We start from the raw sequence: 56142 nt of genomic DNA, 5'->3' as shown, positions 1-56142 counted from the left end.
GCTGGAGAGGTATTCAGAGGACAGGAGCTGAGATACCCAGAGACTGCACCTGATACCAGCAGCTTGAAAGTGTGGGGTGTGTGTGTATCTCTCTCTCTGTGGTTCTTAAAAAATGATGAAGAATCGAGAGTGTTGTTGGTGATGGAGAGAGGAGAGAAGAGATGGGAAACTGGAAGTGGCAGGCCAGTGTCGAGAGCTATAAGGCTCAGAAAGATGCATGTGTGTGAGCACTCGCGCATGTGTCAGGAGGAATATGGCCAATGGAAGAACAAAAATGAGGTGGGGGAGGGGCAGGGGGAGGGGGCGTGGCTCAGCCAGGGTACAGAAAGAGGGGCTCAGTGCTCTTGGAACCTCCCCCTCTCCCCGCTGGAGATACCACCCCCCTCCCCCCATATGGCAACGCCCACCTCCCCCAGTGACACCACGTCCCCCGCCTCCCCCCTCCCCAGCACTGAGGAGCTCAGTTCATCTCTTCGAAGAATTTGTAGGTGGGGTTCTCGTAGCCGTGGTTTTGCATCTTGTTCAGCTGCCGCTCCTCAGGGCTAACCATGGGATCCACCTGCCATGTGCAAAAGGGGGCGAGGGAGAGAGAGAGAGAGACAGAGAGGAAGTCATTAAACAAAGTTAGGGGATCACCAAGAGTCCACCAGCAAAGGACCCGAGAGCAGTTTCTACAGTACAGGTTGAAAAACAGGTTCCCCAAAAGGAAATCCCTTTCCCCAGAGTTCAAGGAGGGAGGGAGGAGTCTGTTGGGATTCTCAGTACTCTTAAGGTAAAGGTAAAGGGACCCCTGACCATTAGGTCCAGTCGTGGCCGACTCTGGGGTTGCAGCGCTCATCTCGCTTTATTGGCCGTGGGAGCCGGTGTACAGCTTCCGGGTCATGTGGCCAGCATGACTAAGCCGCTTCTGGCGAACCAGAGCAGCGTATGGAAACACCGTTTACCTTCCCGCCGGAGCGTTACCTATTTATCTACTTGCACTGGCGTGCTTTCGAGCTGCTAGGTTGGCAGGAGCAGGGACCGAGCAATGGGAGCTAACCCCGTCGCGGGGATTCGAACCGCCGACCTTCTGATCGGCAAGTTCTAGGCTCTGTGGTTTAACCCACAGCGCCACCCACGTCCCATTCTCAGTGCTCTTACCAAACTACAAATCCCAGGATTCTTTGGTAGGGGAAAGCTATGACCCCCCAAAAAAGCTTATACAATGGTACCTCGGGTTAAATACGATTCAGGTTACATACGTTTCAGGTTACAGACTCCGCTAACCCATAAATATTACCTCGAGTTAAGAACTTTACTTCAGGATGAGAACAGAAATCGTGCTCTGGCGGCGCAGCAGCAGCAGGCCCCATTAGCTAAAGTGGTGCTTCAGGTTAAGAACAGTTTCAGGTTAAGAACGGACCTCCGGAACGAATTAAGTACGTAACCAGAGGTACCACTGTACAAAACTGTAGTTGGTGGCTTTACCTGTCACAAGATTTCTACATGGAAAAATACTATATTTATTTCCCTACAGGAATGCAATTATGTTCATACTTGGCGTCTGCTTCATTGCCATATTTGGGTTCAAGAGTTTCCCCTCCTCAGGTCGTTTTGGCAAGAAACTCTGCTTTTGTTCCCCCTGCTTTTCTATGAAATGTGTGGCTTGATTCCCTAGTAAGAGGCATCCAGTACCATTTGCTCTGGAATGGCTTTCCTAGTGGTGGACAGACTCTTTCCTCTGGGCTGAGGAGAACTCTTGGTTTATTCAGGCTGAGGGCTGGATTAGATTAGAGATGGGCAGACTTGGCCCACTCATCTCAAATTGGCTGGAAAATAAAACTGAATTAAACACACACACACAGAGTTAATGTTTGCTTTCCAAGCCATTCTAAGGCTTAGAAAATATCCCTTCCTGGGCAGGTTTGCCTGGTGCCCAAAACATCCTCCCCCAAGACTCCTAAACTCACTTCCTCTCCTTTCCCTTTACTTAACCACCTGGAGAAGAGAGGTCCTTCCCTCCCCACCCTCTTCTCCGCCGTCCTGGTTCAGTGTGTCAGGGAGTTGTGGAAGCCCTTGGGGTCTACTAGTAGCCAAGGGCTACTGCAATGACAATTGGCCTTAGGAAGGCTACACACCTCAAGGGTCACTGAACCTCTCTGTGTCAGGAGTGATGGGGGAATCACAAAGGGAAGTGACAGGCCTTCCTTCGCCCCACATGCCATTGGCCCCGTCACTTCTCCCAGACTGGCATGATAAACAAACTGAGGGTCAAGGGAGTGTGCAGTATGAGGGCATAAGTGCTTCAGAGGTGAGGAAGAGCCTTTTACATATTTATGCTCAGCAGTGACCCTCAGCTGTAATACCATTGAGTGAGTGCAGTTTGTGTGTGAATGGTTGATAACGGTTACAGTGGTTGTGCAAATGGAGTGTGTGTGAGTGTGAGACTAGGCGAGTGGCTGTATGAATAGGGTGTTTTATGTTGGCTGGGATTCTACATTATGCTGCTTTGTAACGCTCTCTGACTTTTTAATATTGCTTTTAGGGATATGGATACTGCGTTTTAGATGTACATCATTTGACACTGTTTTTATTGGACTTGTGTGTGTGTGTCTATCTGTCTGTCTATCTATCCATCCATCCATCTATCTATCTGTCTATCTATCTATCATATAAACCACTTTGAGATCTCCAGGTACTAAGTGCTCTACAAATAGAAAGAAAAGAATAGCAATAACAATTATATAGTAGTAGTAGTAGTAATAATAATAGAGTTCAGGGTCTTTTATGAGCCTGAACGCCAAGAACCTAGCTAGCATCCTTCTCCAGTCATGCATCCAGCCTCCCTAGGGGGAAAGTCGGTCCTTTCCAACAGTACCTCAACAATGCCATGGCTGATGGTCCCGTAGGGCTTCCGGCGAACCATCAGGAGGCTGATGATGATCACCATGGCAACAGCAACTGCCACCACAAGGAGGCCAATCAGGGCACCCCTGTTGATGGTTACCAAGGTGTCCGGCTCCTGTGGAAGAAGAGATCCAATGAGATCATAAGCAAGGTGAGTTTCACTTCATTTCTTCCAAAGCTGATTGCTCACAATACAAAAGGAGGGAAGTCTTGTTCCACAACACTGAGGAGGGGTGAGATGAAAATAGTTCCTAAACATGGGACCTTTTCTTTCAAAACCAGCATTCTAGTGGCTCGGGAGTGTATAAATGCATTATAAAAATGCATTTATTTATTTTTACAAAAAGATTAAGGGGAGTTGAGAAAATGTCGCACACCTCATCAGTATCGTAGGAAGGCTTCTGGTGATGCAATCACCATCCCACGTGACCCTCAAACAACCAACAATATATCTTTGTTGGTTGGGAAAATCTTTGACATCCTCTCCCCCAGTGACAAAATTCTGGAGGGGAAACAAATGTTGAGTGGTGGGGGATACAACCTCTCTATAACAGAAGATGTCTAGATCCCATGAAAGAAATAAAGAAAACAGCTGTGTGTTTATTGCTATAGTATGAAATTGTCCAGACATGGCCCACATTGCCTTCTGGCTGATCTAGTAAAAAAAAAGAAAATAAAAAGGTAATCTGTAGCTGGAAGTGGCAATAAAGTGATGCACATGGGAGATGTTATATATAAAAACATTTCTATTTGGGATGAAGACCAAGTCGGTTTGAATTGCTCTGCTGTTAATCTGATAGCTATACTCTGGCAGCCTCGTGGGACATCTTTGGGAGAAAGGGCCAAAAAGTAAACCCTACACAAATCTCAAGTGGAGTCCCTAAGATGGTTGGGTGGCACCTTGTACGCCTCCTTCCAGCAACTCCAGCAACCAAGCTGGTGCCAAATGTATTGCTCTGCTTTTCTTTGGACTACATTGGCGAAGCTGAGAGGGGGCTCTTGTTGTCTGGGCAGCCCAGGACCTCCATACACACTGCCCAGGTTTGCACCCCCGGGAGGTCACTTTGGTGCTGCTATCACAGTAAAAACAATGCAGGAGGCACCCGTTGTAAGCTACCGGTCTCTGCAGCCACAGCAGGCGCTGTGATTCTCCAGCGGTGAATACTCAGAGACACACTCCATTGTCTTGTGAGACAGAAAGATGCCAACAACAACTCTGGTTGCATCCGGACATCGCAATAGAACATAGTTTGTCATAATCGGAATGAGCTATCGCCACCTGACCCCAGCCCCACTCATCTTCCCCCCCTCCACCTCTTTCCCCCTTTTCTTCCTAATGTCTCAACAAATGAAACCGATTTGTAAAAATGTTACATGGGGAAAAAAATAAGGGAGAGAGACATTGCACATACTTTTGTAAATCAAGAAAATCTTTCATAAAAAGACATTAAAAAAATAATCGGAATGAGCTGTGGTGAGCCTTTGGTGAAACTATGATGAGAAGCTGGGAAGCTCTTACTTAAAATAAATAAATAACCGCAGTTTGCCATTTCACTTGAACCCAACGAACTGAAGTTCAATTAATTTTTAACAGCAATTAATCTTAACTACGCTTTGTTTTAAACAAGCCAACTTCCAAACACAGGCTACAGAGCTAGCTTGTTTCAACAAGCTGTTAAGGTTAACCACAGTTTAGATTTCGGACATAATGCTAAACCGTGGTTAATCCAAAATGGATGTGGAAGCTTCCAGCTATGAAACTCCTTGCAACTATGTTGAAGGAGGAGAGGGAAGGAGGGAGCATGCAAGACAAAGGCACGCCGTAACTTGTTCCTGTCATAATAAATAATAGTTTGCAATGTCCGAATGCAGCCTTTAAATGCTTAGCACCAGGAAAGTTAAACATCTTCCTCCCATATGAGCTCATTAAGATCTTCTGGAGAGCACCTCCCTTGAATCTTGCCAACGTGCAAACTGTTTGCTAGGACATAAGAGAGAGCCTTTTTGGTAACTGCGCCCAGCCTTCCTCTTCTGAGGAAGACTGCCTTGACTCTTCCCTGATGACACTCCAATGGCCCACCAAGACCCTGCTCTCTCTCTTTGGCAAGCTGTCCTGCTGATGTTATAAACTCTATTTTTTATTTTTTATTTTTCATGTGCTATCTGTTGGTTTTATGTTGTGTATTACAGTACTTATTTAACAGCTCTCGTAAGCTGCCTTAAGCACTTCAATGGAAAAAGCTGGATAGAACTGCTACAGGTTCAGCAAGCTTATTCTCCTCCACCACCCAGTTAGCTTTTCTTCTTCTCAACTCGCATAACATCCCACTGGTTGCAGAATTTGGCCCTCTGTGTGGCCCTCTCTGTAGGCCACATTCTTTCTCCAAGACATTAGCCTCACCAGCCACGCTCTGTACTCTTGAGTGCCTTTGCCCGGCTGGAACATGCCCTTTTAATTTAGAAGAAGAAGAAGAAGAAGAAGAAGAAGAAGAAGAAGAAGAAGAAGAAGAGGAGTTTGGATTTGATATCCCGCCTTTCACTCCCTTTAAGGAGTCTCAAAGCGGCTAACAATCTCCTTTCCCTTCCTCCCCCACAACAAACACTCTGTGAGGTGAGTGGGGCTGAGAGACTTCAAAGAAGTGTGACTGGCCCAAGGTCACCCAGCAGCTGCATGTGGAGGAGCGGAGACGCGAACCCGGTTCCCCAGATTAGGAGTATACCGCTCTTAACCACTACACCACACTGGTGTATATAATTTACACATGTATATACTTCTGCAGCCCAGTTCAAATATGAAGAAATGACTGCTTTATTTTTGGTGGTCCCTACTACCACACCAATAGAGGACCTGAATTCCTGCACTAAAAAGTATCCCTTCCTGATGCTACTCTAATATTTCTTCTCTATTTCAGCAAAACTGAAAGCAAAACATTACCTAAGTCCTGGAAGTTCACAGGTTCTTGACAACTGTGTACTAGACAACCTCTAGTATGTAGAAATCAACACCTTATATTTTGGGTAGTTCTGTTTCACTTCTAAGATGACATTAAGCTCAGCTGGTTGAGGGTTTATTATAGGGAGCAATAATATAGGCACAATCATCAGAGAACTAGTGTTGGTTGCTCCTCACTTCTAAGATTATTATTGTTGTACAAATATAAGATTATTGTATAATCTAGCACACATTGCAACCATCAGTGCAGATTTCCTTGTGTTTCCTTTCAGCTAGATCTGCCATTTTTGTGCACGTACGTCAGCAAATGATTTGGAGGGCTCCAATATCTCCTTTTGGAGCGACCTGTTGTGTTTCCATTGGATGTAACAGAACATGCACACCATTGTCTTGAAATTGAAGCACCTTGTGTTTCTGGCGGTTCCTAGATGCTCAGCTTTGAAGCATACTACAAACCCTGAAAAGCTATGGTTTTCCCAGTAGTGATGTATGGAAGTGAGAGCTGGACCATGAAGAAGGCTGATCGCCGAAGAATTGATGCTTTTGAATTATGGTGCTGGAGGAGACTCTTGAGAGTCCCATGGACTGCAAGAAGATCAAACCTCTCCATTCTTAAGGAAATCAGCCCGGAGTGCTCACTGGAAGGACAGATCCTGAAGCTGAGGCTCCAATACTTTGGCCACCTCCTGAGAAGAGAAGACTCCCTGGAAAAGACCTTGATGTTGGGAAAGATGGAGGGCGCAAGGAGAAGGGGACGACAGAGGACGAGATGGTTGGACAGTGTTCTTGAAGATGGCAGCATGGGTTTGACCAAACTGTGGGAGGCAGTGGAAGACAGGAGTGCCTGGCGTGCTCTGGTCCATGGGGTCACGAAGAGTTGGACACGACTAAACAACAACAAACCCTGATGGGGTGTCTCTAGGACCCTGGAGCGAGGGACCCTGCTACAGAAATACTAATGGGCCTTTGACCTCCCCCAACCCCAGAGCACTACGCCACTCGTGGCAAATGTCAGTTTTCTGCCATGAAATGCGTAGAAAGGCACCGATCACGATGAAGCCAATGGCAAGCCACTTACTGCCTTGGTTCTGACCTGTTAAAAAGTGAGAGTAGGGGCTTTGTTCACAGGGCTGTTGTGCGGATAAAGACTGGGATGGAATTTGCACTCACAAAAGGCATTACTTACTAAGAAGAAAAGGATTAGGTAAAGATTACATCAACTGTTGCAAAGTTCCACAGCGCTCAGAGTAAGCTTTTGATCCCAGCAGCATTCGTCAGGCATTCAGAGCAGAAATAAAACGGGATTTGTTCTCCTGCCCAAGGCCATTTTCACAAATGATTCTTAAGTCAATGTTTCCAGTTCCTGCATCTGTAATTCAGATGTAAAAGCTACATGGGGCTGGAATGAAGACTTTTTCAGTTTGCAAAATGGTGCTTCTACTTTCTATGCCATTTTGCTATGTGGAGAAGGTGGGTTATTTCTATTTCTATTATTATTATTATTAAAAAAGAACAGACAAAAACTCAACTTTAGCATCCCGTGTCAAGGCACCTTAACTGAACAAAGGACATCTGTGGCCAAGCCAACTGGATGACAGTTCCCAGTTTTGCCCTTACCGGAAAGCCAACACTTCCATCTCCAATTGCCCCCCTAAGAAAACTCCTTTAAGGCCCACAAACAAAAGAAATGTAGCAGAAGTGACCTTTCCTTCAAGCGCAATTTGAAAAAAATCTATAAACCAGGAAGCAAAAAGTGACACAAAGCAGAGGGTGACCTCAGTCACAGAACACAAAACAAAACACCCAACTCCCTTAGGATAAAGTTCTCTTTGGCTTGGGATTCTGCAGAGAAGCAAACCGGATCACCCTGCTTCCCACAGAGTAATCTGATGCCAGTGATCCTTTTGGAAAAGAGCTGAACTAACAACCAGCCACAACAGAGAAAGCAGAGGCCAAGGTGTAGCTGGAGGTTTATATTACAACAGATGTACATGGGGCACAGAGTCAACTGACTTGAACGGGGATTTGGAATTCGGCATATAACCAAGAGCATCGTAAAGACGTTAAAAGACAAAATGTGCATAAGGTTTTGATGAGCCAATAGCATTTACAACCACAGAGTTAGAAAGGACCTCAAAAGATCCTCTAGTCTAACCCTCCACCAATGTAGGAAAGCCACTTGTACAGCATCCCTGATAGGTGGCCATCCTTGTTCATCAATCCCTCCTTTTCATCCCTGATGAGAATACTTGCTTAAGGAACTCTGTGCATGCTCTGAAGCCTTCCCTTCCTTATTTCATCATGTGTCGCAGGTCTAAAGCCCTGACTCAAAGTCAGACCCCGAGCCCGCTCATAAACGGCGATCAATTACCGTATTTTTCCCTCTATTACACGCAGATTTTTTCTCCTAAAAAGTAAGGGGAAATGTCTGTGCGTGTTATTGAGCGAATGTGTGGTCCCTGGAGCTGACAAGCGCGAGTGAAGGCAAAAATCAGGCAAATATCAAATCGTCCGGAGAAGGGAGGAAAGGAGAAAGCTGCTGCTTTCCTGCATTCTGCCTCAGGGTCTTACTGCCCACCCGCTTCTGTTTCCTTACTGTGTTTGCTCAAACGGAACAAAGAGCAGAGAAAACCCCTCCCCTCCAGGCAAGCAGAGTGGAAAGCAGAACGTCCTTCTAATTCCTCTCCGTGTGTCTGGGACTCAAAGGCAACATGCAGGTTGGGGGGGGGGAGAGAGAGAGAGCTGGCTGGCTTGTGGGGGGGGGACTTTTGCCTTCCTTTCCTCCCTCCGGTAAAACCCCTCTCCTGCATTCTTAGCCAGCTGCTTCTCTGCACACCCCTCTCCTTGTCGCTTCTATGTTTTTCCTTCCCTCCCTACTTAAAACGTGGTTCCAATCACGGATCCACATGGATCCTCAGGATCTTTGCATTGAGTCACCCCAAATTCACCATCAGATCACATAGCAATGATCTGATGCAAAAACAGGGCTGCAATGGTGCAAAAACATGGTTACAAAGCACGGATCCACATGGATCCTCAGGATCTTTGCATTGGGTCACCCCAAATTCACCATCAGATCACATAGCATGTCCATGGCTACAGCCTGCACCAAAAAAATCACGCACCCACTGTTGCCTGGGGCTGCAATGGTGCAAAAACGTGGTTACAAAGCACGGATCCACATGGATCCTCAGGATCTTTGCACTGGGTCACCCCAAATTCACCATCAGATCACATAGCATGTCCATGGCTACAGCCTGCACCAAAAAAATCACGCACCCACTGTTGCCTGGGGCTGCAATGGTACAAAAACGTGGTTACAAAGCACGGATCCACATGGATCCTCAGGATCTTTGCATTGGGTCACCCCAAATTCACCATCAGATCACATAGCATGTCCATGGCTACAGCCTGCACCAAAAAAATCACGCACCCACTGTTGCCTGGGGCTGCAATGGTGCAAAAACGTGGTTACAAAGCACGGATCCACATGGATCCTCAGGATCTTTGCACTGGGTCACCCCAAATTCACCATCAGATCACATAGCATGTCCATGGCTACAGCCTGCACCCAAAAAATCACGCACCCACTGTTGCCTGGGGCTGCAATGGTACAAAAACGTGGTTACAAAGCATGGATCCACATGGATCCTCAGGATCTTTGCATTGGGTCACCCCAAATTCACCATCAGATCACATAGCATGTCCATGGCTACAGCCTGCACCAAAAAAATCACGCACCCACTGTTGCCTGGGGCTGCAATGGTGCAAAAACGTGGTTACAAAGCACGGATCCACATGGATCCTCAGGATCTTTGCATTGGGTCAACCCAAATTCACCATCAGATCACACAGCATGTCCATGGCTACAGCCTGCACCAAAAAAATCACGCACCCACTGTTGCCTGGGGCTGCAATGGTGCAAAAACGTGGTTACAAAGCATGGATCCACATGGATCCTCAGGATCTTTGCATTGGGCTACCCCAAACTCACCGTCAAATCACATGTCTGTGGCCGCAGCATGAAGCACAAAAATGATACATCCACTGTTTCATTCAGAATTTTTTTTTCTTGTTTTCCTCCTCTAAAAACTATGTGCGTGTTATGGTCAGGTGCGTGTTATCGAGCGAAAAATACGGTATTAAAAATTCTTCGGGCGTAGCAGTGTGGCAGGGGTGTTTAAGCTTTAGTCTGTTTAAAACGGATGGTTCCATTGACTTCTACGGCACAAAATCAAGTGTCTGCATATAGGCAAGACCATGGATATGGGGCATGTTTCTGCCTCTTCTCAACTTCAGAATCATCAGTGCCTGGAGTGATCTTATTGAACACAGTCTTCCAGACTGCAGCCCATTCCACTAGCCTGCATCAATGGGTGAGATACGAAGCAAGGCTCGTTCCATCAGCTGGCCATTATAAGAACTACTATTTGAAATGTGGTGCCTGAGTTATTCCTCTTCCCTCCTTGTCCCTTTCTCCTCGTGCGTCATGTTTGTCAGTAATAATAATAATAATAATACTCCGCCTATCTGACTGGGTTTCCCCAGCCACTCTGGGTGGCTTACAGCATATATAAAAACATAATGAAACATCAAACATTAAAAACCTCCCAATAAAGGGCTGCCTTCAGATGTCTTCTAAAAGTTGTGCAGTTCTTTATCTCCTTGACATCTGAAGGGAGGCCGTTCCAGAGGGAAGGTGCCACTACGAAGAAGGCCCTCTGTAAGATAGTATGCCTGCAGGTAGGGACTGTCTTGTTTCAACTGATTGCATGAAAGACACTCCGGGCTGAAGAGCAGGACACAAATAAAATTCTCCCCTTTGGGGGACACTGTCATTTGGCTTGTTTTCACTAATCATATTTAAGATTAACCACAGTCTGGTCTGGGTTCAGACAACATGCTAATACTGCAGTTAATCTAGAACAGAAGCAAAAGCTTCTGAATTTCTCCTCATGGCCACACCAAGGGGAAGGGACTCTTCTCAGCTCACCCTCAAATTGCTAGTCTATGGTTTAGTGCTTTGCCCGAAATCAGTTCATTAAGAAGAAGACGACGAAGAAGAGTTTGGATTTGATATGCCGCTTTATCACTACCCGAAGGAGTCTCAAAGCGGCTAACATTCTCCTTTCCCTTCCTCCCCCACAACAAACACTCTGTGAGGTGAGTGAGGCTGAGAGACTTCAGAGAAGTGTGACTAGCCCAAGGTCACCCAGCAGCTGCATGTGGAGGAGCGGAGACGCGAACCCGGTTCCCCAGATTACAAGACTACTGCTCTTAACCACTACACCACACTGGCTCTCCCAATCTGCTCCCATTCTGTACCTCCCTGCTTTGGATTCTATGGCTTGAACAGAATGCAGCAAAGACAGAAGCCAGAGAATGGCTTTTGTACGCAGGACAACAACAACAACAACATCAAAGGAGATACTCGGAGAAGTGCTTCAAGCTGCAACAGGCTAGGAAATGAATATTGGCTAGAAGGAGCAGACACAATTTCTGTATCCCAAAAAGTTGGACCAAACAAATAAGGTCATTCCGTGTACATACACATTTGTACAGAAAGAAAGAAAAATATATGAATGGCCGCCACACAAAAGAGGGGTAGGAGGTGTGGGGAAGAAATCTGATTGTTTGCTTTTAAAGTCAAACCCACCACATTTTCTGAAACAATATTCAGACTGAAACACACCTGTCTCTTGAAATTCACACTTCCCCAAATTTTGCAACGTAGCAGTCTAGCCAAGTAATTCTAATATATGCATGAAATGAAATCTATGCCACCCTTAAATTAAGTTCTTTATGTTTCTGCAGTAGTTTGCAATTTCTTTCTTTTCTTGTAAAAAAACAAAAAAACTTTTTAAAATCTGTCAGCATTTTAGTGCAAATTTCTAACAAATTTTGGGATGCAGATTTGCCTGCTATATAGATCTTTGCAAAACAGTTTCCCAATATGTAATGCAATTGTATGTTATATTCATGAACTATGAATTTTAGGCAGAGTTTCTCCATATATATGCAAAGTTTGTGCCTGTTTGGAGAAATGCATTGCGAAATTCAGGGATGTGTGAATTTCAAAGATCAGCTGTGTTTTGTTTCAAGAAGTGTGAAATAGGTAGCTGCTCATTAAAATGCAAACAAAATTGAGTTTCTCCCCTTCCCTACTATTAACAAGGATGAAATAATCATTACAGGAGGGTGAGGTTTCTTTCTTTCTTTCTTTTCCAAAAGAGCAATTCCTAAGATATCCCACTAGGAAATTTTGCCGATGCACATTTTAAAGCCTTTCTGAATAAAGATCCAAGAGCACTGACTTGAATAACGTTGAGAAAATGTCCTTTTCTAAAAGTGGAGATTCAGCCCAAATGAAGGGAAATGAAGGAGCTGAAATTCTATCAGCTGAAACGTAATAAAATGCCTAATAAGGTAGCAGAAGGGGGGAGGGGGGAAGGAACAGAGGAAGAAAAAGGAAGAACGAGAAGCATCTAGATAGAGACATAAAAGCCCAAGGAGAAGAATTTTAAAAGGGTTACATTAGAAGCAGGAAGCCTGCCAGGGAGAATTGCTTGGGTCATTAGACCATCAAGATGTAAAAAAAGCACTTAAGGACGACAGAAATATTGCAGAGAAGTTAAATGAGTGCTTTGCATCTGTCTTAGACAAAGACAAGGTTGGTGAGATACACCCAAGCTGTTCCCCAGGAAGGCAATAAATCTGAAGAAATGACAGAAAGTGAATCGTCTTTGGAGGACATTTTAGAGCAAACGGATAGATTAAACTCATAAATCACCAGGAGCAGATGGAATTCTCCCAAGAGTTCTGAAAGGAACTAAAGTTAAAAGAAAAAAAAGAAAAAAAGGGGGGGAGTAACTTTAGAACCCGGATCCAAGAAGGGCAATCCGTGCTTCGAAGCCCAGATTGTGAGAGATGTTTGCCTTGCTGAATAATGACCACATGTGCAGAAATGGGCATGGCCAAAGCCCATGGATCCAGCGCTATTCCCATTTGCGGAACATGGGATGCCACGCACACCTGCTTAACAGATGCTTGGCGCTGCCAGTTTCGACAGCATCCAGTACCATTTTGGGGAGGTGGTGGTGATAGAGGAACTGCATCTAAGCACCCCTTTCCTATCCACCCAGAGGTGATTGATAGTGCCAAAGTTGATGGTGCCAAACATCTGCTAGGCTGGGAAATTTGTCCATGCACTCGGCTGCTTTGCCTTGGAGTTTCAGGGCTTTAGAAGAGCTACAGAAATGCTAACATTCTACTAGTTTCTTTTTTTAATTAAAAAGAAATCAACAACTGGGTATGATGTTGGAAGCCTTAGGGTCAAGGGTAGATAGTGTGGTGTTCCTCCAGATGTTGCTGACCTCCTTATCCCTCCACCATCCCTGACCATTGGCCATTGGCTTGCTGGGGCACACAGAAACTGGAGTCCAGCAACATTCCTGCATTGCAAGGGGTTAGACGAGAGGACCGTTGGTCAAGTCCTATGCTCCAGAGCAAGAGAAAACAAGCTTGCTCCATCTTCCATAGGACAGCGCTTGGGGTATTTGAAGATGGGTATCCTATCTCCTCTCAGTCTTTTCTTTTCCAGGCTAAACATACCCAGCTCCTTCAACCGCTCCTCATAAGGCTTGGTTTCCAGAGCCTTAATCATCTTTAATGCCCTCCTTTCAACATGTTCCAGCTTGTCAACATCCTTCTTAAATTGTGGTGTCCATAAGTAGACACAGGACACCAGGTGTGGTCTGACCAAGACTCCTCTATAAAGCCCTAGAGAACTGATGCCCATCCATTTGTGGCTGTATACCCAAGTGGGGCTGAGTTGCACCAATGTCTGGACTCATTACAAGGCCTCTCTCTATGTCCCAAGCCTCAGGCAGAGGCTTCACCACCTGAAGGTGTCAGGGATGGAACTGGGGCCTCCTGCCTGCAGAGGACTTGCTCTGTCCGCCACTGAACTATCTCAGGGAGCGGCCTCCACCCTCTACATCTCAACCTGCCACCACACCACTACTTCCATCTGTGGTCTGGGCCTAGTGTGCTGGAAACTCGGGAGTGGTTCCAGGAAGCTCATTCATGAATTTAAGGGAGGGAGAATTGCCTTCAGAAGCATATTTTTATTTGCTGCATACGTTCTCCCACACCTACGCATGGTCACATGACAGAATAGCTTTGAACCACTGAAAAGACTTGAGAGAGAAAGAGGGAGAGAGAGAGAGAGGCAGGCAGGCCTCAACGCCCAGTTTTAAAAAATAAATAGGGAGATAAATGACGGCCACTTCACCCAGCTCTCAGGGTCAAACTAAATGTCTCTCCCCAACTACTTTATTTTTGTCGAAAAAGCTTGCATTCTAGGTGACAGGTGTTTCTTCTAGTTCGGGCCTTAGTCTGTGATGTGGGGTGGGGAAACAGACGAGTCTGGATGGATGAATACAGGGTACAGAATGCACATAAGTGAGGGTGTGGGTTGGATGCACACCTGACCAGGTGGGATGGCGAGGTGCAGTTGTTTCTGGCTGGCTCCAAAGCCACTTACCAGCTCGTCACGTTGGATCTCTTGGGACTTGTACACCATGCCTTTGACATCTGAGGCGGACACATTGACCTGTGGTGAGGGGAGAGGAGAAGATACTTAGATTTTGGAAGGGCTAAGGGAGAAAAAGGAGACTTCAAAGCAGTGTTTCCCCTCTCCTTGGCACCAAATCCCTCCAGCAACATAAGACAGCTGTCATCTAGCATAAATAGTTGGACTCCAACTCCTATCAGCCCTAAACAGTTGGGCTTCCTCCAGACATTGCTGGACTCCTACTCCCATCCGTCCCAGTCAACATCGCCAATGGCCAGGGATGTTTTCAATATTGGTTTCCAAATGGTTGTAACTTACACTAGGACCTACTGGTAAAAAATTGAATACTAATTTTAATAACAGGAGTCCAACAACATCTGTAGGGCCAGGTCAGTTTTGGTTTCTCTCTGTTTCTTATTTGCCCCCTTCAAAATCTTAAGTTTTGTTCTCCACATCAGTTTTAAAATGATTTTTAAAGAAGTCCTCATGAGAAATTATCAGGATTTTTGTGTGAGCTTCTCCAAATATACACATTTTTGCAAGCAATTTTCCCCAATATAATCATAGAATAATAGAGTTGGAAGGGGCCACAAAAGTCATCTAGTCTCTGCAAGGCAGGAATATTCTGCATGGTAGCATGCTGTTTTTGCTTACATATGCATCCTTATGGCCACTTTACCTAGCAATTCCAATTTTTGTACAAGTTACTTGGTTGGAAAACGGCATGGCTATTTTCAGATAATGGCGAGTTATGAAGGATGGCTGCATTTAGATTTGCATATAGTTTCAGGAAGTGAGAATTAGGTAGGTTCCCTTTGAAATGCCAACTTAACCAGACACACACACACACAGTTCCTGGCCCCAGTCATCTTTGACTTAAAAGAGCCCAGCAGTTCCCCAATTCATGCTTGACAGAGGCAGCTCAAAACATGTGGGGAGGAAATGTGGTACAGCCCATCCACCAAACCACAGTACGTCAACATCCCCATGGGGAACTATTTGTTTTCAGAACCTCATGGCCTAAAATTCTCCCTCCATTAGGAAAGCCAACACATCAGAGAGTTTGGTAGGCATCTGAGACCTGCTATCCCTAGAAGTTGCAAGATGCTTAAGCCCATTTTTGATTTTGAAAGCAACCAGCCACACTTACTCACACAGCTAATAAAACTAAGAAGATAAAATGTTAGCGAGAGAGTTGTGGTGCCTAGACAGGGTGTCAGGCTAGGACTGAGGAGACTCAAGCTCAAAACCCCATTCAACTCACTGGTTGACCTTGAGCCAGAAAGTATGTCTCTCAGGCTGTGTACACACTATATCTTTAAAGCAAATTCAAGCACGCTTTCCCTCAAAGAATTCTGGGCACTGTAGTTTACTCCTCATGGAGTTATAATAATCAGCAACCCTTAAGAAACCACAGTACCCAGAATTCTTGGGTGGGAGGGATGTGCTTTAAAGATAGAGTGGGTCTCAGAATATCTCACAGGGTTATTGTGAGGCTCAAATGAGAGTTGTGGTAGGGGAACCATCACCTTGAGCTGCTTGGAGTACAGGAAGGCTGTAAATATTAATAAAAACAATGAATGCAACAGAAACATCCAGCTTACCTTACGTTCATATTCATACAGCAAGGCCTTGTCACTGGTTGGATAGTCATATTCTGCCAGCCCTGAAGCTGTAGGACAGAGGAACAGAGGTCTCAAGTCATTAAGCGTCTCAGGTATCACCATTTACTCTGGCATGGAGTTATTTTGGACAACAAACTACCCAAAACTCTTCTCCCCCCACACCACCCAAACTCACAAGGAGGTGGTGTTGTATATGGGAGTGGGGCACTCACCTTTCTTGTCCGCTTGTTCAGAATCTGCCCGTTCCCCACAGAGCAGCAGGAGGAGAGATTAAGCATAGCATAAAGAAAGAAAAGAACAGAAAAAGGAAAAAAAAGAAGACAAGTTTGAGGCCAAGGGTGTTGAGATAGCAGAAGGCAAAGCTAGCAAGTAGGGCAACTGGATTTCAAGCTGTGTTTGAAGGAGCACTGCAGATTCACTGGACATGGTATCATTAGTGGTTGGGGTAGGGACAGGTGCTAGCCTATCTGTTTTGGTTTCCCTCAGTTCCCCATTTTTCAAATCTTAAATTCAGCTCTCCACCTTTCCATATCAATTTGCAAATCTCTTTTTAAAAGGTCCTCAGGAAAATTCGCCAGCATTTTATTGCAAATTTCTCCACACAGATTTTTGTATGCAATGTTTGTAACATACACATTAAAGCAAAGTGGTTTCTTTTTTTAAACAATGCATTTTTGTATGTTATTTTCATTAAAATGTGCACTTTTTTTGCATACTTTACCCTAGTATGTGAATTTTTGTACACATTACTCAACTGGAGAACTGCACTACAAAGCTCAGAAACTATCACATGTGAAAGGATGTCTGCGTTTCAGTTTGCATATTGTTTCAGGAAGTGTGAATTAGATAAATTTGCCTACCTCACCCCTAATCTGGGGGTCCCCTCAAAGAGAAGACCAGAAATGCCAGAAAAGTTTCCCTGGAAGATGCTTTGGTTATCACTTCCTCTCTTGTAGGAGAGCATTGGGTGAGTTCTGAGTGTGTGTGGTCTATTGCACCCATGGGAATAGCAAGAAGATGTTCCAGAACCTTCTATACTGAACCAGAGTTCCACAACTGATATTTAAGGGGCTCTTCCCGAGGCAAACACATCGGTGGAAGAAAGAATTCCTTCTACAGGCAAAAAATGTTTGAAAGCCATTGAAACAAGGCATGCCAGAAAAAGAAAGTTAAGAAAATAAAAGGAGCGCTGCTGGATTAGACCAAAGGCCCATCTAGTCCAGCATACAGGAAGCCCAGATGCAGGACACAGGTTCAAGAGACCTCTCCCACTCGTGATCTCCAGTGACCGGTGTTCAGAGGCATATTGGAGGTAGTACACAGGCATTATAGCTAGTTGACATTGATAGCTTCATTCCCCATGAATTTGTCTAACCTCCATGGGAAGCTGTCCAAGTTTGGTGGCCATCGCTATACCTTGTGGTGATGAATGACGCAGTTGAACTATGCGCTGTGTGAAGTAGTTTGTCAGTCCTGCCAACATTTTATTATTACTGCTACTACTATTACTATTAATAATAATAATAAAATGTATATCCCATCCTTCTTCCTGAAGGAGCCCTGGGCAGCAAATCCACAAAATATAAAACAACTAGAACATACAAAAACCGTTCTAATAAAAACAAAAAAATTTTTTCTTTCTTTCCAGTAGCACCTAAAAGACCAACTAAGTTAGTTCTTGGTATGAGCTTTCGTGTGCATGCACACTTCTTCAGATACACTAGTGTGCATACCAAGAACTAACTTAGTTGGTCTTTTAGGTGCTACTGGAAAGAAAGAAAATTTTGTTTTGTTTTGACTATGGCAGACCAACACAGCTACCTTTCTGTAACTCGTTCTAATAAAGATGCAGACCAGGAAAGATGACTACTTAAAAGGCTAGTTGAACCGGGAAGGACTTTGTTTAGATTTGTTGAGACTCCAAGTTCCAGTGAGCAAGAAAAACCCAGATCTCTGTCCACTTTCTGCACACCAGAGAACAAGGGCATGCGCCCTCCCCATCATGAGATATCATCATTTAGACACCATCTGAAGAAAATAAAAACCGCAGCTGGTGGCAAGCAGGGAGACAAAAACCAATATGGGGAAGGTTCACTCTCCCAACAGCTGATACGTCTCCTCACATTCGTGGACCCATGACTGGGGACAAGAAAGTAAAAGGGACACGGCTCGTGGTTCCTTGCAGGATACATGCAGCAAAACTGGAGACGTGATTCTGATGCAACGCTCCCTGTTGGACACAGAACTATTGTCGCAATGACTTCACTGCCTTTCCCCCCAAGCGGTTAGGGCCAGAAATGTGGACGTCAGGGAGAATGCCAATGAACGAGAGCATGAGGGTGCCTGGGACAGGGTAAGGCAGCCTCAGCCTAGCAATTTGCTCTTCTGCACCTTCCGATTGGCCCCTTCTACGCGCAGGTAGCCTCAAGGCACCGTCAGTACGTAACACAATGATTAATAGGTAGCAGCAGGAGTTCCTGGCAATGCTGGCCGTCCATGTTGCTCTGTTCGCGTTCATTCCTACAGCTGCTGTTGTACCCTGTCAACTTTGCCTCTTTGGAGCACCATTCACAACACGGAGGTGATCGTTCTGGTGTAGCAGCAATCCAGCATAATAAGATCACTGCATCAGTCACCCTCTTTTCTCTTAGTTCATTCATAGGCTGCTGTTTTCCTCTAGGGAACTGTGCCGTTTCCTCCGCCCAACTCTGCATACCAGAGGAGACGGCATCGCTGCTATTGTGCTACAGAATCTCTTATTAATCCAGGATGAAGCAAGAGGTGAGTTGCACACCCCAGAGAGCATTATTATTTTTACCATTCATGCTTTGAACTCATACAAGCAAATTGAACGGTTGACATGAACCAAAGGGTTATTATAAGATTATAGCCAACAGAGTGCTCCTGGGGTCTGACCTCCTCTAAAGATATCCCCTTCCCTAGAACGTTCTGCTTTCATTAGACAGAAGTCAGACCTTTTGCTTGTGGAGACAGAACAAAAAAGAAGAAGCACGTAGGTATTTTACCCAATTGCTCATAAGCATCAGTGCAAGCAAACAACTCTAACCCCATTAGGCAAGCTCTGTTTTAAAAGCTGGTGGGCTGTATTGCTGCTTTGTGAGACACTGAGTAAAATATCTCCTGTACACGGCTGGGTTTTGGCTCCCCCCAACAAAATCCCCTTAGACCACAAAATGTCTGGCTGCAATATAACTTAGGTTATCACCACAGGATAACTGATGTTAAACATGTCCAGATCACACTGCTGCTAGCATTGGCGAGGGGCGGGAGGTGAGAAATTCAGTTCAGTTTGCATTGGAAGAGAGATTATCTGTATCAGGCTTTTGCAAAACAACAGCTGTCTTTCAAAATCTGCACATCCCAAAAATGTGCAAATTGGGAGAAAGTGTACATAAAATGCATCTCTGACTGCAAAATAACACACAAAACATGCAAAAATGATCTAATAGTTGGTAGAGCGTGGGACTCTGAATCTCTGGGTCATGGCACTGAGCCCCATCTTAGGCAAAAGGTTCCTGCATTGCAGGGGGTTGGACAAGATGACCCTCAAGGTCCCTTCCAACTCTACAATTCTATGATGGGGGAAATCACTTGCAAAAATGGGTATATTAGCAGAAATGCACACTGAAATGTTGATGCATTTTCACGAGGAGTTTTAAAAAAAGATTCACAAACTGCTGCAAAAATCTAGTAAACTGAATTTAAGATGAGAAAAATTAGTAGCAGAGAGAAACTGAAATATACAGATTTTCTTATCCTTTGTTGTTAGCCAAGCAGAAAGGGCTTCAGTGAAATAAGTCTCTTTCTGAAACCTAGGGCCTTCCAATGAGGCTTGCAGATTGCAGAAGAGAGGCACAGGGAATTGCCTTTTGCCAGGCCTGCTGTTTCCTCATCTAGTCCAGCACAAAGGAAGCTCCCTGACACCATGCCAGACCACTGGTCCATCTAGCTCAGTATAGTCCACACTGACTGGCAGGGCTCTCCGGGATTTCACAGAAGAGTCTGTCCCAGCCCTGCCTGGAGATGCGGGGATTGAACCTGGGAGCTTCTGCAAGGCAGATTCTCTACCACTGAGCCAACAGGGCCCTTCCTCAAATGGAAGAGTACTGCCTACTCAGATTGACAATGGCCCTCCAAAGCCTCAAGCAGAGGGTCTTCCCCATCGCTGGCCACTTGGACCAGAGATGCCTTGGGCATCTGCAAAAGCCGCCAGCAGAATTTTCTGCTAAGAACTGGAATGCTTTCGATGACTGCTGGTGTTTGGACCCAGGCTGGGTCCATACACAACAGAAGCAGTGGTAAAGTGATACATGGCAAAGTGGTAAAGTGCAAGGGCCCCTATAGACACACCCCAAGTCAAGTCCAAAAATGCAGGCATTATTATGGGAACGCACAGCAGCACATTAACACAACCACAATTTATTAAGATCAACACCACTGCAATCCTATGCTTGGTTTCCTGGGAGTAGCTCCATTGACCTTCTCATTGCATAGGTTCAACTCAGGGGTCAGCAAACTTTTTCAGCAGGGGGCTGATCCACTGTCCCTCAGACCTTGTGAGGGGCCGGACTGTATTTTGAAGGGGGGAAAGAACGAATTCCTATGCCCCACAAATAACCCAGAGATGCATTTTAAATAAAAGCACACATTCTACTCATATAAAAACACACTGATTCCTGAACCGTCCGCAGGCTGGATTTAGAAGGCGATTGGGCTGGATCCGGCCCCCGGGCCTTAGTTTGCCTACCCATGGTTCAACTTCTAAAAACACACCGATAAACACACTTCAGCCAACTGAAGTGCAAACTTTAGTTTTTAAATCAGAAATGCTAGCAACCAAGTAAAGAAATGTTGCTATTCAAAAACTGAAGACATGAAAAAGGAACCCTATCAAAAGAAAAGGAATGACGTCTCCAGCCTCTGATTATTTTTCCTCATTCCCTGACTTCCTCTATGCTAATCTGTCACAAGCAAACATGAAAGTCTAGCTACTACCCAATTCACTTGCCAGAGCAAGAACAAAGTCCATCAGTTACCCCCCACCTGGCACTCCAGAAGATGATGTCACTGCTTAGGATCTGGGGGAAAAAAAGTCTTGGAACTGCAACCTCTTCAGACTACAGGTGGGGGATACTGCTTTGGAATGCTTCCTCATGTTACACACTCAGCAAGTAGCAAAGCAGAACAGCAGAGCTCTAGCCTGTCTGTCTGCTGAGCTCATTCTCTGTTTGCGGGGAGCTTTTAACATAGGGGAGCACTCAAAAGGGCGTGATGCCTCGCTGCAGTCGATTCCAACACTTCATTCTGCTGCGTGTCTAAGACTGGGCATTGAGATGCAAGTTCAAATCCCAGCTCAGCTTTGGTTATGCTGCACTCTCACAGGGTCCAATTAGACCATGCTATTAACAAGGAAACACATTCAGTGTGCTGAGTCTTACCACTGTATTGTTTTGTGGACCACGTTTCCCATAATCCCTGACCATCGGTCCTGCTAGCTGGGGATGATGGGAGCTGTAGTCCAAAAACAACTGGAGACCTAAGTTTGGGAAACACTGGTTTAAATTGTTGTTGTAGGAGGGCCTGATCAGGATTGGGTTTGTGAACATAAGAGAACAAGATCCTTCTAGTCATAAAATCGTATAATTGTAGAGTTGGAAGGGATCCCGAGGATCATCTAGTCCAACCCCATACAATGCAGGAATATGCAGCTGTCCCATGCAGGTATTGAACCTGCAACCTTGACGTTATTAGCACCATGCTCTAACCAACTGAGTTATCCTTAAACAGTCCAGCATCCTGTTCTCACAGTGGCCAATCAGATGCCTCCGGGAAGCCTGAAAGCCGAACCCGAGTCCAATAGCAACCTATCCACTTGTGCCCCCCAGTAACTGGTATTCAGAGGCATATCCCCTCCAATATTGGGAGGTAGTACACAGCCACCATTATTTTCACTTCTTTATTATTCTTATATCCCACCCTGCTTCCAGAAGGAGCCCAGGCGGTCTAACAATAATCATACAGATAAAACCAGCATCCAAACAATAAACACAGAAAGGTTAAATCATTAGATGCAATACAGCGGAAAGAAAACAACTGGACACTCAACCTCCCATCTGACTATACACCAAAGGCCCAAACAAATAGATAGGTCTTAAACTGCTGCCCATCGGAAATCAGGGTGGGGCTCAATTGGATCTCCATCAGGAGGCAATTTTGCAATAGGGGCAGCCACAGAGAAGGCCCTGCCACACATTGCTACGCCAAAGGCCATGTCCATTGGTGGAATCACAAGCAGAGCCCCTCCCACAAAGATGAAGAGGCAGGACTTGTAAGTATTGGGGGAGGCACTCTTTCAAGAGTGTGGGTTCCGACTGTTCAGGGCTTTGTACACTAATAACAACTCCATAAAATTGATTAGTAGCCATTGACAGCTCTGTCTTCCAAGAATTTGCCTAACCCTCTTTTAAATCCACGCAGGCTTGTGGCCATTAACTATGTGCTGTGTGAATAAGCACTTTCTTGTATCTGTCTTGAATCTTCAAACATTCAGCTTCATTGAAAGATCCCGGCTTCTAGAATTATGAAAGAGGGTGGAAAACATCTCTCTATCCTTTTTCGTTACATAATATTCTCCCTTGCTCACTTTCTCCCACCCCGCCCAAAAGTAAAAGCTCCTAACACTGTAACCTTTTCTCAAAGGAGTGTTGCTCCAGCCCCTTGATCATTTTAATTGCCTTTTCTTCAATGTTTTACAGCTCTACAATATTGTATTGTATTCAGGCACGGTAACGAGAACGGCACACAGTATTCCAAATGTGGTCGCACCATAGATTTTTTACGATGACATTATTATATTGGCAGTTTTGCTTTTCGATTCCTTTCCTAATTTTATTCTTAATGGTCACCAAAATGGAATTCACATTTTTCACAGCTGCTGCAGACTGGACAGACATTTTCATTGAGCTATCCGCCATAATAATCCCAAGACCTCCTTCTCGGCCAGTCACCGCTAGCTAGTTCAGACCCCATAAACATAGACGTGAAGATGCAGCTTTTTGCCCCCAAAGTGCAGAGCTTTGCACTTCCTTGCGTTGAATTGCATGAGCTGTTTTAATGCCCATTCGCCCTGTTTGGAGAGGTCTTTTCGGATCTCCTTAAAATGGGAGATAAATAGAATTTCAACAAATATGGTCATTATCAACATCAAAGCAAAACTGACCATACTGATAATGCGTCAGATGATGGAAAGAGAGCACGGAACCAAAGAGTCAAATTGCAGAAAGAGTCAAATAATGAGCAACAACCCATCCACAAATCTCTCACTCGGCTGTATCACTCAACCCATTCATATGGGGCATGATTCCGGGTCTAAAACTTGAGTTTTATAAAGGTTAAGAATAGCCCATAGGAAACTGCTTTCATCCATGTCAGAATATTTATTCATCTATCTCAGCCTTGTCTGAGTGGCTCTCCAATGTCTCCAGCAAAGGTTTGTCCCACCATCGGCTCTTAGATCCTTTTTAACCAGACACACCAGGGAACTACTGAGATATGGCCTTTCCCCATCAAATTTAAGATATTTTCTTTCTTCGTTTCTTTCACAGTCTGCATCTCTGTGGACTTTGATCATCTCACCATCCATCCTTCTGCCCAAGCATGCAATCTCGGCACTCCTCATTATCCTTTGATCCTCAGATACAATCAGTCACCAAGCCAGCCATTTTTACATCTGGAATGTGTCTGCTATCTGTTCTTTTCTGTCTCCAGACTGCTGCTGTTTGCTTTGGTGGCTTCCCTCATTATTTCTCTTCTCTGTGGCTGCATTCTTTTCGCTGGGTTCATCTCTATCGCTCTTATTTTCAAACCTGTATGCCTCTCCAGACAGCCTGGTTTTCGTGTACTCGTAATGATTGGTTTATTGCACTTTATAGTTGTGGTTTGTTTTTTTTTAAGAAAGGAAAGAAAATCAAAGCAACTTAAAATATAATACAAAAATAAGTGAGAATTTGGCTAAATTGAAAACAGAGCCAAGAAATCTAGTCCTGGTGTCAACAGAGCCAGGTCTAGAAAAGGCTTTGTTGAGCAACCATTGTGATTTCTTTCTAGAAAGATTAGATGCTGTCTACTGAATATTTGTTCTGATTGGATCACAGGGAGGTTAGATGACATTGCATAAAGGAATTAGCAACCCACAATTCCAGGTGCATTTCACTGTCACTTTCCTTACTGCAAGAAATCTGGCTTTTTGGGGGGAGAAGCAAGATTAAGGCTTCCTAATCAACTATTATCATACAACCTGAATTTGTTCGGAAGTGACTGAATCACACCTGCAAATAGCGACAGCCTAGAAGCACCTTAGTTTCCCCAGCGGATATGTCTTCCCCAAATATCTATGTACCAAAAAGCAAGTCCTACCGATTTCACTCACAAGAGGAAACAAACAAGCCGAATTGAAGTGACAAAATTAGAAGTGAGAATTTCTAAGGAAAGCTATGTTTTGAAAAATCCAAATTGGGCAGGTTCACATTAAAACTCAAACAAAACCAAGTTTCTCCTCCATCCCTGCCCGTCGTTCAGGCAGTTCCTGATGATTCATGCTGGATTCTTCAACCCTATATGCCTGTATCATTTCCCCCCCAAATGTTATGAATGCGTATCTTTATGGTGTGAACTGTTTTGCAATTCTCTGAATATTAAGTACCCTAAACATATTTTAAAATAAAAACAAGATCTCCTGTGAACCGGCTCCTTTTGTACTGGGCCACTATGATGCTCCAGGGACAGTCATGACTTGAGGAGTGTGCTGGTCACCTTTGCTAAGCAAAGCATCATCTCTTTCAAAGGCATCCTGAACTCACCTTCTCCATCACGTGGGTACGAATGGCTCTCAGAAACCAAGTCCTCGCTACTGTCCATGGGCAGGAATTCCTCAGTGGTGCGTGTCTCTGAGATGGAGGTGGTGAGCAGGTCGTTGGTGGTCACCCGTTCTGAGCGCAGCAGCTCCTCTAGGAGAGCATTACAGAGAAAGGGGTCAGAGAGCTGCCCTGAACGTCAGCCGACTCCACTCCTAGGTAAAGGTAAAGGTACCCCTGCCCGTACGGGCCAGTCTTGACAGACTCTGGGGTTGTGCGCCCATCTCACTTAAGAGGCCAAGGGCCAGCGCTGTCCGGAGACACTTCCGGGTCACGTGGCCAGCGTGACATCGCTGCTCTGGCGAGCCAGAGCCGCACATGGAAACGCCGTTTACCTTCCCGCTAGTAAGCGGTCCCTATTTATCTACTTGCACCCGGGGCTGCTTTCGAACTGCTAGGTTGGCAGGTGCTGGGACCGAACAATGGGAGCGCACCCCGTCGCGGGGATTCGAACCGCCGACCTTTCGATCGGCAAGCCCTAGGCGCTGAGGCTTTTACCCACAGCGCCACCCCACTCCTACCCTCCCGCAATTATGTGTGCTGCAACCGTTTCCCCCAAACATCATCATCATCATCATCATCATCAACATCATCCTCATCATCATTATTATTATTATTATTATCAGCCATCCTTATGGGATCCTCTCTGTGCTTGCTTGGCAAATCTAACCCCTCACTCAAAGAGGACATTCAGCATTTTGCAGAATTTCCCTTCTTTTAAAAAAATGCATTTAGACCACCCTTCATCTACAGAGACACCGGGATGGTATACAAAAACAAATATAAATAAAAATGAATGCCGTACAATTAAGAAGCACATCAGCATACATAACAACCAAAGATAAAGGTGTTAAACAAGCAAGCAGAACAGGCTGCCTACTAATAAAATTCCTAAAACTTGGGACTTTTTGAAACAGCCCAGGCAAATGAAGGAGTTTTGATCTGACATAGAAATGATTATAACACTGCTGGCAGTTTTTACCTCTTAAGGGAGGGCATTAAGACTATAAAGACAGCTGCCTTAAACTGAGTTGGACCATTAGGCCACCTAATTCAATATTGTCTCTGCTAACTGGAAGCAGCTCCCGAGGGTTTTGGACTGAGGACATTGCCTGCTCTACCCGGAGACATAAGGCCCAACCCTGGGACCTTCCACACACAATGCAGATCTTCTTCTATGGGGATTTGGCCCTTCTCCAAAATAGGCATATGGGAAATTGCCTTTTACTGAGTCCATTGAGTTCAGTATTGCCTACTGATTGTCAGGGACCGTGCTGAGGAGAGCTGCACTGAGGAATAATGGTGGGAGCCTCCCCCGCCCCTGATCAGGACCCTGAATCTTCCCAGGAGCAGTGGGACAGTATAGATTTGGAACAGTGGTTTGCAGAGGGACATAGTTCAGAGGACAGAAGCTGGGAAAAACTGGGTGGTGAACAGCTAGGAGAAGAAGAACTGGGAGAGAGTTAACAGACTTGCTCTCGCTGGAAAGCATCCATCCGCTCAGCCCAAGGTCAAGGAGAGCAGAGAAGGTGGCAGCACAGAAAGCACAGTGGTTGCAATATGAGGTTGCAAGACGCGGAACTGATGTGGGTGACTAGGGGGGAAGCGGGTGGAACCCTTAATTGGGAGCACCTTCATTCCTAGGAATGGATTCTTTGTTCTCTCGCTGTGCTCATTAAAATCTCTAACTGGTAAGTGACTCCTTTCACTTGTTCTACTTATCTACTGCCAAAGGGGGGGGGGGAGAAGACGAGTCCCTGAAGCCGGACACTGACAGGCAGTGTTTTTGCAGCATTTCAGAGATGAAGCATTTGCCTGCAGATGTCAGGGGGCTGAACCTGGGACCTTCTGGGTGCAAAGCAGATGCCCTACCGCTGAGCCATGGCCCTTCACCTCCACAGATATGGTGCCATCAGAAAGAAGGGTCTGAACTTCATAGGACAGCTGGCTGGGCATAAACGCCTCATCTAAAGATCTTACGATATGGGCAGCTGGGATAAGGAGAGGAGGAGCTCCACAACATCCCCCTGAAGGCAATCTCTAGGAAACCCTCTCCTACCAGGTCAGGCCTTTGGCTCCATCTCATCTAGACCTACCAATGTCTCCTCGAAGCTCTTGGGCAAGCTGAGGGTTCTTGTAGAGCAGCGCCAGACTCTGGTTCATCCGTTCTTCAATGACATGCAGGTGGGTATAGACCTGGAGACGACAGCAGCCCAGGTTTATTATTGCTCCCCTCCTCTAAGAAGGTGTGAGTGCAGGGACCCCAGACAGGGGCACCTGGAGGGCGGGTGGGTAGGAAGAGAAAGAAGAAGAGGAAGGATGGAAACCAGACCTGGAACTTCATTTGCTCAGCCTTCTCCGGATCAGCAGCTGCCACGTGCTGGTAATGTCGGAGGGTGTGGCGCTGGTCCTTCTGTTCTGCACGCACGTATCTCTTCAGGGCTAACAGGACGCGGTCCGGCTGGGTCAAAGGGAGGGGACAAAAGAAAAAACAAAACAAGTTAGGCAGGTGCAGGTGAAGCTCAGTGGTAGAACATTTGCCTTGCATGCAGAAGGTCCCAAGTTCTTTTTTTTTTGGAAAAGTTTTTATTGTTAAAATAATTCAGCATTAATACACACATATTGCGAATATACAAGCATACAAACATACATTTCATACAGTCCTTAAAAATGTTCAACCGTACCTAAACTCAATCCCACAAATAATTCCTTTTCCCATCACCATCCACCACCCCTCACCCCACCTTTGTGTTAGACTTCCAATCTACTCAATTGCAATTTCTTTCCACTTCTATTACTTTCTTTCACACACCTTTAACCTAATTTCATGCTTCTTTTTCTATTACACATTGTTATCCATCTTATTTAGAATTTCAGTATTTAAAACGGAACTTGTTTATTCTAATAGGAGTTCTGATTTTTCAATATGGTTTTGCAAGTATCCTTTAAACCCCCTCCAATCCCTGCCTATCTTCTCTTTTGAGATCCTTCCAATTTCTCCCATAGTTTTGGATATATTGTAGTACTCCAATAATTTGGCAAGCCACTCTATTTTTGTCGGTATAATACCACTTTTCCAATTTTTCGCAATCAATAGCCTTGCGGCTACTGTTGCATACAAATATAATGTCTTGTCTTCTTCCTTTAGACTTCCTGGTACTATTCCCAATAGAAAACTGCAGAAGGTCCCAAATTCAATCCCCAGCATCTCCATGTAGGGCTGGGGAAAAAACTCTCTGCCTCAAACCTTATAGAGCCACTGCCAGCCAGTGTGGGCATTATTGAGGTAGACCATGGGTAGGCACACTAAGGTCCAGGAGCCGGCGCCGGCCCAATTGCCTTCTGGATTCAGGCTGTGGACGCTCCAGGAATTGGCGCATGGATCGGCGTGGGGATTCTGATCATTTAGGCTGCGCCATCCCCCCCTCACACACACTGTGGTGGCACCTCCTCCCTCCCTCCTCCTGGCTTTTCCTTGCCCTGCCTAGAGGAGGAAGGGGGCCAGGCTTTGTTGAGCTGCGGTCGGCTGAGCGCCATTTTAAGCAGTCCCTCTCTGGAGCCAGCCCTTTCGCGCCGCTCATTGTTCCTCCGCCGCTGCCAGCCTCTGCCGCTCGCAAGGCACAGGTAAGCAGCCACTGGGGCTCGTCCGGTGCTGTGGAGAAGGGAGGGGAGAGTTGGGGGGATTGCCCCCCCAATATAATCCAGCCCCCCCAAGGTCTGAGGGACAGTGGACCGGCCCCCTGCGGAAAAAGTTTGCTGACCCCTGAGATAGACCAACCAATGGCCTGAGCTCACAGAAACACATAAGTGAGTGGAGGGGACATAGCTCAGTGGTAGAGCATCTGCTTTGCATGCAGAAGGTTCTGAGTTCAATTCCCAGCATCTTCAAGCTGGGAATGTCTCCGGCTTAAAATCTTGGAGAGCCACTGCCAGCTTTTGATCTAGTCTGGTTGACTCAGTATAAGGCCACTTCCTACATTTCTATGACCACTGGCTAACCCTCTCCCTTTTTAAAAAATAATTTTTATTAAATTTTCTGTTTTACATTTTAGAATATTCATTTAAACAACCTTAAAATATCAATGACTTCCCTTCTTCTCTTTCCATGGTTCATTTTGCAGAACATAAATCCCTGCTTATTTTATATAAACTAACCCATTCAGTATTCCATTATTACATCCATCAAAACTTCTTTACACTGCTGAATTTATCTTAATGCTGCCCATGTTTTCAAATATACACAACTTCCCCCCATATATTCAATAAACATTTTCCAATCTTCTCTAAATGTATGTTCATCTTGTTCTCTTATTCTACAGAAGCTCAACATCAAAAAGACTAAGATCATGGCGACTGGTCCCATCACCTCCTGGCAAATAGAAGGGGAAGAAATGGAGGCAGTGAGAGATTTTACTTTCTTGGGCTCCATGATCACTGCAGATGGTGACAGCAGTCACAAAATTAAAAGACACCTGCTTCTCAGGAGAAAAGTGATGACAAACCTAGACAGCATCTTAAAAAGCAGAGATATCACCTTGCCGACAAAGATCCGTATAGTTAAAGCTATGGTTTTCCCAGTAGTGATGAATGGAAGTGAGAGCTGGACCATAAAGAAGGCTGATCGCCGAACAATTGATGCTTTTGAATTATGGTGCTGGAGGAGACTCTTGAGAGTCCCATGGACTGCAAGAAGATCAAACCTCTCCATTCTTAAGGAAATCAGCCCTGAGTGCTCACTGGAAGGACAGATCCTGAAGCTGAGGCTCCAATACTTTGGCCACCTCATGAGAAGACTCCTTGGAAAATACCCTGGGAAAGATTGAGGGCACAAGGAGAAGGGGACGACAGAGGATGAGATGGTTGGACAGTGTTCTTGAAGCTACTAACATGAGTTTGACCATACTTTGGGAGGCAGTGGAAGACAGGAGTGCCTGGCGTGCTCTGGTCCATGGGGTCATGAACAGCTGGACATAACTAAACGACTAAACAATAACAAGTCCGCAAGCTGCGCATATTCCATCAGCCACGATTGCTATGTTTGGTCTCCACTGTCAGAGGCAGAATGCTCTGCTCATATGCAGGCTTCCCACAGATACATGGGAACAGGATGCAAGACTAGATGAGCTATCGGCCTGATTCAGCTGGCTCGCCTTCTGATGTTAGATGTGTCCACTTCCAAGCATGCTATCAACAACATCTCTAACGTAACCAGCCAGAATAGCTGAGTTGGCAGAGCAGGAGACTCTTAAACCCATGGTCGTGGGTTCAAGCCCCGCGTTGGGCAAAAGATATTCTGCATTGCAGGGGGATCTGAAGGCAGTCCTGTTTAGGGAAGCTTTTAATGTTTAATAGGTTATTGTATTTTAGTGTTCTGTTGGAAGCTGCCCAGAGTGACTGGGGAAACCCAGCCGATGGGTGGGGTAAAGGTAAAGGGACCCCTAACCATTAGGTCCAGTCGTGAACGATTCTGGGGTTGCGGCGCTCATCTCGCTTTACTGGCCGAGGGAGCTGGCGTTTATCTGCAGACAGCTTCCGGGTCATGTGGCCAGCATGAGTAAGCAGCTTCTGGCGAACCAGAGCAGCACACAGAAATGCCGTTTACCTTCCCGCCAGAGCAGTACCTATTTATCTACTTGCACTTTGTGCTTTCGAACTGCTAGGTTGGCAGGAGCAGGGACCAAGCAACGGGAGCTCACCCCGTTGCGGGGATTCAAACCGCCAACCTTCTGATCGGCAAGCGCTAGGCTCTGTGGTTTAACCCACAGCGCCACCCGCGTCCCATGGGTTAAATTATTATTATTAATTATTATTATTATTATTATGGACCAAATGACCCTAGTGGTCCCTTCCAACCCGACAGTTCTACGACAGCTTCTGTGCAACTTTTCTGCATCCTGCTTCCCCTTCCTGCTTGTATCCTGTCCATTTCCAAGCACCCAAAGGAGGCGCACAATACCCAGCCCTTCACTTTGCATGGTTTTGATCTGTATTGCTTGGAACACATTCGCCTCGCACTGTTCATATTACAAGACACAGGATGACAGGGACGAGCATCTTTCTCTTCTCGGCACCTGCACGCTCCAGAGGGTATTCCAGGCTAACCGTTCTAACCCCCCTCACCCGCCCTCTCAAAATGTTCAGGCAGGCTTTGCTTGTCTGTTATCCTGCCAGATCAACCTTCGTTTCCATCTCTTTCCCCGCGGAGCAAATGCAATAAACAAACAGTTGCTTTATTGTGCATTCATGACACTCGACAACGAGCTTGCTACTGTTCTCCATTCACAACTAGAGGCCTGTTGCGGAGGCCACGGGAGCGACACAGTCCTCTGACCAAAGGGCTTGGCGCTCTGGACAATTATTGCCATTATCATCATTATTAATTGGATTTATATCCTGCCCTTCCTTCCCAAGGAGTCCAGGACAGGGAAGGTAACAGTGCAATCTAGGGCAGCATATTCTGGCTCAGTACATCCTGCCAGCCTCCGTCCGTTCTCAGCCTGCCCTCCATGCTGTCCCAAAGTTTGTTGTGAGTTCTAATTCTGCCCCAGCGCTCTTGCTCTGCTGCTCAGCACATCAGGTGACCAAAATCTGAACAGAAAATTGTTTCCTTACTCTAATCTTTAATGTCTTTGAAAATGTGCCCTGGAATAGGCAGCAAAAGGCCCCTGATCCTCTTTTCTGGAACGAAGGGATATCAGCCATGCCAAGGAGTGGTTAAGCTGCCTCTGTGCTGCCTTCCCAAAACTGCAGGTTAGCAGAGATTTTTTTTCTCTTGGGGGCTGCTGAGGAAGACACCCCTGGTCTCCCAGCACCCCAGGCTGCCACTACGTTTGCCTTCAGTTAAGCTGGCCCTGAAACAGCTTGATGAATAACAGGGAAGAGGCTGTACCAGGCATAAGAAGCAGCAGAAAGCACAGAGGAGACAAAGGAGATAAACAGGAAAGGAGCTTGCAAGGAAAGACAACAGAAAGATAAAGGGAGTGGAGAGGGGAGATCTCTTGTACCTTCCTCCCTTTTGCTTATTTTTTGATTACAGGAAGTCCAAAAGTCATGTAGCAAACAGCAATAATTTTTAGCTCACTGGAATTCTGGTTTCAGAAATTTAACTTTGCATTGCCCATACGGGTTTCAAAAACTCATATTCTCAGCCTTTGTTGGGTAGGGGAAAAAAATGCTTTCTTGCTCAAAATCAGAGATTCTCAGGAGTTCTACCAGAAACTGACCCGAACCCACATCTTTCATTTCATTTTTTGCTCAGCCCTTGCTCCAAGGAGCTCAGGACAGCAAACACGGTCCCCTTTCCCCATGTTATTCTCACAACAATCCTGTGAGGTAGAGCTGAGGCTGAGACACAATGAATAAAGGCTCAAAGCCATCCAGTGAGATTTATGGCTGCGTGGAGAGTTGAACTGGATGTCTTGGGCTAAACAGAGAAATTCTAGGCACGTTTGCTTGATGTTAAGTCCCAAAGCGTTCAATAGATCTTACTCTCTTTTAAAATATGTCTAAGATTGCTGCCTAAAACTTTAGCCGCTTTGCTGCTCTGTGTATGTGCAGGATTCTTCCCCAGTACCAGATTCCACACTGGAGTTCACAGAGTCCGAGTACACAGAGAACTTGAATTATAAAGCCTGATTCTTACAGGTGATGGGGGTAACACATACATAGAGTGGCACATCCATGTGCAATGTGAAGCATTCATGTGCATCTACATGAGATTGGGCACGTTTTGGACAAATGTGTCCTGTATATTAACATGCCCAGATTTGTAGTCAGTGCAAAGTGCAAGGGAGTCTGGGTAATAAGGTATCCAAGGAAAAACAAAAAGATCTTTAATAGAGGGAGTGGTAACAATGGGGGAGAAGAAAGAATTTGAACTAGAAAAGGACAAGTTAATGCATTTTTTTTAAAAAAAACCCCTCATACTTTCCCCTACAAAAGGGAGCTGCTTAAAGTGGCTTACAAATGAAAGCAACAATTATCTTATTGTTAAAAACTAATTTAACGGTGGAAGGTTCACAGGCTATGAAGGACTTGCTCACAAATTCATTGACAGCTGCACGAATTATTATAGTCAGGAAGTGGAAGGGGCAAGCAGAATATAAAATGGAAGAATGGTAATAAAGAGGTGTGGGGTATAGCTATTAACGATAAATTAAAATGTGCCATTAAGGTAAGACGGGGAATACACGGGAGAAATAATTTTGAGGAGATACGGAGGGTGTTTGTAGAATTTGTACTGTTAAAAGGGAAAGGGGTTAAACCATCGCAAGAGGTGTTGACATTCTGGGAGGTTGAATAGTTACAATGGAATGGTCTTGGTGGTGGGGTGCACATTTTTTTTCTTATTTATTTATGATTATGACTTTGTCAAAAAAATTTTTTTATAAAAAAGAATGTATAAAATGTAAATAAATGTATAAAATATAAATAAAAGAATGAAAACGAAAAAAACACACACTAATTTAACAAAACCAAAAAGACGCATAAAGCCCAAAGAGTGGTGCCATTCGAGGGAGGCAATGGCATCCAACCAGGTAAAGGTACAGGTAAAGGTAAAGGTAAAGGTAAAAAGTACAGAACAGCATGTCTGAGCAGCTTCCCACCCAACTCATCCGCTCCCTCCTCTATATGCTTTTCCTTACCTGGGGATTATCAGTCTGCACAGCAGTCAGGTAGCTCTCTAGTGCCGCCCGGCGATTATCGTTGAGCAGGGCCACCACACGGGCCAAATGAGTTTCGACCAGCCGCTGTCGCTCTCGAGACACCTGCTCCTCCAGCGTCTGAAGGATGGACTGGAAATGCTGGGTCAGCCAAGAGAAAAGGCGAGATGGTCATGAAGTTAAATGTATCTGCTGGGGCCAAAGGGTGATGGACTGGGAGCGTCTGGTGCTGCACAGCACCGCTGAAGTTAAGCAGATGTGCAAGCCCTCCCAGATGCCCCCTTTAACACCTGATGTTGAGTTTTGGGAGGGTGGGAGGAGCAAGCTGCCTGTCAATCATGTGAAATAACAATTGCGTGATGCGATTGACATGTGGGTAGCTATGCCCACCAGTTAGAATTGGCTCATGGGGTGGGGGCAGAAGCAAAAAAGATTCCCCACAGGTGAGTGTGGGGTTTTTGGAGAGGTTATAGGAGGCGTTGGACTGATGGAAGCCCCAGTAAATACATCTAAACAGACAAAACATGAAGTTAATTCATATGCTTTTTCCCACAAAATAGCAGTTTGGGAATGGGGGAGATAAATGACGCCATTTCAAATATATATATATATAGACATTCCAAAGCCAGCATTCAAAAATGGAAAAATTACAAAAGGAGCCAAAAGTAGCAACGAAAGAAACTTAAAAATGTGTTATTTTAAACGTGTTTTAATTTATTTTGGGAATTTGTATACTACTGTTCCAACAAATTCCCAGCACAGCTGACATTTTTAATACTGGCATGAAAAATAGCCCCCCCCCCAAAGCATTTAAAAGTATAGAAACAATCGGTCCAAGATGTAAAACAATTTCCAAACCAGCACCATCATTAAATAAAAACACCTAGGAAAAAGTAAGCTGGAATAGGTGGTTTTTTTTTTATAAAAAAAGTCCATTAAAAAGTCTCAATCAAAAGCTCCATTCACACTTTGGTAGGTAAAGTGTTCCATAGCTGTGGGGCCATCACTGAAAAGGTCCTTACTAACGTGATTTGATTTTACTGGCAAAGCGTCTCCAGAGCTGATCTCAATACAATCCTTCTCTAGTCCTCACCTCATTGAGTGCCTGACGATCCGTCTTGGGCAGGTTTTTTGCTTGGTTGTCTGCCTCGGCCCACTCCTTCATCACCTGTTGAATTGAAACGAAGCAATGAGGTGCGGATGATGCTCCCACAAAAAGGCCCACATCTCTTCCTGGCACAAAGCCTGGCCCCATGATGCAGTTTCCTTTCACCCTCCCTCTCCAGTATCGCTTCTCAGCCTTGAAGGAATGCATTTTATATATTGGATATTGCTGTTTTGTATAGAGCAGGAACGCCCAACTTCCAAGAAGTTTTTTTTTGGGGGGGTGACTCAGGGACCGGGATCGACCAGGGACATTCCACGATCAACCGGTAATAGAGATCGACCGGTTGGACATCCCTGGTATAGAGTAAATTCAACATTTAGAGATGGAATTATGGGCAGGTGTCCCAGGTGACCGTTTGGAGCCCCTGCCACAGACTCTCTCCGATCCGCTCAGCAGCCAAAACAAAACAATCAGCTCATCTTCACTCGTAAAGCTGGCCTACATGACAGGCATTGTGTTAACAATTGGTTTGTCTTATTCATGGGGAAAATTTACAACATCAAAGCCTATTCAGCAAGATGTGCCTCTGAGCGATTGTGATCAAATCCACACATGCAAATTTATCATCTTATGCGACGAGGACAAATTGTGCCTTCTAAATTGTGAAACAGGCTACCGATGCATTGAAGACGTTCACAATTTAAGCAAAGGGAAGTGTGTTTCACCAAGGACACCCCTCAATTGGGGTGACAGTTGCTCTAGAGCTGCACGCCCCAATCACCTCATTGATCTGTCTCATGCGCCGTTCCTCCAAGTCCATCTTGGCACGCAGGAAGTTGGCGTGTTCGTTCCCATCTCCGGGCATTTCGAAATAAACGTCCACTCCGTCGGTGGGGCGAGGGGTGGGGGCCACTGCAAACACAGGAAGTGCATTACACAAGGCACCATGCCTCGGCCCTCCCAGGGGGACAGGGGGCTCCCCACTCAGGCGAGGCATCAATACACACCCTTCTCCAGCTCCCATCAGCCCCAGCGTGATGGGAGTCATAGTCCAATAACCTCTGGAGGATGCCATGTTGGCAAAGGCCTCACATGGCATAACGCCCCCCCCCCCCTATTTTTCAGTTGCTGTTTCATTAATAGTGTTTCACAGATTGTAACTTTTATAGATTATTTGTTGATTATTTTATATGATTTATGCTGTGCAGACAACTCCCAGTTTATGAAGGGGTTATGTTCCAAGGCACTGTGCCTTTAAGCAAAATCGCATATATTTCAAACAACGTTGAAAAAGCCTGCAAACACCTCATTCTGCCTCTTCCCCAATCTGCCCTTTTTTGTGACTTTTTCAGGTCACTTCCAGGTTCAGCAAGATGTGCGCATGCGTGGTCACGCATGTATTGGACGTGCCTAAAACGGTCGCTGCCTGTGTTTGTGATGTTCTACCATGTTGTTATTTCTTACTGTTTGTAAGCCGCTTTGAGATCCATTTGAATGAAAAGCTAAACAATACATTAAATTGAATCAAACCCCACCTCTTACAAAAAATGTACAAGGCAAAAAAATGCTGAATTCTCAGCGCCACTTGGCGCCTCATAGACTGAGGCGGGCATGCCCCCTTGTGCCCCGCCCCCGAGCTGTGTCGGCTGAGGGACGCACTGGCTCACTGCGTCTGCCCCTTTGTGTCAGGGAGAGCCAGGTTCCGAGCTGCCTCTAGAACAGGCGCCCCATTGTGAGGACGATGAGGAGGAGACGTGACCAGGACAAGCAGCTGAGCATTTCCGTCTTGTCCCACCACCCCTTGTAGCTGCTTGCTGGCTCCATGCGCCCCTCCTTTCATGTGCTAACATCTGCAGCAGGGATTCCATGAACTTCGCCCTTCAGAAGTGCCCTGAATGGGAACACTGACTTCACCCGCTCTCAGAAAAACAAAGTACGGCTAGGTTCAGGTTCTATCTCTTGGGATAAGCATCCTCAGTAGGCCTCTCAAATCCTTGCTTTTTATAAGACAGATCAACAGGGCCTCCCAGAAAGGTGAGGGAAAGGATGGAGGAGGGTGGAGCTCCTTCTCCTCCCTCCTGCTACTTCTAGAGAGGTGAACAGGCAAGTGAGGAAGAGCAGGTAGGGAACCTGTAGCCCTTCGGATGCTGTTGGACTACAACTCCCATCAACCCCGTCTATTGGCCACACTCACAGGGGCTGATGGGAGTTGGAGCCCAACAACATCTGGTGGTTCACAACTTGACCATCCCGGCTCCAGATGCTAGCCCTGACCTGTCCTCCAGAGCTTACCTTTGATATCCTCTTCGGTGGTCTGTGTGGTGGTCGTGATGGTAGTCTGGGTGATGCTGTCGTCATAGTAACCCGGCTCCACAAAATAGTCATCCCAGGCAGCAGGGAAAGGGTCGGGGTCAGGGGCACTATCTCCAGGGCTCTCCTCCTCATCGTCCTCGTCCTCCTCCACCTCTTCATCTTCATCCAGGTCCCCTTCCTCCTCCATTTCCAGGCTCTCTTCCTCTGTTGGGATGCGTCCTGTGGGAACCTTGTTGCTGAAGAAAGAACCATCCGGTCAGGAGACTGCACAATAGATACTTAAAGGGAAGAGTGTGCATTTTGGGGGGGTCTTTCTGGCAAGGGGGAAACTGTGTGGGGAACACCTTGCAGAACATCTGAAGCAGTGTGAATGCCACCTAGGTGGAAGCAAATATGGCCTTGAATTTTGCACAATTAAAAACCTGAATTAAAATAAATTCTGATTATTTTGTGGGGGGTGGGGAATAGATGGCAATTTCCCAACATGGATCCTCTTAAGCTCCAAAGTGTCCCACACTGCACGCCATCAACATTAAGGGGCGAGTGGCAAGTGCAACTTGGGGTCGTTTGCTCACCTGTGCAGGGCCTCCTCTCTCAGATGGGCAAGGATCTGGGGTGCCTCAGTGGCTTGTTCCAGCCTGAGAGCTGTGGGGCGTGCAGGGCAGCACACATATTCGACCCCACGGAAGCGGTCTGCCCCACAGGGCAACAGCATGCCATAGCTGTGAAGCTCCAACTCCTCACCGCTGCAGGCCTGGGAATGGGAGATGAACAATGTCAGAATGCTGCTAAGTCACTCATTGGCTCAGTTCAGACATCACACCAAAGCATGATTTGCGCTAGCCATTGTGCTTTGAACCTGTGCTATGGTTTGAGCTTCAAGATGTACAGCAAGCAAGCCATGGTTCGCAGCCACTTGTCTCCTTTCATTTTCCATCTGCTCAACACACACCTTCACCCCTCTCACCATGGGGCAACAGCCTCTTTGAAGGCAGAACAATGACCCTAACTGTGGTTTGCGACTTCAAATGCCGCAGCAAACTGTGGTTAGTACAAACCATGGTTTGCAAACCACCCCCCCCCAGTTCGTGGTTTGGATATTCTTATTTGGCAGACTTTCACAGAACATGGTTTGTAAACTGGCATAAAAAGACGGACATAGTACCAATTCATGGTTTCCAATTATGTTTGAATGCAACCAATTCTCACTGTGAGGTTGGCGAACTTTACATTTAAAAGAAAATTAAAATTCTGCATCAAAGTATCTCAAAACTCTGTTACGAGGAATACCAAACAAATCATGCAGCTTGTAGACCTTTTGCAAATTAAACACATCTACATGATTTCTCCCGCTGTGCATGATATATTCTACACTTTAAAACTGGTTTTCCTAATTTATCCCACTTTCTGCTACTCCAGAGTGGGGCAGGGCAAAGAAGAAATAACACAGGGACCTGAAACCTCATCCCTCAGCTAGAAACCTTATCCAGCAGCCATTCTTGTTTCTGAGATTTTGGCAGACACTGATTGCACCGTGCCAACATTATTTTCATACTCATGAGGTCTAAAAACTTTTTTTTTATAAAGGAAACCTATGTTTTTTGGAAGCCCTCCTATCTTATTTTACTCCTCAGATTAAGAACATAACCAATAAAGACCTCGTCCTCCATTTATTAACTGCAGTGAGATTAGTGACTGCAAAAAAGGGGAAAACTTTAAAAGCCTGGATTTCACAAGTATTGGACATTGTGCATATTGACAAATTAACTAATTCACAAAAGGAATATCCGCCTTGGGGTGGGGAGAAAGACTCACACCTTCTAAACGACATGGTATCCTTTTATTGACTTGGTTAAGGGAACCAGACAGGGTTTTCACCCTCCATTGATTTACGGAACCTTATGGCTACTTTCATTTGGCTGCCTTTCTTGGAACATATAAAGCTACAACCATCAGCTCCTATTTTTTCTTTCTTTTCTGTATGCCTACTAAGCTCTGTATTCCTTGTATGGATATGTTTTGTAACTTGAAATTAAAAAGCAGCAAAAAACCCCACACTATTTTAAAAAAGGAAGCTAAATTCCATAGTTTTTTTCTGTGCTATTGTGAAATTGCCACACACACACACACACACACACACACACACTTATACCATACCAGGAGCGGGCAGCCTTTTTGCGCCCAAGGACCAAATGTTAGTGGGTAGGCTCCAGAGCTGGCCAGGACTACTATCTCCCTCGTCCCCCGTTCACAAATGCACCCAGTTCACACAAACTCTCCCCTTTATCACTTATCTGACACACAGACTCACAATCCCAGACACCCACACATTCCCTCCGTGTTCCCCTCCACTCACACGCAACACAACAGCTGCCTAGCTCTGCAGGAACTTCCATGTTTCCTCTGCTCCCCAACCCAAAAGTAAGTCAGCGGTAAAAATGACTTGCTTGACATGATTTACAGTATTATTATTTATTTATTTTACTTCTATATTGCCCTATAACCGAAGGTCTCAGGGCAGTTCACATGAAAAATCTCTTACATAAAATCAAAACAAAAACCAGATTAACCCCCCTCCTGAAAAGAGCCAGCATTTTAAAAAGGGTATAGGATGTCAGGTCAGGCAAAGGCCTGGTTGAAAAGGAATGTTTTTGCCTGGCGCCTAAAGATGTATAGTGAAGGCACCAGGCGGACTTCCCTGGGGAGAGCATTCCACAGAGGGGGAGCCACTGCAGAGAACGCCCGTTCTCGTGATGCCATCCTCCGGACCTCTTGAGGAGGAGGCACACGAAGAAGGGCCTCAGAAGATGATCTCAGGGTCCAATAGGTTCATATGGGAAGAGGCAGGCCTTAAGGTATTGCGGTCCTGAGCTGTTTAAGGCTTTATACATCAAAACCAGCACTTTGAATTGAGCCCAGAAATTAATCGTAGGTTGCATTATATCACAGTCATCCTCCAAGGACATTTAATAGGAAACTTGGGAGGTTAAAAGTTATCATTGCTAGCATCCTACTTTGGGAGGAAGTGGCGAGGGTTATCAAAAACCAGCCTGTAACTGCGGCACAAACACTCTCTCAACATCCCTTAAAGCACTGTTTCCCAAACTGGGGCCTCCAGCTGTTTTTGGACTACAACTCCCATCATCCCTAGGACCAGTGGTCAGGGATGATGGGAATTGTAGTCCAAAAAGAACAACAACCCAAGACCCAAGTTTGGGAAAACACTGTTTTAAAGAGTCTTGGCAGCCTCTTCACCTTCAGCAGAGCTTGCCTTAAAGCAGGGGTAGGGACTTGTTTTCAAGTCCCTGGAGAAAGGGAAAGAGGGCAGGTGGAGGATATACTAAAATGGGCAGAGCTTTGGAAGGGGGAGTTTTCTACAAACCATCGACTGAGACCTTGGGCAAGAGTGATCTTCCCTTCCCAAGGCAGCCCACTCAGCAGTGGGGAAAAGAGAGAAAGGAAAGGGGAGGCTGGCAGATCGCTCCTGAGAGAATGTCATAGAATCATAGAGTTGGAAGAGACCACAAGGGCCATCGAGTCCAACCCCCTGCCAAGCAGGAAACACCATCAGAGCACTCCTGACATATGGTTGTCAAGCCTCTGCTTAAAGACCTCCAAAGGAGACTCCACCACACTCCTTGGCAGCAAATTCCACTGTCGAACAGCTCTTACTGTCAGGAAGTTCTTCCTAATGTTTAGGTGGAATCTTCTTTCTTGTAGTTTGGATCCATTGCTCCGTGTCCGCTTCTCTGGAGCAGCAGGAAACAACCTTTCTCCCTCCTCTATGTGACATCCTTTTATATATTTGAACATGGCTATCATATCACCCCTTAACCTCCTCTTCTCTTTTCCCTCAACTGGAAAAATGAAGGTTCCCCCCCCTTACTTTAAAGTATCTGCTACTTTCCCTTCCCTAAGGTGCTCCCAGCTGCTCACCTCTTTGGCCACGCTGTGCCAATATAAGTAGGTCTCGCACGAATCCATTTTTTCTTGGTGCAGGAATTTGCACTTGTCGGGCACGAGGAGAGCTTCGCTCACAAATTCACCCACTAGAGAAGGGACAGAAGGAGGCATCGTTACAATTTATGACCTTTTTAAATAAAAAAATCCCACCCATCCTTGAAAGAGTTCAAGGCAGCGTGCATGGCCCATTTTATCCTCACCACAACCCTGCGAGTTAGGTAGGTTGGAGAGAGAGAGTGAAAGATCCAAGGTCGTGAAGCTCACTGTGTTGGTTAAGTGGGGATTTAAACCCGAGTCTTCCCAAGAATGATAGAGTTGTACAGTTGGAAGGGACCCTGAGGGTCATCTAGTCCAACCCCCTGCAATGCAGGAATATGCAGCTGTTGCTTACGGGGATCGAACCTGCAACCTTTCTAACCCAACCTTCCCCAACCTGGTGCTCCCAGATGTTTTGGACTACTACTCTCATCCACCCCAGCCAGCAATGGTAAGAGATGATGGGTGCTGCAAGTCCAACAACATCTAGAGATCCAAGGTTGGGAAAGGCTGGTGTTGGTAGAGCATGGGACTCTTAATCTCAGGTCCGTGGGTTCAAGCCCCACATTGGGTAAAAGATCCCTGCATTGCAGGGGGTTGGACTGGATGACCCCTCGTGGTCCCTTGCAACTCTATGATGGACAAATAGTCTGAATCTTCTATAAGCCAGCTTCCTAGATAGCAAGCTTCTCAGAGTCATGCAGCTTACAGCTGGTCCATACGAAGTTCTCATCAGCCCCAGCTAGCATGGCTAATGCTAAATGGAGGGCACCAGTCTGGGGCAGGTTGCCCTTAGCACTGCAACACACTGGTGCTTGCTCCTTCTATTTCCCAGTACATTTCTGAGAACTACTCAAAGTGCAAGTGCTGACCTTTAGGGCTTTGTATGTACTGGGAAATAGCCCCTGTTTACCTGAAGGAGCATCTCCAACCCCATTGCTTAGCCAGGACATTGAGGTTCAGCTCCGAGGGCCTTCTGGCAGTTTCCTCACTGCAAGAAGTGAGGTTACAGGGAACCAGGCAGAGGGCCTTCTCGGTGGTGGTGCCCACCCTGTGGAATGCCCTCCCATCAAAAGTCAAGGAGATAAAGAACTAGACAACCTTTAGAAGACACCTGAAGGCAGCCCTGTATAGGGATGTTTTTAATGTTTGATGTTTTGTTATGTTTTTGAATATGCTGGAAGCCGCCCAGAGTGTCTGGGGCAACCCAGTTACATGGGTGGGGTATAAAATATAATAATACATAACAACAACAACAACAACAACAACAACAACAACAACAACAGCTCAGTAGGAAAGCACTTGCTTTACAAGCAGAGAGACAATGATCTGCAGGGTCTAGACCAGGAATGCAGAACCTCTGGTGTTCTCCATGCTGATCAGCTTCCATCAGCCCCTGTCAGTTTAGCCAGGGATGATGGGAAGCGAGGTCCAACCACACCTGGAAAGCCACAGCTTCTCCAGCCCTGGTCTGCACGAAATCCAGCAAGCACAGCTCTCGTGCCAACTCCCTGCGGCTGTTCCTCATCTGGCACTTACCCAGACACTGATAGGGCACCACGATGTGCTGGTGGCCTTTGCATTTGGGCCTCCCCTTCTTGCACCAGTTGTCGATCGTGACGGGCTGGGTGCCCTCCACGGCGTTGGTGATCTGCAGCTCGGGATACACCTGCGGGTGGTGCATAAAAGAGGCACACAGATCACAGCAGGGAAGGGGAGACAGGGAGAGGGGACACAAGAGCTTTTGATCCTTACGATGCATCAGAGAACAATGGCACATACATACACTTCCTCCTCCTCCCTCTGAAGGAGCACCTTAGAGTGGCAAAGCTGGAGTTCCTAAGTATAGCGGTGGCCCTACCATGAGGCAGAGGGAGGCAGCCGCCTCAAGCGGTAGGTGCTGAGGAGCAGGGAGCAATAGTGATGTGTTGGGAGGGCCATCTGTGCATGCTAGGTGGCCTGTTCTGAACCCCGTAAGCTAGCCTGACGCCTTCAGGTGGGGTAGAGGATGCTGCCCTGTTGGTGGTGTTGATGCCAGCTTCAACTGCAAGTCTTCTCTGGCATGTTTTTGTACAATGAAGGGGAGAGGGTGTCAACTTGAATTGCCCCAGGCAGCCTTGTCTGAGCAGAGCTCCTTCAGATCGTACTCTGGGCTCAGATTCCATGTTCAAGGCACAGGAGCAGGTGGATGGGTTGCAAGCACAAACAAGAAAAATCCCATTTCCCAAACAAGAGCAGGGTGAACCTGAAGGGGCAAGGGGCGGACAGCTCATGATAAACTTTGGTGCCTGAAATGGAAAATGGCATCCTTCTGCCAGTGTGTCTCGTATATACCTGCCGGGACCCCAAAAACCTTTTCAGAAGACATTTTCTGGATATTGCTGCCAAATGCGGCAAGTCCAGTGGTCACAAGAGACAGTGACTTTTCAGTGGTGGCTCCTGGCTAGGGAATGCCTTCCTCACTTGTTCACTGCATTGTGCTCTTTTCAGCACCAAGCAAAGACCTTTATATTTCCCCAGTTTCTCTCTCTCCAGTTTTAGAACTTTTAAAAACAGTTATTTATGCTATTGCTGTTTCTCTTGCTGGTTTTAACTATTTCTGTGGTATATATTCCATTTTTTATTTTTTTTAAAATTACTTGCCTCCTGGTGGATTTGTGAGTTTAACTTTTATTTGTGATCTGCACAGAGGACTTTTTGTTAACTGCAGGTAGGAAATCTACCGCGGCGGCATTCCACAACTCTGGTTTGTTTGAACAACAGTTGTGCTGGAGACTAGATAGAGCCCTATGGACCACCTCTCTCTCCCCTCTGCAAACACTTTGAACTCCGAAATCTGCCTCCTCTTCTTTGCTGTAGGACCACCCTTGGGAAAGCCATAGAGCTGCAGTGTTTCTTCCAGGGCAAGGATGGCTATGGAGGACCTTTTCTGCTTGCTTCCCCCTTACATCATTTGGCTGGGCTAATTTGTCTGCACCTTTTGACTTAAATCACCACTTAATGGTCCGTTTATCACAATACAACGGCATACGTAAGGCGCTTTGAATACTTGAGCATAAATGCAGATGTGGCGTTATTATCCCCATACTGCAGACAGGAATGCTGAGAGGGGGTGGCTGGGCTAGGGCCAGGTGATGATTTCATGGCAGCTGAGAGAGCTTAAACTTTGAGGAAGGGTCATAGCTCAGTGGTAGAGCATCTGCCTTGCATGCAGAACGTCCCAGGTTCAATCCCCAGGTAGGGCTGGGAATGTCCAAGTCTGTACTGAGAGCATGCAGGCGTCCTGCGCTTTCCCTGCAAACCGAGTGCTTATTATGATCTGGATTAACTGGGGGTAGTGGGAGGGAGGGAGGGAGGGAGGGATGATGCTCCCTTATTACTGCAGGTAGTTGGACTTTCCTGATGCACCAGTGGTGCAGATGCTTGTCTTGGGTGGGGGGAGTGGCACTGCCGATAACATTCACAAACAGGGGGGCACTCGTATTTGATAGTGGCCTTGCCAAATGCATCTGTATGGGAGAGAGAAGTCCTAACCAAAGCAGGAGGGCACACAGCTTGGTGTGTGAGAGACAGAAAACAGAAAGTCTGGTGCCAATGCTTCTGGATGCTTGTGTACTTGACGGGCTGTCTATCAATGCATTTTGAGATGGACTGGGGACCTCTGATAGTCCTTATATATGACACTGATTCCAACAACCAGCACCCGTGTGGTTTCGTTGGTGTAGGACCTGGACAACTGGGGTTCAAATCCCTACTCATCCCACTGGGAGAGCTTGAGCCAGAGACCAACTCTCAGCCTGACCTACCTCACAGGCTTGCTGTGAGGAAAACATGAGGGAAGGGGGAAATTGTGCATGTCACCTTGAGCCTCCTGGAGGAAAAGTGGGACGTAAAGATAACAGCACACAAAAGATACCAACAAACATCACTTTCAGCGCTCATGCCCCCAGGCACCTCAGCATATAGGGAATGGCAGTGGGCAAAGGGACATCATTCTAGAAGTGAGCTCATTTATTATTTTCTTGCTCAGTAGGTTTATAGGCCATCCAATAAGCTTAGCATTGTATACATGGAATGCCCAGGTAGCTAGACAGTCAGGTAAGTGACCTGATTGGTTTCAATGATGAATCTATTCCTGGTGCATGTGTGTGGTTCTTTGTGTACATTTATGACTTTGCAGTAGTAGTAATAATAATAATAATAATAATAATAATAATAATAATAATAATAATTTATTATTTGTACCCCGCCCATCTGGCTGGGTTTCCCCAGCCACTCTGAGCGGCTTCCAACAAAGATGAAAGATACACTAAAATGTCACATATTAAAAACTTCCCTGAACAGGGCTGCCTTCAGATGTCTTCTGAATGTCAGGTAGATGTTTATCGCTTTGACATCTGATGCAGGTAATGGGAAATATGTCACCCTGAAACTCTGGATAGCTGCTACCAAGCTAGCTGGACGAAAAATCACAGCAGATATAAGGCAAGTTCCTAACCACATCAAATAGCCTTGGGTCATTTCTCTGGACCCAGTTATAGAATAGAAATGGGCTTCAATGGATTGAGCTGGTAGACCAGTGCTTGCCAAACTTGGGTCGCCAGCTGTTTTTGAACTACAGTTCCTATCATCCCTGACCATTTGTCCTGCTAGCTAGGGATGGTGGGAGTTGTAGTCCAAAAACAGCTGGAGACCCAAGTTTGGGAAACGCTGTGGATGAGAAAGACAGGGACAGCCAAGGTTAGATTCACAATGGTGTGTGTGTATGTGGATTCCTGTGCAGGGCTAAGCATATGGTTCAGGGTGAATTGAAGCAGAATTGGAAGGTGGAGATGGGACAAGGCAAAAAGGAGAAGGAGGGCTTGAGGAAGCACTGGGCGTGGAAGAGGAGCAGGCGAGCACTTGATACCTCCTGGCAGTAGCTCCGGATCTCCTCACTGGTGTGGAAGCAGGTGTTGGTGCCGAAGGCGTCAGGCTCCCAGCGCCCTGTCTGTACATTGAGATGCAGGACCAGCTTCCCACAGAACATGGCCACTTGGGGAGTCCCGAGTGCTGGGCCAAGGGCTGCCCCCATCCCCTGGAACACACAAAGGGAAGAGAGGGGTGATAAGACGGGCACGTTCTGCAAAACACCAGACACACGTTTGGATCACGTTGAACAGTCTCCTCCTGGCAGGGCACCTCCCAGAGCTAGCAGGGAAGGGTGTTCCCCGGCCACATCACTCCCATGACCCCCCACGAAGCCTCGCATCTTCGCATCTACCTGCCCTTTTGCTGTTTCCCTCCCCCCCCATCTTTGTTTGCACCATCTCTCTGTCTCTCTCCGTCTTCTCCTCCTCAGCAACCGTGGGGATGTTGTTGCTGTGGCAACCGCTCCCCATGGAGTTGCCAGATCTTCTCTGTTGCCATGGAGACCAGCTCCCAGATGGAAATTAATACTGCATCACCAGCCCCTCCCTCAGCAGTTTCTCATCTTGGGCCCACTCCCACCAGGCAGCACCACCACCTCCTCCTTGTCTTCCTCGCCGCCCCCCACTGCTCCCAGCTCACCTTCCTTCCACTCCTTTTCTCTATTCCTTCATCTAGAATCTCGCTATGCTGCCATCCATCTCTGTCCAAACGCCATCTCCCCCCTCAGTTTCCTCCCTCCCATCTCAGTCAGTGTTTCTCACAGTGCCGCTTCATTGGGCCTCCACAGCTGGCACCCACGAGACAAACAAGGTGCGGGTCGAGCAGGGGCTTCCCCACCTTATCATTCTCCTCTGTCCCGTGCTTGCCCCTCTCCACTTCCACTAAGGGGCCCAGGCCTCTGAGGGCCACTGCAGCACCAGTGTGCCTGGTTCAGTGACAACAACGCTGTTTTCATAACTTCGCCCGGCTGGACCAAAGGCACAAACAAGGCCTTATTCACCACAGTGTCCAAGGTAGCAAGCCAGAAGGCGGCACTAGAAAGGGGGAGACAAGGCCCCAGCTAAACAAGCAACTGTAGGCTAAGGATAGATGGGTCTGTTAAGTTCAGTTCCTCCCCCTTTTTTCTAATATTACGCTCAGTTCTCCACATTTTCACAACAGTTCGCGAATTTGAAAGGTCCTCATGAAAATTGTCAATATTTTTGTGCCGATTCCTCCTAATGTATATGTGTTTTATGCAATTTTGCCTAATTCATGTTTGCAAGCAAAACACATTGTTTGTGTTACTTCTGCTAGCATAGTATATTTCCCCTCTCATATATGAATTTTTGTACATATTGCGTGGCTGGAGAGGTGCATTGCAAAATTCAGAGAGACACGTGACTTTCGAGGGACAGAATCCTAGAATTGTAGAGTTGGAAGGGACTGTGAGGGTCATCTAGTCCAATCCCTTGCAATGCAGGAATCTTTTGCCCAACGTGGGGCTCAAACCCACGACCCTGAGATTAAGAGTCTCGTGCTCTACTGACTGAGCTATCTCAGCATGGTTGCATTTCAGTTTCTGCGCTGCCTTGGAAAGCAAGAATTACAACACAAACCGAACTGAACTTTCTCCCCTGATTCCTAGCCACAGGTTCCTCACCCTTGACCTAAAACAGCCCAACATTTCCCTGACAGAGCCAATTCAAAACAGCCAGGCAGAAATGGGGCACAACCTTCCACAGAACACCAACATTCACAACAGGGAATTCATTTATTTCCAAAACCACCTCTGTGTCAAAAAAAAAAATGGTCTCCATGCAGAAAGCCAATACATTAGTGTGTTTGCTAGGCATCCTAGACTCACCCTTCAAACATAGCTATTTTACACCCACCACAGAATTTATAAGATGTGCAAATCCATTTTTAATTTAAAAGCAAAACAACCAAACTAAAAGGGGGCATTTAATTAATAAAACATTTGGTAATTGCAAACTGAACTGAATCTCTTCCCACTTTCCTAGCTAAGGCCAAAGCAATAACAGGTCTGGAAGGAATCAGAGGGATGTAGCCAGCTAAGTCGTACCCAGAGTAGTCCCACTGAAATGAATGGGTGTGTGATATTACAATTTATTAACTTACATATTGGTTCCAAAATGGCTTCTAAGCAGTTTCCAAGCACAAAATTCCTTACAAAATTCGTACATAATCGAAATGCACAATGAAGTCAGCCATGCCCGTTCATTTCAATAGGTCTACTCCGGGTAGGACTAGCATAAGATACGACCCATAGGAAGTCCGAATCCGGAGAGACAAATTGCAAGCAGTGCTGGCTGCAGGCCAAGGATGGGGGCCAGCCTGTGAAAGGGCTACAGACACACAGAGTTTGTTTTAAGCGTGGGTGTAGCAAGAGCAAACACAGCACTTGAGGGACAAGTGTAAAGAGGAGCTGCAGGAGGACGATGAGTGTGGGGGACCTGTGGTGCTAGTGGCGGGGGCGGGAGGGAGAGGAGATGGGGGGAAGGCAAAGATGGCTTTGGTTCCGGCTAGGAGAACCAGCGGTGGAGCTGCAAAAAGACTTCCCTGCCACTCCCACTTCCCCTGCAGTCTCCGCTCTGCCTGGATTGAACTAAGGATCTCGGTTTTCCTGCTCTTGGGGAGGAGGGAGAAGGTGACAGCTTGAGGCAAGGGAGGGAGATTAGGAAGACCTGCTCTGCAATCCCCCCAAGAGATGGGGGGGATGGACAGTGCAACCAGGAACACACGTCAGGTACATATGGGGCCTGCACTTTCCCTCCAAGCTGGCGGAGGGTGGCCGGGGGGGGGGGAAATAATAGAACAGGCAACTCTGTGTGTATGTGTGTGTGTGCGTGTGTGCAAGGGGGAGGACAATGGAGAAGTGAGGCTTGGATTAAGTTGGATCCCGTGGCTAAGCTGCTGCTCTGAGCGATTAAGCAGCTGCTGCAATTTGGTTGCAGGCTGACCTCCCTGCAGGCCGGGGTGGAGTGGGGTTAGGCATCAAAAACAAAAGGGGGGGTGCAGAAAAAAGGAGAGGCCTGAGTCATCACCCCCCTACCCAATCAGCACCCTGACCAAGAACCTGGGGGGGGGGGTGCGTGCGCATACACACAGCATCAATGACAGGTGAACGACGACAAAGAGGTAGCTGGGAAATGGAAGCCAGAGCGGCACGGAAGTGGTTAATTGGCACCGGGATTAATAAGTGCAGCGCTAATCCCCCCTCCTGCTCCCCCCCCCCCACAAGCACTTAGTGAGATGAGATAGAGAGGAGAGGAAGCATCCACCTGCTTCCCCCCTCCCCCCCTCCAACGCAGGATCTGCGGGGTGTGTGTGTGTGTGTGTGTTAGGGACCCTGCAGAAAAAAAGCCACAGTCTGCTGGCTCTCCCCAACTTTACGTTGCAGGAGGAAACTATGCAGGGTTAAAAGAGGGATGCAGCCTACGAGAGGCAGCAGTGCATGGGGGGGGGGGAATAAAAAGGAAGGGAGATGGAAAAGGCTTATGTTTTCTCTCTGCCTCCCTCAAAGCTGCAACTCGCCCTGCATCCCATCCCTCCTGAGCTGATTCAGGCTGCTCAGAGCATCACAGCACCAGCTAGCTGTGTGAGATGGAGGAAGAGCGGGCCGGGAGCCAAGCAAGAACCAGAGGTGGAAGAATTGAGGCTCCTTTTTGCCCCTTCTGGCCTGTGGAGCAGAAGGCACCTCAGGAAGCGCCTGCAAAGATGATGGATTTTGCAAGTCTCTGCAGAAATGCAGGCTTGTGCAAGGACCCCGTTCCCTTGTCCAGTGGAGGAGGGTGGCAAGTCCGTCCACCCACCAACCCTTGCTTGGCACCACACACTTGAAGCAGATCAGTCAAAACACACCACTGCAAAAAAGGTGAAGGGTTGCTAGCGTGAGGGTGACGTGGGGCTTCTACATGGCACACTTTGGTTTTAAGGCGTAACAGAACCTTCATGAAGGGTATGAGCCTTCTCTGTGATTATACGGCCACAACCCCCATTGCGACCAGGAGGAGATGAATATGGCAACTGGATGAGCCCTTCTAGCCATATTGGTGGATTGTGGCGCATGCAGAAGAGACAAGTAGAAGACTAGAAATAGCTTTCATTTCTAATACCGCACGCTATGTTCGGATTTAGGAACAATGGCAACTCAACTGCATTTACAACAGGAATTCCTCTGTGGGCTTTTACCACTGCCGTCCCACTTCAAGCAACCCACAAATTGCCCGAGCTGCAGACAGTTCTCTTCTCTCAAGGAAAACAAAGAACAGCTCGTCACAAGTCTCCCAGCTGCCGTGAAGTAGAAACAGGGGACACCTAAGGGAGATGTGGGCTGGGAAGCAGAACGCTTTGGGTTCCACTCCTGCTGACCCCATCCTCAATATGATGGGGAGGGTAAAGGGTGCCAGGCCCATCCAGCCTTCTTCCTAACTGAAGAGATTGTAGAATCGTCTTCCTGGAACACAAAGATCATGGCTCTGTCTAGACCAGTGTTCTGTCTCCAACCATAACTAGTTCGCTGCCTTGGACAGTTGTAAGTTGGGCATGAGACCACAAGACAGGGCTTTTGGCTTGTCCAGGAGCTTCTCTACTGGAAGATGCCCTACCTAGAGATGTGAAAGTATGGAAAATAACTGGGGGGGTTCCGGGTTTTCTCCCTGCTTTTTTGGTAGGGAAGAACAGTGTGTGTGTGTGTTTTATAGGGGTGGGAATCTGGGGAACAGGTTTTTCCTTAATTTTCCTTGTTTCTTTCCTGGGCCTTCACATCTCTTCCAGAGGTGTACCACCCCCAACACCTTGCTGGGGAAGGACAAGTGGGGAGAGTGCTGTTGCACTCATGCCCTGCATGTGGACTTCCTAGGCATGTGTTTGGCCACTGAGAGAAAAGGAGGCTGGGCAAGACGAGGTGTTAAATCTGGTCCAGCAGAAGACCTTCTCACAGAGGTGCTCTATTTAGCCAACAGGTAGGGCCTGCAGAAAAGTGTTGCAGTAGGAAGCGCTCCTGTTCAGGGTTCAAGCCAGCTAGCCATGCCTACTTCAAGGTACTCCATTCCATTCCATTCTCTCTTCCTGCTGCCTCCCCTCAATACTCTACCTTTTATGTTGACAGAGCAAGCTAAAGTTTCATTAGATTGCTTAGGTTCCCCCATTTGTTGTCCTTCTCTAGCCTGCTAGGACCACAAAGCTTGCCAGTCCGTATATTAGATATGGAGATGATAGAAGGTAGGTCTGTCTGAAACTAGCAGCTGCCACCATCACAAGAACACACAAAGAACCACAGTTCCCATGGGCTTTCTTGCTTTCTGTTCAGAAAGGAGCCAAGTTCTGTATTGAGAACACAGGATCTTAGTGCTGACCGAGACCCATTTGGGAAGGAATAATTATTATCACATGCCTCCCACCAAGAAACAGCACATGATGACTCTATTGCCATTATTCACCTGTTCTCAGGGGGGGGGGAAGTATCCTGAGATCTGGTAGGGTACAAGCAAGTATGAGATCTGGTAGGGTACAAGCAAGTCTTTTGCCAGCTAGGCTCTTCAGCACTGACAACCTGACCACCATGGCAAACACAGATGGTGCTTCTCCGGCGCAATGTGCCAACCCATGGCCAAAAGCCATTTCCCCCCACAGAGCAAAGCAAGAAAGAAAGGAGTAGCGAGCAAAGTCTTCCCCACCCCCTGCACCGCCCCAACACATGCACCACGAGGAATCTGCATCCAAACCAAGGCTTTGGACGGGGGTCTTGTGCTACAGAGGACCAAGAATGGTGCAGCACCAGGAAGTTGCTTCTGCATCTTATCTCAGTGAGCTAAGGGTGGGAGGTAGGATTTGGTGGGGGCTCCTTTGAGTCAGAAACACCTGCAGCCTTTCATCAAAGGGTTACAACAAGGTCCTAAAGAGAGCCAGGGAGCATGAAGAGCAGGCCTGGGAGGGGAAAGGCAGCAGAGTGGGCAACAATCAGACCAAAACCACATCTGACATGGAATAACTGCAATTTGAGCTCCTGGGTTTTTTTTTTAAGGGGGGCTCCAGATTTAATCTGAGTAGCAATGGTGGGGGCAATGCAGGCTCTATGTTTTGAAAGGCCCCAGGCCTAAGCAGCCTCCCTACCTCCCCACCCACCCCGGTCAGTGAGCTAACCCCCCACTGCAGCAGGTCCAGGGGGTCTCTTGCCAGGGGAGGGGGCCCTCAGCAGATGCTTGAGCAATGCCAATTCTTGATAGGGAAGATATGGCACAGTCTAGGCTTGATGTTGTGAATGGAGGAGGAGGAGGGAGACCATCCTGCGCTCCACAGAAGATGGCAGGTTGACAGCCCAGATGGAGGACTGCAATCATCACCAGGCATGGCTTGGCCCACCAGCCTCCCTCTCTGCTGTGCATATGAGAGACAGACAGACTCTCTCTGCAGGCCCCATCCCATCATTTCAAAACAAGTCTCTTTTGGTACTTCCCCTGAGCTCAGGAAGGCCACCATCTGGTTAACCCTCATTGCTGTGCTAGATGGGCCAGATAATAGGACGATTCCCTGGCTTCCAAGCCATGGGGCTGAGGGGCTGTGAAGTTCACCTGGAGGAATGTGGCCCCCCCTGCAGTGGGTCAGTGGGATTTGGGCTGCATGCACACCATACATTCAAAGCAATTTCCCCCACTCCCCACACCAGAAGAATCCTGGGAACCGTAGTTGGTAAGGGAGGCTCAGAACTGTAGATCTGGGCAGGGGAAACTACAATTCCCATGATTATGCTTAAATGCAAGGTCCGTATGCAGCCTTGCTCACAGGCCAGCAAAAACAAAACAGAGAGGAGTGCCAATCTGGAGAGAAGAGCCACACTCCCCAAAGGAGCCCAAGGGCCCCTTAAAAGAATGTCCCACTGGCTTTGAAACAAGGGCGCCCTGCAGCCCAGCCCCCAAATGTCTCTTTCCCACTCCGGAGGCAAAAGGTGAGACGTCTGGGGTCCAGGGGAGGTCTCAGGGAGGAGGGGGAGAGCGCCACACCACACCGGCCTCTCTTCTCGCTTTGGGGACACCCCGTCTCCCAAGCAGATGAAGTGGGTGGGTGTCGATCCCCGCCCCCCAGGCCTGCTATCTCCAGATGGAATCTGGGCAGGGCGAGCAAACAGCAAAACAGATGCCCGCTTCTCCTTGGAACAGGCACTAGGCGCGCAGGCAGAGGGGGGGGGCGCGGCTGCTGGGCTTTCCCCCTCCCTGCCCAGTCCTTTGCCTGGCCATCACCTACGACGTCGCCTCCTCCAGCCGCTACCCTCCATGCTAGCCAGCCAGCCAGCCAGCCTACCCGCCCGTCCGCTCTCCCTCCAGGCGCAGGTTTCCCGATAAGCGCCTCCTTCCTTAGCCTCTTAACCGGGAGGAGATCCGAGGGGATCAAGGGGTCTCTCCCCTGTGCCAGTGACCTTGGGCAGCTCGCCCCGGACACCTTGAGCGCGCCATCCTCGCCCGGCAGTCCCCTCCTCCTGCGCTCCAAAGAGACACCTCGTCGAGGCTGGGCAATAAAAGCCCCCGCAAGCTCTCCGGGCGCAGCAGCCGCCCAGGAGGCTCTCCCTTCCTTCCTCCCTCCCGCCTGCCCCACCCACCCACCCTCTCGGCGGGCTCACCTGGGTGTTGGCTGCGCCTCCGGGCCCCAGGCAATAAGCCAGCAAGAGCAACGGCGCCAGCAAGCAGCGCGCAGCGACGGCGCATCCCGCCGCCCCAGCCATGGCTCACTCGCTCGCTCGCTCTCCCTTTCAGCCGACGCTGCGGCCGCTTCTCCTGCGGCGCCCGGGAGCTTCCCGCCTCCTTCTGGCGGCGCGGCCAAGGGGGAACCCGGGATGGGTGGCGGCGCTGGGGGAGATCCTAGGGCTTGGGGGTCGCCTCCCTACGCGCGCTTGCACCAGCTCAAGCGCTGCTGCTGCTGCGGCGCCGTCGGTTCCCAGCTGGGCTATGACAGGAGGAGCTGGCCCTGCTGCTGCTGCTGCTGCCACCGCCTGCTCCTCCTCTTTCCCCGCCGCCGCTGCGGCTGCAGCGCTTCTCCCTGGCCCCTCCTCCTTGGCCCCTCCCGCCGCTCTGCCTGCAGCCACAATAGCTGCGACGTAGCGCCCAGCAGGGCGGAGCCAGAGTCGCAGCAGCCTGGGGGCGGGGTTCGCGGGCCGCTTGCAGACGGAGGAGGTGGGCGGGGAGCCTTCGCGGCTGCCCCTTTGCCAAGCAAGAGAGGGGGGGGGAGGCTGGGGTGTCCCGTCCCCGCCGTCGAACCTGGTCGCCGTGCGCTCTTCTTCCCAGCCGGAAAACGCCCTTCGCCCCTTGGATCCGAGGTGCCTGGAGGAAAGGCGGCGGGATTGCGGAGAGAGGCGAGGGAGGGGCCTGCGGCGACCATGGAGAGGGTTTCTGGTAGAAGGGAATGGTACTCTGTCCATGCTTAGGGGCGGTCTCGCTTTAGGCTGCAGTTCAGAGACACCACTTACCCTGGAGCAAGGCCCATTCAGTTCAATGGGATTTATTTCCCAGTAGCATGGGGTTGTTAATTAGATAGTGGGTGCGGCGCAAGGAGAGCTCTTCTTGCTGAGCCTTTGGGTGATGTCCGAAAGTCCCTTAGTGATGCGCTTAGGTAGTTTTAGACTCTGGACTTAATGGTCCCATGCCCCAGCTTTTGATGACAGTGTGGAACTTTGCTTCCTTCCTGCTTGGAGACCCTGGGGGGGGGGGACTTGCCCCCGACACAGTTTGTTCATAGCAGTCAGAGGGGCAGGAGGCAACTGCCCCCTCTGTGAGTTCACATGAATGCCTAATTAGTGCTCTCCCTTCCAGCCCTTTTTAGACATCCAAAAAACATTGTTTTTGCATTTGTATCACACCTTTCCTCCAAATAACTCCAGGAGAAGCACACAGTTCTCTCCCTTCCTCATTTTATCCTCACAAGCCTGTGAGGTCATAGAATCATAGAGTTGGAAGAGACCACAAGGGCCATTGAGTCCAACCCCCTGCCAAGCAGGAAACACCATCAGAGCACTCCTGACATATGGTTGTCAAGCCTCTGCTTAAAGACCTCCAAAGAAGGAGACTCCACCACACTCCTTGGCAGCAAATTCCACTGTCGAACAGCTCTTACTGTCAGGAAGTTCTTCCTAATGTTTAAGGTGGGTTAGGCAGAGAGATGGGTTAGGCAGAGAGAGCATGACTGGCCCAAGGGGTACCAGTGAGCTACATGACTGGGGGGTGGGGTGGTTTCAAACCCTGGTCTCCCACGCCCCAGCCCAGCACACTAACCTGTTGTAGGGACAGTGGGGTGCATGATCTTGCTTCACCAATCCCAACACTGATTATTTACAGCTTCTGAACATCCCAAAGAGCCTTTCCCCTTCTGTTCTCCTTTGAGTTGAGAGACTCCTGTTGCTCAGGTGAGTTCAGAGCAGGTAGAAGTTCCCCATCATCTGGACTTCCCTAGTAAATTTCTGTTTGCTGTGTACATTGTTAAACCTTTCAGATCCTTGGTGCATCTAGTAGCTCAACACTGACTGCTCTGACTAGAAACAGCTCTTTGGGGCAGAGTTATTTCTCATCGCTTGGTACCAGAGATCTTTTTATTCATGGAGATGGCATGGAATTGGTGATGGGCCCCAAGACTTACATGCAAAGCAAGTTCTGTGCTTCTGAGTGACATTATGCTCACCCATTTGAGACCTGCCACGGGGAAAGGTGGCAAATCCTTTGACCGTTGACACAAAGAGATTGTGAAGTGCTCTAGAAACGATCCAAAATTCTCTCTCCAAACTGAGAGAATGGTAACATGGCAAATGCAATTCAAGTGTAAACAGGAGCAAAGTGATGCACTCTGGGGGTGGGGACCCATAGTTTCACATATATGCTCATTGGGGTTTGAACTTGTTGCGAGTGACCAGAAATAAGACCTTGCGGTTACAGTAAATAGCTTGATGATGATGTTGGTCATGCCAGTGTGTCGCACATTTCTGAAAAAGACAAAATTCACATGGAAGCCTCAGGGGTAAATTTGACAGCAAATTCAGCTTGGGAAACGTGGAAAGGGCACATGTTGCTCTCTTGTCTTTTAAGAGATGGGGACTTGGTCAGCAGCTGGTTAAGAGATGGCTAGAAGCCCCCTGTGCGCTGCTCTGAATTTTCCAAGGAGAGCTTTTGCCTCTCTGGAATGTGCCCTTGAACA

The 56142-nt window shown here is 47.3% G+C and overlaps 1 protein-coding gene and 1 long non-coding RNA gene across 4 annotated transcripts; one reads left to right on the top strand and one right to left on the bottom strand.

Moving 5' to 3' along the window:
- Positions 1-400: 400 nt before the first annotated feature.
- Positions 401-53935, bottom strand: APLP1 (amyloid beta precursor like protein 1). Of its 3 annotated transcripts, none has more exons than XM_053398378.1 (17): positions 53585-53935; positions 45965-46132; positions 42595-42724; positions 40993-41105; positions 37632-37810; positions 37036-37292; positions 35525-35655; positions 34729-34803; positions 33618-33776; positions 27305-27433; positions 27069-27168; positions 24919-25065; positions 16252-16275; positions 16019-16086; positions 14328-14453; positions 2858-3001; positions 401-559 (listed from the first exon to the last, which is right to left on the bottom strand). In XM_053398378.1, exons 1-17 carry the CDS (start codon positions 53684-53686, stop codon positions 461-463), a joined length of 2151 nt encoding a protein of 716 aa, XP_053254353.1. In that variant the 5' UTR covers positions 53687-53935; the 3' UTR covers positions 401-460. The 3 variants fall into 3 exon arrangements, with proteins under 3 accessions (XP_053254353.1, XP_053254354.1, XP_053254355.1); XM_053398380.1 differs by having other exon boundaries at positions 402-559; positions 14385-14453; positions 53585-53933; XM_053398379.1 differs by lacking the exon at positions 16252-16275.
- On the top strand, positions 36194-38729 carry LOC128418578 (uncharacterized). The gene is made up of 2 exons (XR_008331719.1): positions 36194-36676; positions 38486-38729. It is a non-coding gene; the product is annotated as an uncharacterized LOC128418578 (long non-coding RNA).
- Positions 53936-56142: the final 2207 nt, after the last annotated feature.

This window comes from Podarcis raffonei, chromosome 8, assembly GCF_027172205.1.
Source record: "Podarcis raffonei isolate rPodRaf1 chromosome 8, rPodRaf1.pri, whole genome shotgun sequence".
Lineage (NCBI taxonomy): Eukaryota > Metazoa > Chordata > Lepidosauria > Squamata > Lacertidae > Podarcis > Podarcis raffonei.
The sequence above is the reverse complement of the archived record's forward strand: the minus strand, read 5'-3'. Positions and strand labels throughout refer to the sequence as shown.

Coding starts and splice junctions, on each gene's coding strand:
- APLP1 (XM_053398378.1), bottom strand. CDS start 53,686: ATGGCTGGGGCGGCGGGATGCGCCGTCGCTGCGCGCTGCTTGCTGGCG. Junction 42,725..45,964: donor TCCGGAGCTACTGCCAGGAG/GTATCAAGTGCT, acceptor CACCACCCGCAG/GTGTATCCCGAGCTGCAGAT. Junction 16,276..24,918: donor GTACCCACGTGATGGAGAAG/GTGAGTTCAGGA, acceptor GGGAACGGGCAG/ATTCTGAACAAGCGGACAAG.